The sequence below is a fragment of the Pseudorasbora parva genome, chromosome 3 (genome assembly GCF_024679245.1).
Source record: "Pseudorasbora parva isolate DD20220531a chromosome 3, ASM2467924v1, whole genome shotgun sequence".
Lineage (NCBI taxonomy): Eukaryota > Metazoa > Chordata > Actinopteri > Cypriniformes > Gobionidae > Pseudorasbora > Pseudorasbora parva.
This window is the reverse complement of record NC_090174.1, coordinates 52,733,699-52,794,646: the sequence shown is the minus strand read 5'-3', so window position 1 is coordinate 52,794,646 and position 60,948 is coordinate 52,733,699. Positions and strand designations below refer to the sequence as shown.

At 39.8% G+C, this 60,948-nt stretch overlaps 1 protein-coding gene across 1 annotated transcript; it reads right to left on the bottom strand.

The window, feature by feature from the left end:
* Positions 1–18,698: 18,698 nt before the first annotated feature.
* npffr1l2 (neuropeptide FF receptor 1 like 2) lies at positions 18,699–51,630 on the bottom strand. The gene is made up of 4 exons (XM_067439458.1): positions 51,551–51,630; positions 33,825–34,209; positions 24,938–25,037; positions 18,699–19,698 (listed from the first exon to the last, which is right to left on the bottom strand). Exons 2-4 carry the CDS (start codon positions 34,171–34,173, stop codon positions 18,699–18,701), a joined length of 1,449 nt encoding a protein of 482 aa, XP_067295559.1. The 5' UTR covers positions 34,174–34,209; positions 51,551–51,630.
* Positions 51,631–60,948: the final 9,318 nt, after the last annotated feature.

Here is a 60,948-nt window from a genome sequence, read left to right as displayed (position 1 = left end):
GAACTAATATTTTGAAATGATATTCTAATTTCCTTTATATATTTTTAATACCCCACATTTAAGTTCCTATAGGGCTCATTCTCTCATTCACTGTTCTCAAGTGACCAGGGAGAGGGTCACTATTTTTACCCACAGACACAGTCAGACAAGATACAGAATCCCACAGATACACTTCCTCAACACGATAGATTACACTTAAAAACTCTTCAGACTATCTGTGCAGACCCCTGTAATTTTACAACGGTATCCATAGTCTTTACACTATCCCGTCTAACTATTCAGACCTCTGTTGTTTATGACAGAGCGGTATCAAAGACGTACATTATCCATTATTATCCAATCCATGTCTATCCATTCAGTCCTTTGTTTTATAGCAAAGCGGTATCATAGACATAACCTATCGTTTACCCATTCAGACATCTGCTGAACTTCAACAGACCGGTATTCCAAACGATTAGACTATCCGTGCAGATAGTACTGTGTTGTAAGCGCGTGTCGACCCGCAGAGCCAGGTCCATCAGCACGTTGAGACTAGTGGGGAGTTCCAGAGTGTAGATTTCCTTCTGCACACGGTCAGCCAGCCCATGCAGGGAAATGTCCCACTGCGCCTCCTCGTTCCACTTACACTCTGCCGCCAAAGTCCGAAAGTCGATCATATAGTCTGAGACGGATCGGTTGTTCGGACGAAGATCCGCGAGCCTGCGGGCCGCCTTGCGACCCGCGACCGCGTGGTCAAAGACCCGTCTCATTTCTTTGGAGAGTGTAAGGAATGAGGAACAGCAAGGATCTTATAGCTATGAGTAGTAGCATGAACCTGTTCCTCCTGTTGATCCATACGCTTGTGAGTACTGGAAAGGTATTCTTGTAACTCTGATGCTTTCACTGGATCCATTTTGGTCAATCGTTATGTCACGACGGAATGAGAATGAAGACAGATGCGGATTCAATAGCGAATGCAAAAGGTCTCTTTATAATAAATGACAGCTAAAGCTCAGTCTCTGGTAGTTCGTGCCAGGTAGATGCAGGAAGCTCTAGGAGACTGTGCAGCAACGTAACAAAGGGCCGCAATGGGCACAGACCAGGCAACGGGAAATCCAGGACGGAAGAATCCACACAGACACAGGACACCGGGAAAACGACTGCACACAAGGAACACACAGGGACAATTGCAACGATCGACAAACACAGACTGCAGGGGAGGCAATTAAATAGGCAGGTGAGATGAGGTGAAGCTGGTGAATGATTGCAGTGATCAGTGACCTCGCCTCCAACACTATCAAACGCACATATACAAAATGAGCCGGTGAATCCATGAACCACAACATTCATCTTTCCCTCGATCCTGACAAGTCTCCTTACAAGCCACCACCATGCTTCACTCTAGGGATGGTATTGGCCAGGTGATTGGCCAATCTTTGTGTCATCAAATGAGAAGTTTGTTTCTCATAGTCTGAAAGACCTTCAGGTGTCTTTTGGCAAACGCTTTGTGGGCTGTCATGGGCCTTTTACTGAGTGGCTTCTGTCTGGCCACTCTACCATACAGGTTTGATTAGAGGAGTGCCGCAGAAATGGTTTTCTTCTGAAAGTTTCTTCTCTCTGCACAGAGAAAATATGGAGGTCTGACAGAGTGACAATTGGGTTCTTGGTCACCTCCCTGACTAAGGCTCTTCTCCCCCCATCGCTCGGTTTGGGTGGGCAGCCATAGGAATATATACATAGAGTCCCAACTCTTAAGTACATGTCCACTGATTCATAACCATTTGAATCTTTATTTGAGGATTGAAAACAAAACCAGAAGAGAAGACAATGCTGAATAAAGTCGTAGTTTTTGTTATTTTTGGACCAAAATGTATTTTCGATGCTTCAAGAGATTCTAACTAACTAACTAACTGATGTCGCGCATGGACTACTTTGATGATGTTTTTATTACCTTTCTGGACATGGACAGTATTTTGTGCATGCACTTGCATACGCTCTCAAACTAAATATACAATATCTTAAACTGTGTTCCGAAGATGAACGGAGGTCTTACGGCTGTGGAACAACATTAGGGTGAGTGATTAATGATATCAGTTTCATGTTTGGATGAACAAAAAATAAAGTTGACTTGACTTTGCAGGAAAGTCTAGTTATGATATTTGATTAAACATTCCCAGAGGAAAGGAAAATCAAAGATGAGATCTCCTTCTCAACTCACATCTTTCTCCTAGACAAAAATGAGATAAAGTGAACATCAAATTGAGACATAAGGCTAAGTCTCCTGCTTCTCACATGTTTCTCCTGAGACAAAAAATGCCATTCTCTCATGTTTATATCCTCTAAAGTTTCATAAGAGATCTCGGTAACATTTCGCACTGTGCTCAGATTATTCTCCTTAACCAGAAACACTCACACTCTCACGTTTATCTCCTCTAAAGCTTCATAAGAGATCTCGGTAACATCACTAACTGTGCTCAGATTAGGGGTGTCCATGGTTAACCGATTGACCGATTAACCGTTAAAAATTGCGTAACCGAGTGAAACATTTTGCTCGGTTAAGTGGTGTCAATGACGAGCTTTGAATTTAGTTGTAATATATGTTTGCACCCCTAGAGACCGCCAGAGTGCTCCCAGACATTTGTAATATCCACAAGAAGAAGTCATGACCAGCTTTCGAAGGGGGCAAAGAAAGCGTGGGAGCACTTTAAAAATGAGAGTGACAGGCAAAATGCAAGTATTGCAATGCAGTGTTTACCGCATTTTTCAGGCTATAAGTCGCTCCGGACTATGAGTCGCATCAGTCAAAATATGCGTCATGAAGAGGAAAATAACATAAGTCGCACTGGACTAAAAGTCGCATTAGGGCAGAAGCAGAGCGCGAGCTGCGCGCGCTGTGCATAACGGAGCAGAAGAAAGTAAGTTTGAAGTGAGAAACTTGTGAATGACTAGAGAAAAGCAGACGTTACTTTAACTGTAATGAAGAAAACAAAAAAGCTAATCGCAGATTGAAAGCAAGATGGCCAGAGCTGAAGGGACGAGTCCACAGATGCTTGAACTCTCTGCCGGGAGAGGCTCAGCCGAGTCAAACGCTGTGTGAATCATTCTCGGCTGCATATTTTACTACATGCCCTAATCATGCAGGCGTCCTCACGGCCACTCACATTGCTCGTGAACTAGAGCGCATCTCATCCAAATTTAACGAAACTCAGCGTACGCCTCGCAGACATGAAATAGATCATAAGAAACTTGAAATGTCTTTTAACAATTTAAAACGAAAAGAAATAGGCTAGTCTCTGATTAGGAAATCCATGATGTGCATTTCTCTCTATAGGCGCGTTCACTACGGAGATGGTGGTCGTCAAATTAATAAGCTAAAAATAACCCTGACGCACACTATGGTTAACCGAGTATTAACTGCTAAGGGCCTCGGTTAACGGTTAATGAAAAACTTGAAAACGTGCAGCCCTAGCTCAGATTATTCTCCTTAACCAGAGACACTCACACTCTCACGCTTATCTCTTCTAAAGCTTCATAAGAGATCTCGGTAACATCACCCACTGAGCTCAGATTATTCTCCTTAACCAGAGATGCTTACACTCTCACGTTTTTTAACACTAAAGCTTCATAAGAGGTCTTTCTGCTACATCACTCACTGTGCTTGTTCAGATTATTCTCCTTAACCAGAGACGCTTAGCCTAGAAATCTAGACGCACCCTAGCGGCAGCAAATTTAATTTGCCCGCAAGTGTGGTCTAGCAACTCTCAATTCCTATCTGAGCTGTATTCCTCAGAATCTGGACGGCCCAATCACATCGTGTATAGAGTCGGCGGGCGGGGCCATAATGACGACGGCCGAGTTGCGTTTGCGTGCTTCTAGTAACACAGAAACTGGCGAACGGCGGCGGTCTTTCGAATCAGCTCTGCCCGCGCCTCCGGAAGACTTGGAGTTAAGTTTTCCTCTGAGAAAAGAACAAAGAGCGGCACTGAAGTCATTTTTAAAAAAGGAAGATGTGTTCGGAGTTTAGCCGACCGGATACGGCGAATGTTTAATCAGTCAGCGAGCTCCCCTTCACCGTCGTTGCTCCGGTTGGTGTACCGCTATCCTATCGCGTGCAGAGGGAGTTTGAAAGACAACCGTTTATCCCACCCCTCGGATTGAGCCCTGTCAATGGTGAGTTTCCAGACCAAACATCTAGATGTGGGTCTGGCTTGTCAAGCTAAGAGACGCTTACACTCTCATGTTGATCTCCTCTAAAGCTTCATAAGAGATCTCGGCAACATCAATGTAACTGTGCTCAGATTATTCTCTTTAACCAGACACACTCACACTCTCATGTTTATCTCCTCTAACGCTTCATAAGAGATCTTATTAACATCACTCACTGTGCTCAGATTTTTCTCCTTAGCTAGAGAGACTGGATGTCTTATATTTGTCTCCTCTAAAGTTTCAGAAGAGATCTCAACAACATCACACACTGTGGTCAGATTTGTCTCCTTGGCTAAGGTATTTTAGGAGAAACATCTGATAAACAACTGACACTTAATCAAGAAACAGGAGAATCACAACTATGTCTCCTGAGCTTAGAAAAAGCAACCAATGAGCAAACAGTTTTTCCTCTGGGATTACAAACAAGGTCAAATAAAAATAAATAAATAATGAAACATATGAACAGATCAATTGATGATGATCTATAACATGCATTTAGAAAATGAAAAAATGTCGATTTAAAGGTCATCGTTCAGCCTGGTGCTCATTACAAGTTACAGTTTTAGAAGAGAAGTGGAGATTTAACAACCTTCACTTAATTTTTGCACTAGTATGACATCTGTGTGAACACCAGGATTTAAAAGGACATCTCTGGTGAACAGGATCCACTTTAATGAGATGGCACGCGTCCTCTAATATAACAGTCAGAGCAGGAAGTCCACATAATGTTACAGGCATGCATTTATTAATTGTTCAGTGTCTATATTAGCAGCATACAAATAATGTTCTTTAGCTTCCAATTAAAAACTTGTCTTCCTGAAAACAAATGAATACATGTTATTAAAGGTGCCCTAGAATGAGTTGAAACAATATGTTAAATTGTTCTCTGATATCTACATAGAGGAAATGTGGCTTATTTAAGTGCAAAAATGGTCCAGATACAGTTTTACAGGTCCATTTACAACCCTATAAATTGGATGTAATGCTCTGTTTTTGACTTATTTGGAAGGGGCATGAATATTAATGTTGAGCTCTGCTCTGATTGGCTTATTTCAGCAATTCACAGCAGTTTAATTGTTCAGGGAAGCAGCTCGTGAGTCCTGACCGTCCTGACAGAACACAAGATGGACTGAATGACACTTTAAGCAGAACATCTCAAATGGAGATTGATAAAATGCAGCCTATTTGTTTATTGGTGTTTTCAGATCATCCGCGCGCGAGAGAGTGTTCATGCGGTTGCCAGATTTCAGTAATTTAAATCCCCCAAACAGAGCTTTTCTGTGAAAAGAACCAGTATACTATCCAGTATTTTACCTAAACATGTCCAATCTGGCAACCATATGCATGAGAGCTCTCTCACACGCGGATGATCTGAAAACACCAATAAACAAGTAAGCTGCATTTCAGCAATCTCCATTTGAGATATTCTGCTTAGTGTCATTCAGTCTACATTTTAGACTTGTCTTTTTTCATCAACGATATTGCATGTTTATATAACGTTAGTCTCAATGTAGGCTATGCAAGCATGCAAAAACATCATAGGCCTACTTCAGTTCTCAAAAATATAAATATATAACTTATATTTTTACAAAATGAATAGCTTTGTCAAATGACTGTCGTTTTAGCTTATATGGCGGAAAAGGGGACATTTGCTAGAAGGATCGAGTGAACGATCTGTAAGCAATGTATCTACGGTTGTATTTCGTAATACAAAATAATATTACCCTTTGTCATAAGACACACTATTTAGTTTTGTATGGTACTTGGAGTTTTCTATTGTTACTGTATCTTGCGTCATCTAGACAATGCTCTCTCTCTAAGAAACTTTCAATTTAATCAGAAATTGTTTAAACATTCAATAAGCGGATAAAACACTATGCTTGCAGGAGTATAGTGTCCCATTTTCTTCAGTTTAAGACGCTGAGCGAAGCTTGCTTGAAATGGGCCGAACAAACGAAGGATTTTGAAATAAATTGTTGTGTTATCCGATTATAATAAACCTCAACCATGACTGTTGACATATGAAAAGTCCTCACGTCCCCTGCACAGCCTGAACATGACGTGTGTCCATGATCTACAGTTTTTGCTATCCTCAAGTGTCATTTGTTTATCTGCAGTCCCGATGATTCGGCTCTGTAAGTTCCGCCTGACAGTGAACATGTTTGGACAGATGCAAATGTTGGGAGCGTACATATAAATGATCCCCAACGCTTGCGTCGGCCTTATGTTGAGAATCACGTTTTTTTATGGTGTTTTTCATGCACAAGATTTACATAAGAAGTAGGAGGCAATGGTGTTTGAGACTCACAGTATGTGATGTCCATGTACTGAACTCTTATTATTTCACTATGGCAAGGTTAATACAATTTTTCATTCTAAGGCACCTTTAATAATTTATTACATTTATTAAAATAATTTATTCTGGAAGCCTGAGACAATTAATAGATACAAGTATCCAGGCATAGGGGTTTATTTTAACTTTTTTACGTGTGTGTGTGTGTGTGTGCGTGTGCGTGTGCGTGTGCGTGTGTGTGTGTGTGTGTTTTGCCAATTATTTGCACATCTAATTGAGCATAACATTTTACTTCCAGACTACCATGTTCGAAAAAAAAAAAAAAAAACCCTCTACAAATAGCTATAGTCTTCTGGGTATCCATCGTGGCATCAGTCATTTCAGATCTGTCATCACCATTCTTGCTCACAGCTTCAGTTTCTGAAACAGTTGGTCTAATAATAGTTCATTTAAAAATGGTTGGAAACGCAATGAATAACCCCAGCTATAGACTGAAGGATTTGTAGCTAGACTTTGCTTGTTTTATCAGCATGTGGTTTTGAACACCTCTCAGTAAGAACCTTGAAAACTGGACTCTGTTATTTAGAGTCTCTGTACACTATTCGCACAGTATATGTTTAAAGGGAAAGAGTAAATCAATTCTGTCATGGTTTAAGCTTTCATTTTTTTTCTTCACATTTACTATTGAGGGTACAGGCTAAAAAAACAAGCTATGTTTAATTTGTATTTTCAATTATACATAACAAATGAAATTCAAATATTGATGATATGAAACATTCTCTTCTTTATTTTCAAAGTAAGCCAGGGGCAAAGCAACAAGAGAAAGAGTAAATCAATTCTGTCATATTTTAATCTTTCATGTTTTTCTTCGCTCTTGCTATTGAGAGTGCAGGCTAAAAAAACAAGCCATGTTTAATTAGTATTTTTAATTATATATAACAAATGAAATTGAAACAGTTAAGATATTCTCATCTTTATTTTCAAAGTAAGCCGGGGGCAAAACAACAAGAAACAATGCAAGACTACAAATTACAATTTAAAATATAAATTGATCAATTTTACAAGGGGTAACAATTGGCAGATTAACAACAGAAAATAAATGAAAAGAAACACACTTGGCTCTGAGACAAAACCTTGATGCAGGAATATGTCATAGGTTGTGGGTTAATACATTTTTCAGTCACTTAATTTTAATTTAACTTATAGATTTGGGCTGAACAGCAGCATTAATGGCATTTTATTGACTAATTCTCTAAACTGTCTCAATCAAAATGAGGTTAAAGGTCAGTGTACTTTTGCGTCCATTCGTTTTTTGATTTAATATCAAGTTGAAAAATTAGAAAACGGCTCATTTAACCAAAGATCATCCTGTGCCGCTTTCAGTGTTTCCACAGTTTCGTGCAGAATAACAGTCCTCCGCTGCTGGACGGATTATTAAAGTGTTTAATAAACTCTCTCTCATCAAACAACGCAGCTTTTGCCACACAGATTTTGATAGTTAAACTCCATAAAACCAGTGATCTGTCAAAGAAGTAAGCTGATGGGTAATGTGGGTGCAGATGCGAGGTAACCTATTAATTTATTAAGCCATAAATATTTCTGAAATAATCTGCTAATATTTCTCTAGCACGTTGGTTGTCGTAGCCTATCCATGCCTATAGAGAAGAAAACCCTTTCTAGTCCCTGCAGCTCAAACTGTGTCAAAGCATTAGTCCGGTTGTTTGATGAGAGAGAGTTTATTAAACACTTTAATAATCTGTCCAGCAGCGGAGGACTGTTATTCTGCACGAAACTGTGGAAACACTGAAAGCGGCACGCGTTGATCTTTGGTTGACCAATCAGCGGAAAGGGGCGTTTCTTGAAAGCCAACACGTGGAAATCGAATATTCAAGCTTTTTTATCCATATTCTATCCCTGAAACTAAACATTTAAAATCAAGCCGAGTTCTCTTTTTTTTGTTTTTTGTTGAAAAAATGAATAAATTAACCGTTTTTTAATTTTTCAGCTTGATATTAAATCGAAAAACAAATGGACACAAAAGTACACAGACCGTTAAACTTGAAGAGATTGTTTTGCTTTTACTGAAATAATGCTGTAAAAGCTCTACTGACCCCAACACCAATTCAGACACTTTAAGACTGTGAGAAAGCAATTCTTCCACCAAAAATGAAATTATTTTATAAACAATTATAAACACTAAACTAATCATATCACACATTTTTAGTACTGCATGGCTGAAATTTGACCCAGTGGAACCTTACAAAGAAAACGATTGCATACAGTTTTATAAGCCTTACAGCACAACACCATCAGGTAAATTAGCCACAAGCTAATAGTAATTTACATCAACATTTGCTGAGTTTTTACATTTGCATAAACTATAACCATTTCATGGAGAACACTTGTGCATTGAGCAAATGATACTTCCTCTGTCACGTAAACATGGGGAAAGAGCACAGCTCGAAACAGAATACTATAGCTTGCTTACTTCCCGAATACTGAGCAGAGTGCACTGTATATCACCTGCTGTTTTATTAATAAAATTAAGTGGAACATTAGAAATTATTCCACAATACACTTTTCAAACTGTTGTATGCTGCCTAATCACAACATATTAGTGTCATCCATCAGGGTTGAGAGCAAATTTCAGAATTTAAATTAAGCTTCAATGCCTGAATTTTTGCTTTACAGTCATAAGAATGTATTTGAATTTCAGGAATTCTCAGTTCTACTTCTTTATATTAAAATTGTAATTATTATGCATCCTGTTTACAAGCTTAAAAGGCAGCAAGTGAAATGGAATTTAAAAGGCATTCTTGGTTGAATTCTTAATGGTGAACAACCCTGTCATTCAGTTATCAGCTTATAAATAAAAAAGTATTTTGCTTTGTTGTGCTTTGTTAGCTCATCACATAATGTGCACAGTATACATTCTGCACTGCAGAAATAATAAAAACAGTAAGCCTATGTTGTATGCTATCCCAAAAATCACCCATGACCCAAGCTACATGACAGGGCTCTGTACCCAATTCAGTTTTGTTTTTCTAATCCAATTTTATCTTTAGGACTAATGGTCTGCACTCTCAGTGATGAAATTGGATCCATTTGTTTATATAACTACAAATAACTACATGTATTTTGGCCGAATAAGACATACAACTGGATTTTTTAAAACCTGATTTATACAGTATGTAATAGCTGTGAGTTCTTCAACCTAATAACAAAACAAAACTTTTTCCACAGCCAAGTGGAGAAAGACACATTCACAGTGTAACCAGATTTTAAAGGACTCGACCCATCTCAACTCATTGTGAAACAATACACATATCTATTTACACAGAGAAAGACACCCAACAGAAGAATATTAAAATACATGACAGGACTTATTCGTTTTTCACATCAGATGTTTACATATAATTCACAAGACAGAATATCAATAATAATAATAATAATAATTTACACAAATGATCCAGTTCAAAAGTTTACATACTCTTAATAGTGTTTGTCATTAACTAGATGATTAACAACAATTTTTATTTTTGTGATAATTAATAATAATAATAATAATAATAATATATGATAACTAATAACTATATGATTTATATAGCGCCTTTCCCAAGCTCAAGAAAAAAAAAATTACAAAAAGAAAACAGCAGAACACTAAACAGAGGAGGATTGGAAATACTATAAGAAAAGATATGTGTTTGGTTGAGATTTGAATGAGGATATAGTAGCAGTGTCACGCAGTAAGAGATAAAGAAATTCCAGAGTTTCAAGGGCCACAGCACTGAATGATCTACCACCCATAGCTGAAAGACGGAAACGAGGTACAGTAAGCAGTTTTCAGTCAGACAACCAGAGAGAATGAGGACGAGAATAACAGTGAAGATGTTCAGATAAATAATGGTGAGCAAGTCCATGAAGACATTTAAAAGTTAGAAATATAATTTTATATTTGATGCAGACAGAAACAGGTAGCCAATGAAGATTATAGCGCAAAGGGGTAATGTGATCAGATTGCTTCACTTTGACTTTTTGTTCATAATGTAGTCTAGCGATTGTACTAGCGGGCAGCCTAATAAGCAGTAAATGACAGTAGTCGAGACGAAAGGTTGTTAAAGCATTGATGAGGTCTTCAAGGAGTCCAGGAGCACAGACTGTGCGGGCTGATATGTAAATTTGCAAGGCATCAGCATAACAATGATAGTTGAGATCATGACTACAGATAATGTGACCTAGAGGTAATAGATAAATATTTAACAGAAGGGGTCCAAGAACATAGCCTTGGGGAACACCCTGAGAGAGAGAGAACACAGAGAAGATTTAAAGTTATGTATAGTGATATAAAATTGTCTATCGGCGAGATATGATACGAATTATGATAAAGCACTTCCCGTGATGCTGATAGCTGAGAGGTGAGTATATGATGAGATATAGTGTCAAAGGCAGCTGTAAGGTCAAGCATGATGAGAAAGTAAGACGACCAGAATCAGCAGATATTAGCAGGTCATTAGTAATTACCAATGCTTTTTCAGTGCTGTGGCCTGACCGTTTGAGTCCCTTGTTAAAACGAAGCACTGTTCTTCAGTAAAAATCCTCCAGGTCCTGCACATTCATTGGTTTCCTAGCATTTTATGCATATTTAACTCCTTTTCAAAAGTGTCTTTATGATTTGAGATCCATCTTTTAACACTGACGCCAATCGAGGGATACACAACTTAAAAAAGAGGGGAGTGGGTTCCATTTTTCTTATTTAGTTTAAAGATCATATTTTTTCATTTAGCACTGGCCTTCATAAGTATTTTGCCTAACCCTCTGGTACTGTTCGGTCATTTTTGGCTTAACTTTTTTTTTTTTTTTTTTTTTTTACTTCATCAGAATGTTCCAAAACGTCTTGGTTACATATGTAATCTTAGTTCCCTCAAGAGGGAACAAGACGCTGCGCCATCGCTCTGGGAACGCCTCTGTGTGATTGTGTTGTGAAGCCCATATGTGACCCGTCACAGAAACCAGTGACACAAGTTGACAGCACTACTTTCGAGCAAAAAGAGAAAGAAGCATTTGCAGGGTTTTTTTTTTTCAAAATGGGTGATTTTCGCTTTTTTGCAGATCTGAGTGACGATGAAAGTGGCATAATAAGACTGAATAATATCCCTAATCTACAACTGGGTGAAGATGAAGAAGAGGAAGAATGTATCGGACTGGCGTCAGACGAGTTGGACCGTAAGATATCAGAGGCTATATCGATAGTAACATTTCATGGGGATAAAGACTGAGAAATGGGGAAAATCCGTAACTTTCATTACACGAGGAGAAAAGAGAACTCTGTATGGGAGACAGTCCTGTAGCCAGAAGCTTTCTCCAGACATTATGTATAATATACGGCTGTATTCTTTAGCTGCGGAAAAAGAGTAGCAGGACAAGCAAATTATTGTACATTTAGAGGCAAACAGATGCACAGTAAAAACTTCGGAGATGGTTACACAAAGAAGACCCGGCAAACAGGAAGTGTGCCGAACAACTTATTTCATTGGAGGCAATGAGATCTGCAAGAATACTTTTATGTTTCTTATGGGGTGAGTTTCCATAAATATCAAAGTTTGTGGTTTTGTGTTCATTCTAAGAACACGTACACGTTATATCATGTTTAGACCTTTTCTTACCTACTGTATTAACTTTATTGTAATCCCTATTACTATAATGGGCTTTTAGATGGTAATGTTAGCATCTGTTATTCTTGGTTATTAATACTATGCAGTCTGATTTTTGAAGTCTTTCGTTGCAATGCAACCATGCAGCTTTACAGAGGTGAGCTTTACAGGGGGTATGGCTTATCTAAATTAGATGTAAATGAGCCCTATTGTCACTCCCAGCAGGCGAGAACAGGTGAGAGGCCACTACAGAGAGGAGACTACACTTTCGGAATCTGTGAATAACTCAGAATGACCCAGAACTGACTTGTGTCCCTACTTTCCATGATTGGTCACATATGGATCAGTCCAATGGAGTGATGGAACGTCATAGGCAGGACCTGCCTATTGCATCACACACTTATTATAGAAAAACCTCTGAAAATAAAGCTTTAGAAGCGGCGATACCTCTAGTAGAGTGGGCCCATACAGCCAAAGGTGAAGGCTGACCGGCCGCCTTATAAGCAAGTGAAATGGTCTCGACCACCCACTCGTTCTCTGCTCAAATGCCAGGCACCCCTTTCTAGGTAAACCCAAAACACCCAAACAGTTGTTCAGTTTTCCTCCAAAGGGTAGCTCTGTGGACATGAGCATCTAACATCTAACACCTAACACAGGGCAGAGCAGATTAAGCTTTTCGTTGTCTGATGTCCAAAAGGGAGGATGTCAACAGGCCTGCAGAATAACTGGTCTTACAATATTAGTAGGAGCCTTATGAATGTAGCTTGGCCTAGGGTGTAGGAAGACAACCATGGCGGGCACAAACTCCAAGCACAAGAGTTCCCCCGATAGGGCTTGAATGTCTTCTATTATCCTTAGAGACATAATAGCCAGCAGAAACTTCTCAGGAACTTCTTCAATCAGCTTAAAGGGAGCCTCAGAAAGACCTCATAATACAACAGCCAAATCCCTCCCTACTCCGAACTGCAGGTCAAAGGAGGGATGCGCTTAAGGCTGCCACATATACCTTTATTGTGAAGGGGGCCAACCCTGTGGAGAACCTTTCCCACAGGAAGTCCATCACTGCACACACTGGGCAGTTAAGTGGGTCCCACTGGTAATTCCCGCACTATGAAGTGAATAATCTCTACTTCAGGGCATAAAGTTTCCTCTTGGAGGGAGCTCTAGAGTGTAGAATGGCCTCCACAACCTCAGTTGAGAGACCAGAACGCAGCCCCCTCAGAGGTCAACCCCACAGTTTCCACAACTTGGAGCAAGGGTGTAGGAGTGTAGGATACCATTTGCCTGAGAGAGCAGGTCCCTCCTGATCAGAATCTCCATCGGAGAGCAGTCGAGGAGAGACATTATGTCCAAGAACCATACTCGATAATGGGGCTACAAACAACAGACAGGGCCCGTCCCGGCGAAGTCTCTCTAGAACTCCCAGAAGCAGAGCATTTGGGGTAAATGTGTATAGGGGCAGTTTCGGCCACTCCAGCATGGCATCCAGTCCCAGAGGAGCTGGATGAGTTAGGGAAAACCACAGACGACAATAAGATGTTTTTGATGATGCAAACAGATCCAACTCTGCTCTGTCGAAGTTCCAGAAAAAAATACCACCAACATCAATAATTTATGTGCCAGATTAACCCCCCCCCCCCCCCCCCCCCAACCTGTGAGGGAATGCTCTCTTCCATGACTTTGACAACTCAAGATTTAAAACCTCCATCAGCTTCTCAATGGCTCAAGAATTAAGTGGCGAATAAGGAGAAACTGCAGTGCGGGCTTCTGAACCCTGGATAGAGGCAATGGATCTGAGAGAGATGAGGCAGCAACCCATGATGAAACGAGGACAGGGATGAAAACACTTTCTGAACAGTTGTTCATTCGCCATAGTGTCACTCTTTTTTTCTTTTCTTTTTTTTGGTGAAAAACTCCTGCCTAGCTCAAACTACAGACATACAAAAGCAAGTCTGTGCTTCAAACAGAGCGCTTGATTACACACAGAGCTAACATTGTTTGCTGCTCTTTAGAAAGAGACCAAAATTAAGTGCTCCAAAGCATTCAAGATTTTAGTCAGTGTAATTTGGAAATGTAATTTTCAGGTCTATACTCAAAATGTGACTAACAGGTAATAAATTATATATGTGTGTGCACTCACTGTACCTTAAAATAAGGTACAGTTCTGTCACTGGGGCGGTACCCTAAGGTACAAAAGTGAAAAGGTACATCTTTGTACCTTACTAACCCCTAAATGGTACATATTAGTAGCTTTAAAGGTACATATCAGTACTTTAAGAGTGCAAATTAGTACCTTAAAGGCACATAGTAGTAACTGAAAGGTACATATTAGCACCTTTCCAGTTTTGTACCTTAGGGTATCGCCCAAGTGACAGAAATGTACCTTTTTTTCTGACAGTGTGTGTATGCATGCATGTATGTATGTATGTATGTATGTATGTATGTATGTATATATACAGTGGAGATCAAAATTAGAGAACAATTTAGAAACATTAGATTTTTTTCAGAAATATTGTTGATATTCATTGGTTGAAATTTGAAGGAAGATTAGTTGTGGCTATACCATTGTTCTGCTAGCATGTTTTACAAAATACCAAGGTACTTCAACAAAAACCTTTATTTTTTTCAGAAAACACTGTGATCAAAATTAGAGAACAATAACCAATGCAGCACAAAAAAAACAAAAAACAAAAACATTACTTGATGCTTACAGCAGTCAAAAATTTGTAGGAGGTATAGAGGCCCTTGCTTTGAAAGAGCTCAGCACATCTGCGACCACAGGACATCACTAGATACTCGCACTGCTCCGGTGTGATCTTGATCCACTTTTCTTAAGTCCATAGTTTGGTAACTGTAGTGGGTTTCTCAGCCATAACTTTGTCACCAGCTATTTTACAGAGATTTTCAATGGGGTTTTTAGATCAGACTATGGGCTGGCCATTTCATTATTTCAATGTTCTCACGTTCAAGGAACTGCTTTACAGTGTGATAGGGGGCATTGTCTTGCATAAAAATTGCGGGCTGATTGGGAGATAATCGCAGTGAAGGAACCACATGTTGCCGAAGGAGGTTAGGATAAACAGGTTCTGAGGTTCTGCCGTGTAGCTGTATAATAGGCCCAACTCCTGCTGCAGAAACGTCCCCAAAACCATGCCACTTCCTCTCCACCTTTCACAGACTTCTTTGGGCACTTTGGGTTCAATCTTTTCCCAGTTTGATGCCAAACATAATGTTTCCCTTCGGGCCAAAATAAATTTAACTCGCATCACTAAAATGAACAGTTCTCCACTGCTGACACAACATGCTCCTCAGCAAAGGTTAGTCTAGCCTTTTAATTATTTCTGCTGATAAGAGACTTGGTCACTGCAGAGTGAGCTTTCAGTCTGAATTCTCTTAAATGACAAGACACTGTATGGCGAGACAGATCCTTACTGCGTTCAGCTCTGAACTGGCGAGTAATTCCAGCTGCAGTGTTGAACCGATTCCACACTGAAAGTCTCCACATTGGCCTGTCCTCTCATGCATTGGTTTTGCATACATTTTTGGGTACTTGAATGCATTTGTGTCTTTGTAAAGCCTCAATATTCTAGAAATTACAGATTTGGAATGACCAACTTCTTTTGAAATAGCTGAAAGGGTCATCTCTTTGGCATTTATCTGGACAACCTGGTGTCATAGGGTTTCAGTAACCTTTGCATCTTGCAATGTCAGTGAATATTGGAAAGTTTGCTTCAATTAAATAGGGTTCGCCAGATTATTACAGAAATTAGCACCAAATGCCAGACTAACAAAGTGTTCTCTAATTTTGACCAGCGTTATTTTTCAATTGTCTTGTATATACTGTACTTCAGAATATATTTGAACTTGTAAAATATGCTAAAAGACAAAACTGCCCTTCTGCTCCTGTTCGGGTAATTTCAAAAAGGACTAAGCAGTGACCTTGTAATTTAAGAAGTTGTATGTTGTTCTCTAATTTTAAACTATACTGTATATATATATATATATATATATATATATATATATATATATATATATATATATATATATATATATATATATATATATATATATATATATATAGTACTTAGTATAATATTCATAAAAAATTAAAAAATTGACCACCACACAAGCAGCACCAGAGGGTTAAAACTAAATTAGTCTAAATGTGCAATTCTGTTATTAATTATGATTTAATTATTATTTATTTCCTACAATATGTCCTTTTAAATATATATATATATATATATATATATATATATATATATATATATATATATATATATATATATATATATATATATATATATATATTAGACATGTGCCGATTTTCGATAATGCGATTTATCACGATAATGCATATGCACGATATTGTATCATAAAATTTATATCGGCACATGCCTAATATATACATATATATATATATATATATATATATATATATATATATATATATATATATATATATATATATATATATATATATATTAATATTAATATTAATTACTAGAGCATTACAATACAAATCAGGGTTTTAAATTCTATTTAGACATGTCAAATTTGTGGTACGTGTTGAGAACTACTATTAGATATTAATACTTTGAAATTTAATGTCAAAACAAGCAGGATAATTTCATAAGAACTTACCTCTGCTGCCTTCAATTTTTAAGTTTAGGCAACTTAACTTCTTAAAAGGTGGTGAGCTAATTGTGCAAATATATGTTGTTGCTGTTGTTGTAGAGAGCTTTATTTCATAATTTTACCAGATACTGATACAGATAATGCCAATTCTCATTCAGTGTATCAGGGACTGTCAGAGAGGGAAGACCCTAATACTTTTTTTTCTTTTTCTGTTTGACTTTTTCATGGGAAATTGGTTGATTGCAATTTTTTAATAAGTATACTTATTCCACAAACACGTGCGCGTTTAATATAATTTCTTTGTGCATTGGCTGAAAAAATATTTTTGTTTATAAGCTTTAGTTTTTGTCAATGTACTGAAAGCAATGAAGCGATCACAGCTGGACACTTTCTAACAAAAAAAAAAAAAAAAAAAAAAAAAAAAAAACATTTCTAAATTTCTGAAGTATAGCAACCAGTTTCCCAATGTCATGAAATCAATAAAAGCCATTCAAAGATACTAGTTGTATGGTAAAATGATGATGGACATAATCAATCATTTAGACATAACTGTCACCATAGCGTATGAACTGCAGTTTGCAGGAAAGTAAAAGTTAGATATTATTTGATGTCAAAGTTACAAAATATGCCCTTCCTTGAGGTTTTATTATTATTATTATTATTATTATTATTATTATTATTATTATTATTATTTAAAATTTTTGAAGTTTATTTTTATTTTTTATTAAATACTTATCTGGACCTGTTGTCATCTGTGTTGTGATAAGTAGAATTAGGTGAACGTGTGACCATTCTCAAAAGAGCTGGTGCAAATTATGATACCTATAGTCTCAACCCAAGAACATGGTTAGAATAAATTTACACTTTTAAGGTAACACTTATAACAACACTCTGAAACAAAAGAAGCATGGAGGAAAAGATACCTCCTTAGGGTGATAATGGAATGAATTTATCATATTCATTCTCTTTACAGTCCATTTACTTTACATTCATTGTGCTATTGCAGCATTAAGTATAGAATTAAACATTGATACCAGACCAAGCCAGGTTTTACATAAACCTCTTAAAGCCACAGACCAATTAGGATGCATGAAAAACACAGTGAACACTAAAATATAAACATTTGAGTCATAGTCACAGATTGTGCTTATTCCTCGCATCTTCGCCACAATGCCCTTCTGTTTACTCTTGCAGTGAACTACAGCAGCTATATCAAATATGACATATGGCATTTCCCCCTTTGGTATTAACCATAAATGGTGTTCACTCCAGTGGTTTTCACAACAGTTATAAAATCATCCATTTTCATAATAATGGACAAACACAAATACAACATACAAAATACTAATGCACATTTTAGGAAACATTTGTGCAACTGCGGAATACCATCTTGAGAGAAGATAAACACAGCAGCGATCACAGCTTGTTGCCTGATCTAAGAAAAACTGCTAGGCTTAAATGCCATTTCACTGACTCCAATTCAAATATCAAATGTTAAATACAAGATTAAAATTAAATTGATTCTGTTACCAATTATCCCACAGATTTTCCTGTTAAACGCTTGGACTAGATGGACTTTGTGACTTTTTTGGCATGAATTAAAGTCATTCAAATCTTTTAAATGTTAAATATAATTCTGTCGAAAAGCTAACGTTTGCTAAGAAAAATAAATATGACATAATATTTAACATCTCTTTCCAGGAGACAAAATAGAGATTGAGAATTTTAAGTCCAAGATCCTTGTACAAAAAAATTGTACATTCAGACTTTAAGAAGGGAATTATTCCCTTTTCCAAATGTTTTCACATAAATTCTCTGAAGAGATTAGTACTTTATGACTGACTTGATCTCACTTTTCAGATCTCACATTTCAGATCTCAATTTACACAGGTCTGTGGACACACAGTCTGGTAATCGCATAAATAATCCATCTACTCATCCCAGGCCTGGTTTTTACCCACTTTGATAGGACTTTCTGGCTCCCCCATCTGAAAGACTTTTTGGTTTGTGACCCCTTTTATCCCAGATCCCACACTGGAGCCGGTCTCATTGGAGCAGACCGAGTTATTACAGAGCCGTCCAGTTCTCCTGTTCTCCAACTCCAGGCACGTCCCGGAGTTCTTCAGATCACCATCATTGTAGATCCGGTTCCTTGCAGTGAAATTCAAAGGATTGGAGTTGACCGCAGGATCTCTTACGTCGCCTCTTGTTTTCCGTTGCATTCCGCTCCTCACCGACATTCCCTTGCAACAGCATGAATGTGTGCTGCACACCGCCTGAAAGCCCCTCTTAAAGTTCTCATTGTAGTACCCGTAGATGATGGGATTGACGCTGGAGTTAGAGAAGGCTAACCAGTGAGCGAATGGGAACACGTAGCCGCTCAGCAGCCCCAATTCGTCTTCGTTCAGACCTCCGTAGTCCGTGAGGAGCATCAGGGTCCACAGAGGTAGCCAGGAGAGTGTGAATAACAGGGCCACGACGCTCAGCATCTTGATCACTTTTATCTTCTTTTGGGAAATGAGAGGCCGGCCTTCCTGCTGGGCTCCAGGGGCCGGAGGGGAGGCGTGAGACTGTCCGCTTTCGTGCTGATCATTCCCAGAGAACACAGAGGTGGTGTAGAGTTTGATTCCGATACGTCCATACATAAGCGTGATCAAGGTGAGGGGAATAAGGTAAATGTGTGCAAACAGGACAGTGGTGTAGATTTTTCTCATCTGTGGCTTTGCCCAGTTCTCAAAGCATGAGAAAAGTGGGTATGTGTGGTTGTAGTCTTCATTGTGGACCATGTAATGATCCTCCACTCTTTCCACTGTTAACGTCACAGCCGACGGACACATAATCACCACTGCAAGCACCCAGATCATCACTATGGTCACCTTGGCAACCAGTAGGGTAAGTTTAGGTTGGAAAGGGTACACAATGCAACGGAACCTGGAGGAGATTGGAATAGAGCTCTTCACAGCTGGAATAAATCCATCAGGCATAACTTTAATACCAATGTAATTTTCTATAGTTTCTGCCCTTTTCTATAGTTATTTTCTTTCTCTCACATTAGAAAGGTTTTCTTCTTATTATCACTTCTTTTATTGTATTTATCTTAAAACATAATGTCTTTATTTAAAGCGGTAATGAAACTGAAAATCTAAACATCCTTTATATTTACACATGTAAGAGGTTATTCTACAACAAAAGCATAGTTCCAAGTACCCCCAAACGAACTCTCCAGTTTAAAATTTGATCATTTGTTTTCCACCCTTCTGAAATGCAAGGATTTAAAATGGCCCCATTAATGACATTACAATTTTTCTATATATATATCCCTAAATATGCATATGTAAATCAAGGAGGCATTGTCTTTGTCTGTTGTTCTGACCCTGGATGTTGAAAAACTGCACCTCCAAAAACTATGTCTATCCTTCCAAAATCAAACTATTAGAAAAGCATGATTTATTTTTAGCATATCTGAGCGATTAAAAAAGTGGATTCTTTTCTTAATTATTCTTAACATGCTGATGATTTTTCTAAATATCTTGTATTGAAAGCCGTGTATTTTTCCATCAGCTGGAACATTTATTTATAATCTTTACATGTGTTTGTAATGAATGTCAAACCAACATTTAACACTGTTAGGAAACCATGTCAAATGAGTGCTGCTAATCAAATCAGTATGTACACTGATTTACAATATTTTCTTGACTGGTATGTTAATATATAAGAAAGTGGTCAATTTGAATATATGTTGGTGTAGCTTATGTTACCATTCCTATTATAAACCAATACACAATGTGTAGCTAGTGTTGTACTGTCGTCATCTTTTAAGAAAGCAATACGTATATCGATAAATACTCTGGCCTTCTCAAATAAAAAAATAAAAATATATATATATATATAATTTCACCAATCACAGCAGTGGGTATTTATTGTATTTTTGAAAAATGCCATTAAAATGGCCATTTAAGTGTGTATCAGGCATAATATTATGACCTAATATTGTGTTGGTCCATCTTTTGAGATCTAGGGAATTTGGAGGTCAAGTCAACACCTCTAACTCATTGTTGTGGTCCCCAAATCATTCCTGAACCATTTTTGCTTTGTGGCAGGGCGCATTATCCTGCTGAAAGAGGCCAAAGCCACCAGGGAATACCGTTTCCATGAAAGGGTGTACATGGTCTGCAGCAATGCTTACGTAGGTGGTATGTGTCAAAGTAACATCCACATGGATGGCAGGACCCAAGGTTTCCCAGCAGAACATTGCCTAAAACACCACACTACCTCTACAGGCTTGCTTCATCCTAGTTCCATGTGTTCCCCAGGTAAGCGATGCACATGCACCTGGCCATCCACGTGATGTAAAAGAAAATGTGATCCATCAGACCAAACCACCTTCTTCCACTGCTCCATGGTCCAGTTCTTTGATGCTCACATGCCCATTGTTGGCCCTTTTGGTAGTAGACGGGTCAGCATGTGCACCCTGACTGGTCTGCTGCTATGCAGCCCCATAAGCAACAAACTGCGATGCACTGTGTATTCTGACACCTTTCTATCAGAACTAGCATTAACTTATTGTGCAATCTGAGCTACAGTAGCTCATTTGTTTGATCAGAACACATGGGTCTACCTTCGCTTGCTCCCCACATGCATCAATTAGCCTTGGCTGGACATGACCCTGTTGCCAGTTAACCACTGTTCTTTTCTTGGACCACTTTTTATAGATACTGACCACTGCAGACCAGAAAATCCCCACAAGAGCTGCAGTTTTTGAGATGCTCTGACCCAGTCGTCTAGCCATCACAATTTGGCCCTTGTCAAACTTGATAAAAACCCTACGCTTGCCCATTTTTTCCAGCTTCTAACATATCAAATCTGAGGACAAAATGTTCACTTATATCCCACCCACTAACAGGTGCTGTGATAATGGGGTAAATAGGTGTTATTCACTTCACCTGTGAATGTTATGCCTGATTTGTGTGTGTGTGTGTGTGTGTGTGTGTGTGTGTGTGTGTGTGTGTGTGTGTGTGTGTGTGTGTGTGTGTCTACCAGTCAAAATCTGGACACAATTTTCCATCAAAGAGAATATATACACTCACCTAAAGGATTATTAGGAACACCATACTAATGCTGTGTTTGACCCTCTTTCGCATTCAGAACTGCCTTGATTCTACGTGGCATTGATTCAACAAGGTGCTGAAATTTTGGCCCATATTGATAGGATAGCATCTTGTAGTTGATGGAGATTTGTGGGATGCACATCCAGGGCATGAAGCTCCCGTTCCACCACTTTCCAAAGATACTCTATTGGGTTGAGATCTGGTGACTGTGGGGGCCATTTTAGTACAGTGAACTCATTCTCATGTTCAAGAAACCAATTTGAAATGATTTGAGCTTTGTGACATGGTGCATTATCCTGCTGGAAGTAGCCATCAGAGGATGGGTACATGGTGGTCATAAAGGGATGGACATGGTCAGAAACAATGCTCAGGTAGGCCTTTAAACGATGCCCAATCAGCACTAAGGGGCCTAAAGTGTGCCAAGAAAACATCCCCCACACCATTACACCACAACCACCAGCCTGCACAGTGGTAACAAAGCATGATGGATCGATGTTCTCATTCTGTTTATGCCAAATTCTGACTTTACCATCTGAATGTCTCAACAGAAATCAAAACTCATCAGACCAGGCGTGTCATCTGGAAGGAGGAAAGAAGACAAGGAGACTTGGTGGTGGAATGATGAAGTCCAGGAGAGTATCCAGAGGAAGAGATTAGCTAGGAAGAAGTGGGACAGTGAGAGGACAGAGGAAAGTAGACAGGAATATAGGGTGATGCAGCGTGAGGTTAAGATAGAGGTGGCAAAGGCCAAACAGAAAGCGTATGAGGACATGTATGCAAGGTTAGATAGTAAGGAAGGTGAGAGGGATGTGTTCGGTTGGTGAGGCAGAGGGATAGAGATAGAAAGGATGTGCACCAGGTTAGAGTGATTAAAGATAGAGATGGAAATGTGTTGACAGGTGACAGGAGGGTGAGGGAAAGATGGAAGGAGTACTTTGAGGAACTGATGAATGAGGAAAATGACAGGGAGAGAAGAGTTGTAGAGGCAAATATTGTTGACCAGGAAGTAGAAAGTATTAGCAAGGGCGAAGTTAGGAGAGCTTTGAAGAAGATGAAGAGAGGAAAGGCAGTTGGTCCCGATGACATACCAGTGGAGGTATGGAAGTGTCTAGGAGAGATGGCAGTAGAGTTTTTAACTAGGCTGTTCAACAAAGTTTTTGAGAGTGAGAGGATGCCTGAGGAATGGAGGAGAAGTGTTTTGGTTGCCGATTTTTAATCAGCGATTTTTAAAAAGCAGAGTTGTGTGAACTACAGAGGTATTAAGCTGATGAGCCATACAATGAAGTTATGGGAAAGAGTAGTGGAAGCAAGGCTAAGGGGAGAAGTGGACATTTGTGAGCAGCAGTATGGTTTCATGCCAAGAAAGAGCAATGCAGATGCATTATTTGCTTTGAGAATGTTAATGGAGAAGTACAGAGAGGGTCAGAAAGAGCTGCATTGTGTCTTTGTGGATTTAGAGAAAGCGTATGACAGAGTGCCTAGAGAGGAGCTGTGGTATTGTATGAGGAGGTCTGGAGCGGTGGAGAAGTATGTTAGAGTGGTCCAGGATATGTATGAGAGCAGTAGGACAGTGGTAAGGTGTGCCGTAGGTGAGACAGAGGACTTGACGGTGAAGGTGTGACTGCATCAAGGATCGGCTCTGAGCCCCTTCTTGTTTGCGGTGGTGATGGACAGGCTGACAGATGAGGTCAGACAGGAAACTCCATGGACTATGATGTTTGCGGAAGACATTGTGATCTGTAGTGAGAGCAGGGAGCAGGTGGAGGAAAGTCTAGAGAGGTGGAGGTTTGCTCTGGAGAGAAGAGGAATGAAGGTTAGTCGCAGTAGGACAGAATACATGTTTGTGAATGAGAGGGAACCAAGTGGAGCAGTGAGGTTACAGGGAGAAGAGGTAAAGAACGTGCAGGATTTTAAGTACTTAGGGTCATAAAAGAGTACCAGCAAGAATGAAAGGAAAGGTGTACAGGACAGTTGTGAGACCAGCGATGTTGTATGGTTTGGAGACAGTTGCACTGAGGAAAAGACAGGAGGAAGAGCTAGAGGTAGCAGAGCTGAAGATGTTGAGGTTCTCTTTGGGAGTGATGAGGATGGATACACTCTAAAAAATTCTGAGTAAAAAACAACCCAATTCTTAAGCAAATATTTAACCCAACCACAGGATTAAAACAACCTAATCGCTGGGTTATAACAACCCAATTGCTGGGTTAGCCCATATTTGACCCAACATTGGGTTAAAACAATGCAGCATTTTTTAGAATGTAGGATCAGGAATGAGTACATCAGAGGGACAGCACATGTGAGATGTTTTGGCGACAATGTTAGAGAGGCCAGGTTGAGATTGTTTGGACATGTTCAGAGGAGGGAGAGTGAATATATCAGTAAAAGGATGCTGAGGTTAGAGCTACCAGACAGGAGGTCAAGAGGAAGACCAAAGAGGAGGTTTATGGATGTAGTGAAGGAGGACATGAAGGTAGTTGGTCTGAGAGAAGAGGATACAGAAGATAGGACTGGATGGAGGCAGATGATTCGCTGTGGCGATCCCTGAAGGGAACAGCCGAAAGAAAAAGAAGAATTTTGTAAACCCTAGAAATAGTTGTGCATGGAAATCCCAGTAACTGAGCAGATTGTGAAATACTCAGACCGGCCCGTCTGGTACCAACAACCATGCCACGCTCAACATTGCTTAAATCAACTTTCTTTCCTATTCTGACATTCAGTTTGGAGTTCAGGAGATTGTCTTGACCAGGACCACACCCCTAAATGCATTGAAACAACTGCCATGCGATTGGTTGATTAGATAATTGGATTAATGAGAAATTGAACAGGTGTTCCTAATAATCCTTTAGGTGAGTGTATGTAATATATAATTGGTCATACTATTTTGCCTGATTGATTTATGTATGTACATATATTCATTTCAAACATTTTCATAAAAAACATTGTTTAATGTCTATTTCATTTTAAATATATTATATATCTAATTTAGGTTTTATAATTAAAATTCTAATCTCTCTTTTTAATTGGATTTTAAAAAATTCTTGACAAAAAATGACACCACTGACCTGTCCACTGCAATGGCCACCAGTGTGAACACAGAGGCTGACACAGACATGCCCTGCACCAGACCACTCATCTTACAGATTGTGTTCGTGAACGGCCAACCTTGGAGCAAAAGGGGAAAAAAATGTAATGATTGACAAGATAAATTGTTTCACACAGGCCGCTCAAAACACACACACACACACACACACACACACACACACACACACACACACACACACACACACACACACATACACACTCTTTCAGTCGGAAGAGCTATAGAAAAATTGCTGAAAGCAGAGTGAATGATTCTTCTCCATTTATCAGCAGGCTGTCTAAGCTGGAGTCTGCAACTTTAATATAAGAGGAGTTAAAGAAAATTCTCCTCAAACTTTTCTGTGTACACAAGATCTTTCTTTGTGAGAAGTACAAAGCAAGATAATACAAGTGGAACAATATAAATAAAAGTATACAGAACGTCTCAGGTTACGTATGTAACCCTAGTTCCCTGAGGGAACGAGACGCTGCGTCAAAACGCTGTGAGAACGCCTCTGCGTTAATGCGTCGTGAAGCGCCTGTAGAACCATTCCATCGGAAAAAAGATCGATCGTCGGCGTGATGACGTCATCGACCGGAAGCTATAAAACTTCCGCGAAAACAAACAGGAACTAACTTCTGATAAAGCCTGAAGTAAGTGATCACGGACACGCCGGGAGTATGGCAAAGCGACGCAGCGTCTCGTTCCCTCAGGGAACTAGGGTTACATACGTAACCTGAGAGGTTCCCTTTTGGGGAACTCGAGCTGCGTCGAAACGCTATGAGAACGCTTATACCCACATCGCCATAGGACCAAGTGTCTCGTATGTGTGAAGCCGAAGCGCACACGGTTACGAGAGAACCTGTGCCCCTACTGTAGATGCCAGGTGTAGTTCATAGAACCTGACGAAGGTTAACGGAGACGACCATCCGGCCGCGTTGCAGATATCGTGGAGGGAAGCCCCCGACAAGAGTGCTTTTGAAGCAGCCATACCCCTGGTTGAATGCGCCCGGACAGCCAGTGGAGACGGCTGCCCGGCCGCTTCATAAGCAAGTGAGATGGCCTCGACCACCCACTTGCTCATCCTCTGCTTGGATACTGGAGCCCCCTTCTTAGGGGGTCCGAAACAGACAAATAATTGTTCAGATTTTCTCCACAGGGCAGCTCTGTGGACATATGTATCCAGTGCCCTCACAGGACACAGCAGATTTAACCTTTCCTGGTCTGACGTCTTAAACGGAGGAGGACAGAAGGCTTGTAGAGTGATGGGGCCCCGTGGGCTCGTAGGAACCTTGGGGACATAACCCGGCCTGGGATGCAGAAATGCTTTCACCATCCCTGGCGCAAACTCTAGACATGAGGGCCCTACTGACAGGGACTGAATATCTCCTATTCTTTTAAGAGACGAAATGGCCAACAGAAAGATGGTTTTTAGGGTGAGGAACTTGTCCGAAACCTCCTCCAGAGGTTCGAACGGTGGTCCGGACAAGCCCCTCAGAACAATGGCCAAGTCCCATGCTGGGACCCTCGAGTGCATAACTGGCCTCAACCTTAAGGGGGTCGCACACCGGACGCGGAGCTCGGCGGCGCGCCACGCAGCGTCTCAGGTATCGCACACCGGACGCGCACATTTTAAAAGGCTAAGTTTATTATACATTTCCCCAAAATATGTTTAGACTTTATTCAAGCTGTTGAACTCAGAATGTAAAACAAATGTGTCTTGTAGCAAAGGTTGAAATCAGTATACCTTAACGATAATATACTTTTAATATAAAGCCTTGAAATGGCGCTCTGTGGCGCGGCAGGATTTAGAACAACTTCCTGAGTCGCCGCGGACAGGCGCCGAATGCCGCCACCGGTGTGCGTACACTCATTGAAAACAATGTGTTCGAATTTTAAAGACGTGGCGCGCCGCCGAGCGCCGCCGAGCTCCGCGTCCGGTGTGCGACCCCCTTTAGAGTGCCACGAAGGAAGCGTGTAATTAGAGGGTGTCTTCCCAAAGACACTCCACCGAAAGGGACGTGGAAGGCACCCAAGGCCGCCACGTACACCTTTATTGTGGAGGGGGTCAACCCTGCCGAGAACCTTGCCTGCAGGAACTCCAGCACTGTACCAACCGGGCAGTTAACTGGGTCCCACTGGCGTTCTCTGCACCATGCTGAGAAAAGTCTCCATTTCAAAGCGTACAGCTTCCTTGTGGACGGAGCTCTGGAGTGTAGGATGGTCTCTACGACCTCGGCCGAGAGACCTTCCTCTATGAGCCTAGCCCCCTCAGAGGCCAGGCCCACAGTTTCCACATCTCCGGGCGTGGGTGCAGGAATCTCCCGCCCGCCTGAGAGAGTAGATCCCTCCTGGTCGGAATCTCCATCGGAGAGCCTTCCAGGAGAGATATCAGGTCCGAAAACCATACTCGGGTCGGCCAGTTCGGAGCCACTAGAAGTACCTGGGCCCCGTCCCGGCGTACCCTCTCCAGAACTCCTGGAAGCAGGACAATCGGGGGGAAGGCGTACAGAGGCAGCCTCGGCCACTCCTGTACCATGGCATCCAGCCCCAGCGGGGCCGGATGGGTCAGAGAAAACCACTGCGGGCAGTGGGAATTCTCCGCCGAAGCAAATAGGTCTATTTCTGCTTTCCCATAAACCTTCCAAAGGAGCTCCACCACCTCTGGGTGGAGTCTCCATTCCCCGGGCCTCGGCCCCTGTCTCGACAGGCTGTCTGCTTCCTGATTCAGGGCCCCCGGGATATATACTGCCCTGATTGACAGCAATTTCCCTTGGGCCCACAGGAGGATCCGATGTGCCAATTTGTCCAACGGACGAGACCTCAGACCCCCCTGGTGATTTATATAGGCGACCACGGACGTGTTGTCTGTCCTGACTAGTACGTGGTGGCCCCTGAGGTCGGGCAGGAACTGTTTCAATGCAAGAAACACTGCGAGCATCTCTAGCCGATTTATGTGCCAGTGCCGCTGATGTTCCTGCCATAGACCCTGGGACGAGCGACCACTCATGGTCGCCCCCCAGCCCGTGAGAGAGGCGTCTGTCGTTAGCGTTACGCGACGAACATGAGCCCCCAACACGGGACCCTGAGATAAAAACACCGGGTTTTTCCACATGACCAGAGCACGTAGGCATCGCCGCGTGACTTTGATCGTGCGGAGCGGGTTTCCCCTCGGGGAGAACCCTTTTGTCTTGAGCCACCACTGCAGTGGCCTCATGTACAGTAGGCCAAAAGGTATCACGTTGGACGCTGCTGCCATGAGACCTAACAGTTTCTGGAACTGTTTCACAGTGACGGCTCGGCCTAGCTTCTGCTCTTTGACGGCTGCCAGGATTGATGCTATGCGTGTTGGCGATAATTGCGCCCGCATAATTACCGAATCCCAGTTCACACCTAGAAAAGTGGTTCTCTGAGCCGGAGAAAGCACACTCTTCTTGGCGTTCAGCCTCAACCCCAGCTTCGACATATGGGCGAGAACAGCATCTCGATGCTGAACCGCCATCTGCTCTGTATTCGCTAGAATCAGCCAGTCGTCGATATAGTTCAGAATGCGGATGCCCTGCAGATGCAGCGGCGCCAGAGCTGCATCCACACCCTTTGTGAACGTGCGGGGTGACAGTGCTAGACCAAAGGGAAGTACACGATATTGGTATGCCTCTCCCCCGAAGGCAAACCTCAGGAACTTCCTGTGATGTGGAAGGATGGAGACATGAAAATACGCATCTTTGAGGTCTATGGTGACAAACCAATCCTCCGACTTGATCTGCGATACAATCTGTCTGAGTGTAAGCATCTTGAATTTGAGCTTGGCCACCGAGCGATTCAATAGCCGCAGATCTAATATCGGGCGTAAGCCCCCATCCTTCTTCGGCACGATGAAGTAACGGCTGTAAAAGCCAGACTCCCTGCTGGGAGGGGGAACCCTCTCTATAGCCCCTTTTTGCAGGAGTGTCTCTACTTCCTGTGCCATTACCAGAGCCTGCTCCGGGCCCACCTCTGTGGGTAGGACACCGCAGAAAGGAGGTGGCCGACTTCTGAATTGAATGGCGTACCCCTTTTCTATTATCTGCAGGACCCAATGAGATATATTTGATAGACGTTTCCACTCGTCTAGAAAATCTACTAAGGGAACCAGCCTCTCGAGGCTGGCCTCTGGTGTATTTTGAGCAACAAGCACAGTGCCCTGAAGCGGCGGACCGGCAGGGAACAACTGACTTGACTGCTCGGGGGCCCCCCGAAGGGGGTGCGGACCACCCTCGGGTGGCCCGCGGAGACCGACTGCGCCCCGGCACTGCGGCGGGGTTGGCAGCGCGGCCCCCCGAGGGTGCCGTAGGGAAACGGGTACCGTTGGCAGGGGTAAACACCGTTTCCCTACGGGGGAAACCACCCTCGGCGTCCTGACGCTTCTGGCGTCAGGAACGCTTCGACGAGGCCTTCTTGGCGATCAGGACTGTCCGCAGATCAGCCCTGCCCCTCGAAGGCCTCGTCTGAGAGCGCCGCCCCTCGTCCCCGCGCTGAGGGGGAGCTCGGGCAGCGACGCTCTGCTTTTGCTGAGCCCTGTGTGAGGAGCTCGTACTCGGTTTGGGCTGCTTGGTGTTATCAGCAGCAGCCCCAGGGACCTGGACCCGGAGAGGGAGGAACTGCTTGAGCGCCGCAGCTTGCTTTTTCGACTCCTGGAACCTCTCGGTGACAGAGTGGACTGCGTCACCGAAGAGGCCTCCAGGAGAAAGCGGCGCATCAAGCAGAAAGGCTTTCTCCCCCTCCTTGATGTCTGTGGGGTTCAACCATAAATGTCTCTCCGTGGCCACCAATGCTGCCATGGAGCGGCCAACACATCTGGCCGTCTCCTTGGTGGCCCGGAGAGCTAAATCAGCTGATGTTCTTAATTCAGCGACAATATCTCCCCCCACAACATCGCTACCGTCCAGATCCCTCAGCAGGTCAGCCTGATATGCCTGCACGATAGCCATCGTGTGCAGGCATGCAGCTGCCTGACCCGCTGCCGAGTACGCTTTACCCACCAACGCCGACGTTGTTTTTAAAGGTCTGGTGGGTAAAGTCGGGGCTTTAAGGGACGATGCCGATGAAGGCGAGAGATGGCTCGCAAGCGTCTCTTCGATCTTTGGCATCGCCCCATAACCATTCTGTTTCAGCCCGCTGATGTTGCTGTAGACCGAAGTCTGCGGGCTGAAAACACGATATGATGCCGGTCTCCTCCATGATCTTGCCACCTCGGTGTGCAAGTCATGGAAGAACGGCAGGCCCCGCCGCTGAGGTTCTGAAGCGCGAGATGGCAGGAATCGTTCGTCTAGCTTACTATGACGTTTTCTTCCTGCCTCAGATCTTTCAGTGGGCCAGTCGATGTTTAATCTGGCCACTGCTCGCGTCAAAACCTCAACTAGCTCCTCACTAGCAGGGGACTGAAGTGGCGAGTCTTCAGTCTCGATGCTTTCAACGTCCACCTCCTCAGAGCTGGACAGATGAAGCACCGGCGACTCTCTCGGGGGGGAAGAAACCGCCATGCGTGCTTCCATGCCCCGAGAAGAGCCGCTGGATGGAGCAGGTGAGGGCAGAGATAAGGCAGCGCCCGTCTCTAACCCCTCTGCAACATCCAATTGTGATCCCCACGACTGCATTATTTAAAAAATATATATATTTACAACCATTATTTAAACTTTTTTTTCCATCCTAAAATTATGTCTAAAAAAGAAGGCCTGTCTCGCAGGGGTGTTCTATCGGGTTGAGGTGCAAGCTACTTAAGTTCCTCCACACCAAACTCACTCATCCATGTCTTCATGGACCTTACTTTGTGCAACAGGATGGGGCCATCCCCAAACTGTTCCCACAAACTTGGGAGCATGAAATTGTCCAAAATGTCTTGTTATGGTGAAGCATTAAGATTTCCTTTCACTGGAACTAAGGGGCCAAGCTCAACCCCTGATAAAAACAACCCTATACCATAATCCCTACTCCACCAATTTTTACACATGGCACAATGCAGTCAGGAAAGTACCATTCTCTACTCACTGTTCTTGAGCTAACCTGAAGGACACATGAAGTTTAGCGGTCTGTAGCTATTGACTCTGCAGAAAGTTGCTTTTAATCGACTTCTGCACGCTGTGCGCCTCAGTGTGCGCTGACCCCCTCTGTGATTTTACATGGCCTGCCACTTCATGCCTGAGTTGTTGTTGTTCCCAACTGCTTGCACTTTGTTATACTACGACTAACAGTTGACCGTAGAGTTATATTAGTAATTAAAACAGCAAGCAGGAAAACAGCGAATAGTGGACGACATACATTTAAGTGTGTAAATATAGAAGAAAAATGGCAGTCACTTCAATGTGCCACACTTCCTGCTTCCAGCAGGTGGCACTTTGACTATAACAAAATATTGGCATGTAGATGTCTTCAGGCCAGGACTGTTATCAAATATGTAAGGTTTGGGGCAAATTGGACATTGTATGCCTGACTTACAACAACTTTCTCTTTTGTGGTGAAACAATAAATTTTATCAGGGCGACACAGACCTGGAAGTTTTCTCCAGGGAAAACTCAAGATCTTTACAATTTACCATCGCAAAGGCCTTTAGATTAGACTGATCAAATATGATGTTTATCTGATTCAATTTAGTACAACATCTGGAAATGGCAAAATTTGCAGCAATTTTGGAAAGACAATGTTAAATATCTGACTTCCTGTTGGTTTTCAGATTTCGTACCAGGATACATTTTTGTAGGCATTGGGCTGTTAAATGTGTGTAACAAATAATGTTGATCTGATTACATCTCTTGGAGGAGTTGTAAAGTTGTAAAGTACTACTTGAAATGGCAAAAACTAAATTATTAGTTTATGAGAATATTCAAAATAGCTCACTTCATGTTGGGTTTTTAGATTTTGCACTTAGTCTTTTTTGTAGGTATTGGGCTTTTACATGTGTCTACCGAATTTTATACTTGTATATGCAATATAGCTTGAATGGCGCTTAACTGAATTTTTGTAGGTGGCACTATCGACCCATTTTGCCACGCCTAATTCTGACACTCATATTGTCACAAACTCACAGCCATCAGACACTGCCACACCCACTCGTTCCCCATCCCCGGTATTCTGATCACCTGTGCACCATCACCAGTCTACACTACTTAAACACGCCTCACCTTTACACTCACTGTCTGGTCTCGCACCGATCCCATCATCGACTACCTGGCCTTCCTAGAAGCCCTCAACTGTAACCATCATCATCATCATCATCATCGTCTACACCATCATCCACCTTCGTCTAAGTGTCACCATCAATCTAAGTATCACCTGTGTCCATCCCCAAAACACTCGAGGTTAGAGCCAGGGCAGACAACAGTATGAAGCGTGCAAAGAAAAGTAGTGTGGGAACATTTCACCAAAAAGAAGGGCACAGATGTAAGTTGCAACTTGCGTGATACAGTGCTTAAATATAGTAGTAGCAGCACATCATATTTCTTTATTATTGTTAGCACTACCTCGAAGTAAAGCAGCGTCTCTTTGGAGCTGTCATTTCTTAAATGAGCCGCGGCAATGTTTCAAATGTGCTTCTAATGCTAGACAAATGCTTTTTTCCAACGCGATCACCTTGTACCCAAACCATTTCGAAACTAAGGAGCCATTTGTCCTCCGATTACAAACAAGCTCCTCTGCGCCTTGTTTGCGGGACTCATGTTACGCGCTGTAGAGGATTTTAAAAAAGTGACGTGAGTGGAAGGGAGGTGGCGGCGCCCGGACAGTGTGTGTGTGAGAGCGGAAGGCAGAGCAGCAGATCATACACTGTAAAAAAAAATTGTTGGTTTTTGTTGGTTTAACTTAAAAAAGTAAGTTACCTGGTTGCCTTAAAATTTTGAGTTTATTGAAATTAAACACTTGAGTTGATACAATGAAGGAAATTTGTTTAATAAATAGAAACTCAAACTATTATTGTATCTGAACCACATTAAAAAAGTGATAAATTATGAAAATAGCACTATTTGGCATGTTTCACTGCATCATCAGAAATAAAACACACAATTACCCAATATGCTTATAAAATCTTTTAATAATTTTTTAATAAAGGTTGTCGAATCTCAAAAAATGTTCATTGTATTAACTCAATGAACTCAAAATTTTAAGGCAACCAGGTAACTTTTTTTTCTAAATAATTTTTTTACAGTGTAGGAACTATAATCTCATTCCTGCGTAATAAGCAAGGAACTTTGTTGCCATACCATAGGTGCAGTGGCGCAGTTCAGTATATATACACTTGATATTAGTTTTGATAAAACTTTTCTGAGAGATAAATCCCCAGGCTTACCTGTTATCCAGAAGGAGTGACTGTCTACAAAATATATTTCTTATTATTCATTACAATTCGTTATTTATTTTGAAGCCATTATTCAAGCCTTACCAAATAATGTATTCGACTTCAGGCAATGATGTTCAGGGTGAGCAAGAACACACAGCAACCGGCAACAAAGCTAAAAGAGCCAGTATTTGATAATAACTTTTTGTTCTACTAAGCCACAGTCCAATAGCAAGAACAAACATAAGAACTGACATATGTGCTGCAGCCAGTGAATGCAAGGATGGGCCAATGCTGTATAAGTATTAGTAATATACTTAGAACTGTGGTATTGAGATACAAGCCTCTGTAATGTAGTGGAAAAGAGCTAATTGGCCTCAGGGTTCACTGCGATCATAAAAGAGACTCTCTGTGGAGAAATGCTTAAAATATGTGCTTTATAAATTTAGCCTTGAGCGGTGGAGAAGGTTTTATCTTAAGGAATGGGTCAACGCAAAAAACAGGATTAGGATTATGTTTCTCTCTCTATCATACACGTTTGTGTCAGTGTACTGATGCGTTTTACCTGTAATGAGGTTGTCCACCAGGGTTGTCGGGATACAGAAGACGCCCACCAGAAGATCACTAATGGCAAGGTTGAGGATGAAGAGGTTTGTGACTGTTCTCATCCGCCGGTTCTCCAGCACAATCAGACATACCAAGCCATTTCCCACCATGCATAGCAGGAAGATGAAGAGGTAGGCCACGGTCAGGCCGGCAGCCACTGGCAGAGAGTGCTGATAGTATGGGTAGTAGGTGATACTGGTTTGGTTGGTGACGTTACTGTGGTTGGCGTAAGCATTCAGGAGACTGCTGTTAAAATAGAGTGTGGAAAGCTCCTGCGACATCTCCATGCCTGCTAGTTCGTCCGCCATGCTGTCACAGCTTGCTATGCTGGTTGCAGACAGTACCTGAGGGTGAACATAAATTGCACACACCACAGTAAAGCCAATTTAAATCAATAATATAAAAAACAGAGATAACAATCATAAAATACATTCATGAAAAGAAATTGAGAACCAGAGGATGTCAAGCTAATGGGAATGTGCAGTCAGTTTCAGAAGGAAAGCTGGATGTATCTCATGCATGCATGAAAAGTTATAAAAGTTATAAAAGTAAAAAATAAAAGTTCATCGTGATATAAGAATATCCTGCCAATTTTGGAGCTGATTTAGAGTTGATATAATGTCATGGGAACGTGAGGGGATAGAAATTTCCCCTTTTGATCACCAGGTGACAGAGCTGCACGTCAGATTCTCACGAAACTGCGCTAATCACCATGTGAGAGATGAGTGTTTGAGCCAGTGAAAAAGTACCGTGTGACGCTTCTCTTACCCAACGAAATTAGATGACTTAGGCAATTATGCTATTAGGCTAACAATATGCCAACCCTGGACGTCATTGTATGCTGATATGCCGCCTCAACATAAGAAAATATGTACGCCTGCTTCTGTAGCCACGCCCACAAACTTGTGTAGCTAAATGGATTCCGCCACTGAACAATAAACCAAAGATAGTTAGATATTGTGCTGGGCCTGGTTGTGGAAGAGATATGTTAGTGTTTTTGGAGGTTACCACTGAAATGTAGAGCATGTGCTCAGGGTGAGGACCTGCTAATAACAATTAAAGTTGTTTTAATAATAAAAAAACAACTACTTTGGGCACGCCACTGATGTAACAAAACCATCTTCTGACAAGCCAATAAGATTTTGTAAAAGGTTTTCTTGTTAGATGACATTTGTAAATTTGTAATTACACTGGGTTACTTGTTATGGTTTTTGTTTGATATAATGATAATAATTAATTTGGACAAAATTAAGAATGTTAACCTCATTCAACTAAATGGCATTGAAATAACCTTACATAAAAAAAGCTTACTGAAATAAACAATGTTAATTAAATTCAACATAACCGAGTTACGTGGAACCAGATGACAAAAAAAGTTAAGTAAATCCAACGTATCATTTTTTTTGAGTTACCCTATTCCTCGCCTGGGATCGTGCAGAGCCTCTGAAGCCCTTTTAAACTACATTGATTTGGACCTTCAGCATTTTTTACATTTTTCCAGCATTTTTCAAAAGATGTCCACTGTGTGGAGAAAAACACTTTTTCTTTTCCACTGAAGAAAGAAAGAGATGTGCAAGGTGTGTGGGTAAGTAAATTGTCATGCATTTTTCATTTTGAAGTGAACTAATCCTTTAATTTGTTTTTCGAAGGGTTAAGAGCAAACATCTTGAGCTACCCTGATTTGGATATCTCCATACTTCAGCTATACCCTTCTCAGAATGCTTAAGGAATATCAATACGGTGCTGTAGTTCTCCAAAAATGAAAATTCTGTTATCATTTACTCACCTTCATGTCATTTCAAGCCTGTGTACATTTCTTTTTTTTCTGCCGAAGACAAAAGATTATATATTTTTTGGAAACCTAGTCGGTGTAGTTACAAACATTCTTCAAAATATATTTTATTGTGTTCAACAGACGAAATAAAGCCATATAGGTTTGGAACGGCATGAGGTTGAGTGGACTGAGCCTTTAAATATGAACGCCTATGATATTAATCAGAGTGAAATAGTAATTAATTATGATCGAGAAAAATCTTGTTCTTTGAGCTTGAGCAGTTTTTTTTAAAACAAGAATAGACACATATAGAATAGACTATGTAACACAGAATATCTAATATAATATGTAACAGAAAGAACAGCACTCTGAGGGAAAGTTAATTGAAAAGCTGAAATTTAAAACCATGACCTTACAGCACAATGTAAAAAAGAAAGAAAAAAAAAGTTGTTTTTTGTTGGTTTAACTTAAAAAGTAAGTAACCTGGTTGCCTTAAAATGTTGAGTTTATTGAAATTAAAAATTTGAGTTGATACAATGAAGGAAATTTGTTTAATAAATAGAAACTCAAAATATTATTGTATCTGAACCATATTTAAAAAATGGATAAATCATGAAAATAGCAAGTTTTTTGGTATTTGGCATGTTTCATTGCATCATCAAAAATAAAACACACAATTACCCAATATGCTTACAAAATCTTTTAATAATATTTTAATAAAGGTTTTAAGGCAACCAGGTAACTTTTTTGTAAATATTTTTTACAGTGCACTTATTGTTGTCTGTTTCCATTGTTTTTAAACTGATGTTTTAATGGAAGTGCTAATCAATTTTTCACACAAGCTTGGGGCATACATCAAAACAATTAAACATTAAAATACGATGTAATTATCTAACCATTGAACTGTACTGACAAACTTGAAAATATATTTCAGAGACTTTATGACCATACTGTAAGGTTTTCTATGTTCTTAATTAAGAGTTCAACTGTGAATGAAACTGGAATATTACCACCAACATGGCTACCCCTGCCATTAAGGACTTCACAACAGCCTGACGGAGCTGGAGTTACGTCCTATGGTGCTAAGCTGTTGAGTTTTCTGCAAGTAATAAAACAATCGAGGGAGACATGCTGAGAAGCGAGGAGGTAAATATCCTCAGTGTTCTGTATCGATCTTTGTCTCAGCAAGAACTGAAGAGTCATCTGTGTGACCGAGGCGCATTGCTCACAAGGGCACTGTAAATTACTAGATAGTCATTCTCATATAGCTTTCAGTTTAAATGGCAGCAGTTTTCTGCCCTACCTCAGAACAAATCAATTACAAATCCTCACAGCATACACTCGGTATGCTCTATTAATTAGAGAAAATGAAACATTAATAGCATAATTGAATTGAGCCGTCTTATTTAACGGATTCTGACACGCCTTTCAATGCAATTCAGAATCTATTAAGATTCTCTCCCCATCTGGCCTTGTCTGAAGATTTTTAATAGTTTTTATATTTCCTTTTTTAAATGTAAGCAAAGTAATGACCTCATAGTCACTCGGTCCAAAAGCCCGACTGACAGCTGGAATAAATAAGTTATCCATGGTTAAGAGTGTTTGGAAGGTTACTCTTAAAATGTATTTCATTACAGATTACAAAATACATGCTTTAAAAAGCAGTTTGTAATATTTTTCATTAGGTCACACAATTTTGTAACTTAATCTAAATACTTTAGAATCCTAATAAGGTAATAAAACATAGGACTTGGTTTTTCTCTTTCCACAACATTTCTTGAAGCAAAAAATGAAGAAAATCTTAGAGGAAAAATATTGATGCTCAAGAAGGCAATATGAAAGATTAAGATCTGGGGTGTGTAAACTTTTGAAATTGGATGAATGATAAATTTGATTAATTTTGTCTTATTAGCTTCAGAAGGGCAGTTGTTATGGACTCAGAACACAGAATATCGCTATGAAGGGAGTTTATTGACAACAACAGAAGCTAAAGAATTGTGGATGGTAAGTAAGCAGGTTGAAGATACTTTAACTGTGCTGATGAAGATGCTAATGATGATCTTTGCCCTACAGGTCTAGGAGATTGTGGATGGAGATGGAGAATTACCAAAAGGAGACATTGGAGACTGAACAATGGGAAACGCTGTAGTGGAGAACACAGAGAATTGTTGGAAATCAGACTAGGAGGAGTTTAAGAGAGTTACCAACGTATAAACAAGACTGAACACTGAGGGAGGTGATGAGGTGCAGGTATGTGTGGTTAGTACTCAGGGGATGGTGTGCACTGTGATTGGCTGGTGAGTGTGCCTGGCAGATCTGTCACAGCAGTAGCTTACTAAATAAAATAAAAAGATTTTTAAACAAAATTAGAAAATGCCAACAACGATGGGTAAACTAGCAAATTGTGTCCATTTGCAATTGCGACCTGCCTTGACATAAAAAAATCTACACATAATTTTATTCAAAAGTTTTCACCCCCATGTATTGTAGGCCTACTTGTTTTTTTCCCACTACATATAAAAAAGGTAATAGTGACTTCTCACCATTCAGACTTTTTTCTCTCACAATTGCGAGTCATAAAGTCAGAATTGTGTTCTATAAACTGAGGTAAAAAGTCACGATTACATTTTTTTTTACAACGCAATTCTGTCAGCCCCCCCAATAATTGTACATTATAACTCACAATTGTAAGTTTATATTTCACAATTCTTATAAAATAAGTCAGAATTGTGAGAGATCATTTTAAATTGTTAGTTGTGAGAAAAATAGTAGCAATTACCTAAACAAATGACTTAACATGAAAACTGTGGTGATCATCCAGGTCAAAACAGACAATCAAGATTCAAGGTTATGTACATTTTTGAATGTGGCAATTTGTATAAACGGTCATTTTGTCTTGTGGAGTATCTCTTTAATCAGGAATGAATATACAGAGGAAATAACATAATTATGTATTGGAGAATGAGATAATGATGGCCTAAGAGGCCTAAAATCTTGCTTATTACTTATAAAACACTAAATGGTTTAGCTCCCCGGTACTTAAGCGAGCTCTTAACACATTATACTCCATCACATCTATTGCGGTCTCAAAACTCCGGCCAGTTGATAATACCTAGAATATCTAAATCAACTGCAGGCGGTCGATCCTTTTCCTATTTAGCACCTAAACTCTGGAACAGTCTTCCTAGCATTGTTCGGGAGGCAGACACACTCTGTCAGTTTAAATCAATACTAAAATCGCATCTCTTTACTATGGCATACACATAGAAAATGTTTAACTTTCATTATTCAAATCAATTGACTTATTGTTAGGCTGCATTAACTAGGTCAGCCAGAACCGGGAACACTTCCCATAACACCTGATGTACTTGTTACATCAAAAAAAGAGTGGCATCCACACTAATGTTAGTCTCTCTGTTTATCCAGAGGTTTACTGCAATTGGCCGGATCCAGGCCGTGTCCGGATCGGACGGTGGACCTGCGTCTGGACATGACCAGCTAATCCTAGTTGATGTCTCCTCTAAATTTGCCTCACCGTTACGTCATCCTCAATAAACCCGTCTCTGGCGCAATAACTCTGATCTTTCAAGTATTCATATTCTTGTGTAATCAACGCGCCATCCTAAAAGAACCCGTCTCTTACGTGTGAATGATTTATGACCTCCGAGGTTGCCAGAGTAATAATTATACACTGTTTAATAATAAGCCAGAGGAGAACTGGCACCCCGACTGAGTCTGGTTTCTCCCAAGGTTTATTTTTCTCCATCATGCCCTGATGGAGTTTTGGTTCCTTGCCACTGTCGCCTTTGGCTTGGCTTGCTCAGTTGGGGACACTAAAATTATGATCAAAGTTATTCAACTAATTATACAAATAAAATGTATTAATTTGGTCATATTTAATTCTATAAACTATCCAAATTAAACTATCCAAATCAAATGTTGTTGCAATGTTGTCCTGTTTAACACTGTGAAGCTGCTTTGAAACAATCGTCATTGTAAAAGTGCTATATAAATAAAGTTGATTGATTGACTGATAAGAGAGAAGGCAAATGCAACTACTGTGAAAAATCAGTTCACTGTGAGAAAGAGTGTAGGAAGAAGTTGCGAGATAGTAAAATAAATACATATAAATACAAGTACGATGCATAACTCTGTTCCTTCTCAACCCACCTACAATCCTGAAGTAGTTTTGCCAGGGTACACTGAAACTTTAGGGCAGCTCTATCAAGCTCCTCTAAAAGCACAAAAAGAACAGGAAAAAACGAATTGTTGGGGCTGTGAGTAGCTACCTTTCCCCATATAATCCATCACAATGACAAAATAATGTTTGTAAAAAGTTAGCAAAAGAAAGAGATTGACTTTTTGCTTGATGCAGGTGCAGAATTACAGTCATTCCTACAACATTGGCTGAAGGTTTAAACATTCTGTACAAGAAAATTCAACTTTCTTTAACTAGTGTAATATGTGAATTCATACATATTTTGTATGAAACCGTGTCCATAGAGGTACGGTTAGGCCTGAAATCTCTGACTACAAAATTGCTATGTGTGCCATTAAATACAGGTGCAATTCCAGGCATGGATCTACTTAGTCAAGTACATCTAACTTTAGACGTGTCCTCAGAATCCGCTAGCATAAAAATGTCCTCAGCACAAGTTTTTACCAATAGTGCAATAACGCCTGAGTATGTTTTCTTACAGAATCATCAACGAAGATGATTGTGGATTTTTGACAGGCATAGAACCAGTCAGGAGCTCCACCTCCTGTAACCAAACAATATTTGATTAAAAATGAAGCTATACAGGGAATTAAACCTATTGTAGAAAAAAATGCTGAAGCAAGAAGTGCTAGTTAAAACTAACAGGCCCTGTAACTCATCCATATAGCCCATTAAGAATTCCAATGGTACATGGAGACTCACCATAGACTACAGAGTAGCCAATAAACATATTGATAAAATGACCTCCTTAGTAGCAGATCAGTCTACAATTTGTAATGTCTTACCATTAGATTGTAAGATTGTTGCAGTAATCGATATGTCTAATGGATTCTTTTATGTACCCTTACAATCTTGCACTCTTACACTTTTACATCCTTACACTCTTACATGCAGCCATATACCATGAGGCTGTCAGATGTGATTTGTGTGACCCAGAATGTCCAGTCAAACAGTCTACTATGATTCAATGATATTTTGATTGCCTCTACAGATCAAGAGGTACATCAAACTCAATTGAAAGCATTGGGCTATTTTCAGAAAAGAGGAAACAAATGCAGCGTTCACAAAGCTCAAATTGCTAAAAACCAAGTCACATTTCTGGGTCAAACAATTGGTGCAGGAAACGATCGAGCCGCTTCTGTCAAAACTATACTTCCGCCTAGTACAATCATAACATTTTGATTTTTTTTTTTTAAGAACAGTAGGTTACTCCTGTAGACCTTGGATTGAAAATGATGCCTTGATTAAAAATGATTTAAAGATTCTGATACTGTTTGTATGGACAAAATTCAGTTCAAATCTTTCAATGATTTGAAGAGAGCACTATGTCAAGCACCAGCGTTAAGCCGGCTGCACACTGTGCGATTTAGCAAATCCTAAAAGATTCCTCTGATCCTAGGCTAAAATCTGACGTCTTTGGTCGTTAGTTTGACATGTTCACCGGCAGCCGATTAATGAGCGCTGCGATCAAATTTGACCTGAGACGAAATTCTGGCAGTGTCAGAAGATTTGGCACACAATCCTGCAGTGTGTTTTCTCCTACAACGACAGTCAAATATCTACGTTTTTCAAGACAAACTATGACCAAAAAGAGTGCTAGAGATTTCTTTGTAGCCAGCATTTCAGTCCCACGTGTATTGCAGCTCACTGTCACCGAACGCGTCATTCATTGATGATATAAAACTCCGGACGAGTTTTCTTGTGCGCGTCCGTTTTTAGCGCGCCTTCACTATCGTGCAGTCTGACATTAATGCCAACTGAGATCTTATACAGTGTGACATGGCTTACATCAGGGATCATGTTCGTACAGTCTGACAAGGGACATTCGCAAAGGATTTTAAAAAATCGCACAGTGTGCAGGACCCTTTAGGAATTGCACAATCTGATAGGCCCTTTATGCTTTATGCTTCATATCCGTGAACACTTAGGCTTCATAACTGCATGTCATAATGCAAGATCATGGGGGCAGTTTATGCCCAATTCCCAAATACTATTGTTTTAAACTTTACATAGTCACTCAAGGGATGAGCCCTTGTCTTAAATCCAACAAGATATTCTTGATCTTTCAGCAAAATTACACCAGATGACTGAAGATAATTCTTAATGGTTCGGAAACCTGTTAGGAAAGGACTGCTCCAACCAGACTATTACCCGTAAGAACTACACAGACCCTAGTGTCATGCTTGTTTCTGTGTCAGCATGCCATTCCTCACTACAAACAATCAACACAGAGCAAGGGATATGTGCCTGTAACTTTTTCAATTTACATGACTAGAAGATGTGGCTTATGCTAACAAACATAAGCTATAGAATAGGTGGTTTAAAATAAGGTTTATGAAGGTTTAAATTTGTATTATGTGAGAGTTATTAGAATGTGGAATTACAAATTTAAGAATCTGTTTAAAATTTAGTATTTTGCATTTAAGGTAAAGGAGATGAAATCAGTTTTGATGATATCAGGAGATGATATTTTTTCTGTTATGCAAAGTTTTCAGACTAGTTCATGTTCTCTTTATTATAAATCAAATGAGGCATATTACTGAGATTGTCATCTTTTGTCTATAATTGCTCTCAAAACCGCTGTAAATCATTAGGCTAATTGGATTGGAGTCTTAGGCAGTCTCTTTACATATACAACATTTGCATTCTTTTGTTTAGATTGTCTCCACCTCTACTGTGTGAATTCCTCCCCCTGAAATGTGGATAAATTACAGTGTTTTAAGCTGTTTTAGTTGTTGGACGACTACAGTGAAACACAGCACATCTCAATAAAAAGTAACATCTGCTTGAAATATATCCCAACGTCTCCTGGTCTCGGTTTCAACAAGTAAAAGAGTTTCCAACACTGTCAGCATGTTGAATGGCTTGATGTGTCCCGGGCTTTAGATAGGATTTAAACCATTTTAAAAGCATACCTTTTAAACCTACCGGAGATGAGGATGTTGTAGTTAGACATATCAAAGACTGCACTCAATACTAAGAAATATGTATTGTTGTCATTATATATTGAGGTACATCTCAATACATAAACAAAATGTACCTGTTCAAAACTGATACTTTCATCTTAATTGTTTTGACATCTCTTCTCTGATGACGTGTTGACTGGCATCAGGGTGGGACAACCAGTCAATCGCATGAGATCGACCAATAGCAAACCACAACCATCCAATCAATTCTCAATGGACAAATTAAGTTCCACCCTACATTTTTGGTAACTCTTTAGTATAGGGAACACATATTCACTATTAACTACAACTTTTTTCCTCAATAAACTCCTAATTTACTGCTTATGGGTTTTTGTAGTATTTAAGTTTAGGTATTGTGTAGGATTAAAGGGGTACTGAAAGGGCGCTGGAAAGATTTATTTTTGAATTTGGTGCCTTCTAGACTGAGAAAAGACAGAACATTTATTTTTGTCTCATGGGGATGACAGACAACAATTCTCAGAATGCTTCACTGCCCTGTGTGAAGGATTGAGTAACAATCATTTGATTATACTCCAGGGACTACTCGCAAGAAAATTGATAAGTAGGCTACATAATCAAATTCACAAATATTACGCCAATTATTAAACATTATTAACATTATTAAAAAAAAAATACATTCTGAGTCAATAAAACAATCTTTGTCATAGAATATACTTGTTTGTTCACAATTGACAACACAATGAACATTCTTTTCCATTTGTTTAATTTCAAGATCTGAGGTGAATTATCCATTGTTGCTTTTAGTAGGCCTACGACTACATTACAAATCTGGGGCCACTAAATGATATTCAAAGTCACATTACACGCTTTCAACATTAAATAAAGCACATAAACATTTAACCTGAGATTGTGTTTTGTGTCGTTGTTCCAGCCACAACATTGCAGAAATAGATTGTGTGATGCAATAGCAGCTGGTTAGAACAAAAACTCTAATTAACATGAAAAAGATACTTTTTATCGTATTTCGCAGCATCGCGTATTGTTATGTATGGGAACCCCAGAGGGTCAAACACGTGAATTTTAACACGTACTTAACGCATTAAATACATGTGAAATACACATTAAATACACTTTAAAAATCAGTTTGAACAGTGTCATTGGCTGCTGAAGACTTGGGTTTAACAATTTATGTGTGCTTGGGGGGTGAACCATTCATAGACTAGACTACCACCATTTAATGGGCTATAGATCAGCTTATTCAGCCAATATTTTGGCCCTGTGGACTTTCCATAGTTATGACGGTGACTCTTCAAAGTTCACTAATAGATTTTAATGTGGATGTGTTTGTGCTTACATTTCCGTTTCTCTTTGATCTCCTTTTAAACTAGCCAAATGGGAGTTATTTATTTCTTAGGCTGGAGTTTTTATTAATAGCCTATGACTTTACAGACAGTCATTTAAGACCAGGGTTTCATTCTGCACAAACAGAAGCAGGTTTTGCTGTAAGGCTTCGGGTTTTCTTTGTTTTGATATAATATACCCGACCTGTATATTGCTTTTAGAAATAAGACACTCATAGCAATCTTTCTGTGCACATCCATCACAAGATCATTAAACATGCTGGAAATATTAGCCTCCCAATGCAAAGAAGGCTTTTTTAAAAGCAAGCACGAGCTACAACACAAAATTTTGTCTTCTTTTTTTCATGTTTTAGGTAAGCACATTTCAAACTGTTTTGAAATCTGGTTGGCTCCTTTTTTGTCTTTTATGGTGCTTTTTATGCAAAAGCTTGAAAGCTCCAGTCCCCGAATTCAATGTATTTGCATGACAAAGACTGAACAGGCTATTTTTCAAAGACTTCTGCTTTTATGCTCCACAGAAGAAATACAGTTTGGAACATGAGGGTGATGCCATGAGGGTGAGTAAGTGTTCACTTTTAGAACATATCCTTTGAAAGTGACCAAATTTGCTACAATTGTTTTGTAACACATTAGATTACTTCAGGCATGCACAGCTTGACCTTAGTGAAAACTACAATGGAATTAAAATTGGATTCTTGTGTTGACTCACGCCACCTCTCATCTATGTTCGTCAGAGTCATTTGCGCACCACCAATTAGCCTAACAATGACTACATTGATGGAAGGAAAGTGCTGTGTCTTACCAAAAGTAATTTATTCTCTGCATTTTCTTAGTATTTAGTTTGATTCACCAATTTGTGTCACAAAAATGGCAACACCAGTAAGAGAGTGCTTTTGCATGGTCAAATGTGGTGGTAAATTAATATAATGTCCAACATCTAAAACAAATTAATAAATATGTTGCTTTAATCTACATCTAATTAGCAGAGTATGTGTTTTTTGAAAGATTTGCATTTACATTAAACAATAGTTTCTCTGTTAAAAAAGTTTTGCATGGTTAAATAAAATCCAAAACAAACACATATAGTTCCATTGTTATTAAATATATATATATTTCTATGGTTATTAAATAATTAATGAACTTGCTTTTCACCCCACCAACCATTTACCAATACACATTTAATATATCACAGTTCAAGGTTCTATGAGTTGGTTGACTCAAGTTGTTGACTTAAAGGGGTAGTTCACCCAAAAATGAAATTGATGTCATCAATGACTCACCCTAATGTTGTTCCACACCCGTAAGACCTCCGTTCATCTTCAGAACATAGTTTAAGATATTTTATATTTTAGTCCCAGAGCATATGCAGTCTATGCACACTTTCCTGTCCATGTCCAGAAAGGGAATACAAACATCATCAAAGTAGTCCATATGTGACATCATTTGGTTGATTAGAATTTCTTGAAGCATCGGAAATACATTTTGGTCCAAAAATAACAAAAACTACGATTTTATTCAGGATCAGTCTTCTCTTCAGGGTTTGTTTTCAAACCTCAAATAAAGATTCAAACGGTCATGAATCAGTGAATCGATCAATGATTCAGATCGCCAATGTCACATTTCGGTTGCAACCCAGGCTCATTGGAAATATGTGACTCTGCCTACATTTTTGCAACACCCGAATTATGTACCTCCAGGTACGTTTACCTGCACTTTTGCGGTAAAACGTCCACTTTAGGCGCTAAGTGGTAATATTTTTTCTCCATTCCAGATCCGCAACATGACATCATGGCCGATCTTACAGAATAAATATTTATAGCCTAATTTTATGTTTTGGAGTAACTTACTCCACTCCTACCCTAAACCAACCAACTCTCAACAATATAAAACACGTAACAGGCAAATAAATGTACAGTCACAGTTATTTATTGCAAAAACTGACCAAAAAACGTATACAAGTATTAACTCATGTTGCATTCCAAGTCTTCTGAAGTCATATGATATCTTCATGTGAAGAACAGAGTTGATCTTAATGTTTTAGTTGTTGAAATGATGATCGCCCTACTTTGCGAACAGAACACATACACACTCATTCATTCATATTTCTGATTCAAATGATACACACAAGTTGAATGACGCAATCGGTCACAAGACACACGACAGCCAATGCTGTCAAAGCTGAAATGACGTTTCTTCCGGCGGCAGTATTTGATATTTATTATTAATCTTTGGCGGATGGACACAACGTTACTGATCGCTTCTGGGGATTTTCTTCACACAAATCAATCGTTTGGCCTCGGAACACTTGGGATATTTGTACTTTCTGAATAAATTATCTATGCAGTCGTATCTGCCTGCCTTTTTTATAATATACAAATGGGTAGGTTTAGGGAAAGGTTTGAGTTACGCTTTCAAAGTGTGTGTGTGTGTGTGTGTGTGTGTGTGTGTGTGTGTGTGTGTGTGTGTGTGTGTGTGTGTGTGTGTGTGTGTGTGTGTGTGTGTGTGTGTGTGTGTGTGTGTGTGTGTGAGCCTGTTTATGTGGTTTATGAGGACACTAATTTGTATAACTACATGGGTATTACACTGGTATTACACTATAAATGTGGTTTATGAGGACATATCAAATGTCCTCATAATTCAAATGGCCTTAAAAACATACTAAATTATTTTTTTTTGTTGAGAAAGTATAAATGCAGAATGTTTCCTGTGATGGGTAGGTTTAGGGGCAGGGGCAGTGTAAGGGGATAGAAAATATGGTTTGTACAGTATAAAACTATTATGCCTATGGAGAGTCCCTGTAAACCACATAGACCAACATGTGTGTGTGTGATGGGTAGGTTTAGGGTTGGGGCAGTGTAGTGTAGTGTAGTGGGATAGAATGTAACGGCATTGATAAACACGCTAAAAAGCGATTATGCGTCTTGATAGCTCGCCAAAATGGCATACGAATTGAAGTGTCATACATACGCCATTTCATGAGATCAGCCTGCGAATGGAGAAAAAATATTACCACTTAGTGCCTCCGGTGGACATTTCACCCAAAAAGTGCAGGTAAACGTACCTGGAGGTACATAATTAGGGTGTTGCAAAAATGTAGGCAGAGTCACGTATTTCTAATGAGCCTGGGTTGATTTCAGCAGTTTGGCAGTTTGACACGTGATCCAAACTGCTGAAATCACGTGACATTGGCGATCTGAATCATTGATTATTGAACAAAGGTCTTACAGGTGTGGAACGACATTAGGGTGAGTCATTAATGACATCAATTTCATTTTTGGGTGAACTTCCCCTTTAAGTTTAGTCTGATTAAGAAACTATTATAACAGAAGGGGATATTTCTATAAAACTTTTGAACTTTGGTATATTCCGGCATATATGCTGTACAAAACTGAAGAGAGTATTCAACTGAAAATGACTAAATCTTTGAAGCGCCATTCACAATTTCTCTACTTTGACTCTGCAAATGTAAGGAATCTATCTGTAGTTATTCTATGAAAAAAAAAATCATGCCAGACCTGGCCTTGTGTGGGTGTTCCTTCGGTTCCCAGAATGGCTGATCTATTCCAGCTTTCAGACTACATCTGTATAAGCCTCCCTTTTGGTTGATGGATATGGACTGATTTGGATCTTTAACCATCAGTGCCAACATGAAAAGATGTTGAGCATTGTATTTAAATGCCAGACAACATGGTGTCTTTATTTGGAGCTACTTTCTAATATGATAGACCCAGTAGCATAGAGCAAATATGTGTCTGTGATTGAAATAAAGCTTAAATCTCTTAACTTTCAGTGCTGACTTCAGTGTTCAGAAATATTATAGACTGTATTAAAGGTGGGGTAAGTGTCATTTCAAAACTGTTTTACAAAACCGACTCGGGCAATAACAAGTACAATACTCAAAAAGGGTCTCTGCCCTATTTTGATAGCTCCGCAGCACACATATGTAACTCTAGCAACGCAGGTCGATGAAAAAGTCATCCCTTCCATCACAAAAACACAAACCATTCTTAAGAACAACTCGATAGTACATGAGCACAATAGTCCAGCTAACGACATATTACAATTATGACCTGATATGGGTTATATAGATCATGAAAAGATGAAATAGGAGTATAGTATCTTACTTGTCGGACACATTTTGTAAACTGACGCTTGAAACAGACCGTGAGGAGATTTAGATGCTCCATACGGTGTGGAAATGAACGGGTCTTTATCATCTCTGAAGTGAGCGACAATACAATCACAAATTGACAAACAAGTGGACATGGCGCACAAGCATATTCAAGCAAAAGCCAGCATATATTAGTTCTCGGCTAATGTCCATCGTGTGTCTTGGGTTTTGAATAATGACATGCACTGAGCGCCCTCTTCTCACCATCATTAGTAGACACGCCCCCTCACCTGCTGATTGGCTACAAGTTTGTTATTGAACTTGTTATTGTTATTGCCAGAAATCACTTACCCCACCTTTAATTAGAGGGCTACAATCCATTGTATAATAAACAAGCCCGATCTCACGAAAAAGCATATAAATAGTACGATTGTGCAATCTCATGGAATTTATATGCCAAAAATGGTACGTGGTTTTCCGCGTGCATATGATACGCACTTTATGGCATATTATACATACGAACCACCCACCACCCCCATCCTACCCAAGAGCGTGTCATATGCACGCCATAAATTGCGTATCATATGCACGCGAAAAACTGCATAGCATATGCTTGCCAAAACTCATTTTGGTGTATACATTCCACGAGATTGCACACTCATACTATTGATACGCATTACCATGTGATCGTGTTAAATAAACCTAAATGTTTTAAAAGCATTTTCAATGAGGAGTAATAGCCTAATCTTGTATTATCCTCACAGTGCATCAGTGATATATTAGTTATTGCAGGGCAAATTTATTGTAATTGCCTATTAATTTAATAATAAAAAATAACCTAATATTAATAATAGTAAGCCTATAATAAGTAATAATACAAATAAAGCAGGCCTACATTCATCGGAAAAGCCACATTTAATAAACACTAATATCTCAATAGATGATCATCGACGCAACCCAGCATGGGGGGTTATCTTGGAATAGTTCTCGATTCATTTTCGGCGTGATTGCGCAGTCCTTGGCTCAAAGTCAATAGTGTGGCAAAAAATCCTGGAATGTTTTCCTCAAAAAACGTAATTTCTTTTCGACTGAAGAAAGAAAAACTTCAGTCAAAAAGAACATATTGGATGAGATGGGGTGAGTAAATTGTCAGAAAATTTTCATTTCGAAGTGACCTAATCATTTAACACCTCACACAGTGCATGCACTGGGTGTTTGTTTTTCCGGGGCAGCAGCAGAGTTCTGCAAGTGTGTTTGTTTGTTTCCGGTCATGAGTCGAAACCGCAGGCATTGAAACTGCATCAAATGTCTGTTTTGTTGGCAATCAGCGCATAAGTGCATATAATGTAAATAAGACGAACGCATAGTGAATCGAAAATTCAAAGTACTCAAGATTAACGTGTGTGTGTGTGCGCGCGCGCGAGTGTATTTGTGTGTGTGTGTGTGTGTGTGTGTGTGTGTGTGTGTGTGTGTGTGTGTGTGTGTGTGTGTGTGTGTGTGTGTGTGTGTAATGTCCCCTTTAACTGCATGTTTCCTGAACATAATTTGCTGGTCCGTCCTTTATCAGATTCATTTTGAAACCACCTCTGCTTCAGAATTTGCAGTATGACAAACTGACTCTGATACTCATAAGATTTGTATAGCAGTCCAAGGACTCTGACACTCACCAGCACTTAAAAAGCATAAAGCACTGCTGGACCAAAAACCCTGTTTCTGCTCCATTTCTCTTGCGTTTAAGTATGCAGCTAGCTAAATACGCCAGCTGATCATATTATAACAAAAGTTTTGATTTTTTTTTTTTTTTTTTTGCTTTATCATTTCAAACACAACAATACACTTTCAGTAACTCTCTGCAGATCTCCTCCTTTGATTAGTCAGGCAGATCCTGACTGTGATTATATATCAGTTGCTTGAAATATACATTCCTTTCCTGAGTTCATCTGCACCATTCTTCAGAATTCATTCACAGAAGCATAACTCAAGCATGCTGGACCTCACCCACACCAAAAACCAGGACTACATTATAATATTATAAAAATAATAAGAGCTAATTAATAAGCACAGTTTAACAGCCTCACCAAACATTTAATTGACAAAGCTCCCCTATTAGAAAGTCTTGACACGTTTCGCTAGTAGAAATTTGTTTGTATTCAATGTAAAGCAAATGTAAAACTCTAATGGCTTTCATTCTTTTACAAATGCTTTCGAAATTGTTTAGAATGCAGTGTTGCCTAGCAGACTTCAACCAAATGCCACTTGGTGTCTTACAGTAAACCATGGAAATGAAATGAGAAACACTAATTATGGTGGTATGAGAGTGTTATGCCAGTGACTCTAATACCCAAATTACATATTTCATTGAGCTTGCATGCTTTATGTTCTTTCTGACCGACAGACAAAGAGCTCTAACACAAAATATCTCCCAAAATATTGCTTAAATCTATCTGGATAAAGAGCTTAAGGCTATGGATATAAATGAATATATGAAATAATTGTGTCCCCTTCTGATTCCATTGCTTTTTTTTTCCAACCTGGGCCACATTTCATGCAAATATAGATAATGAAATCACTTGCCTATCTGCAGTCTTCAAACTAATTGGAACAGATCATAATAAAATGTGTGTTCTAATCTCCAGTTAAAGCTAGCAATTTTTTTTTTTTTTAAGATGATGTTGAAATATCTCAGATAATGTCGAGCAGCTTTCAAATGTATAAAAAGATATATAAAGCTCAGACGTCAGAGAAATCTTAGATGATTCAGGCAAATGCACAGATGACAACTGTGTTCACAATGATAAAGATAGAGCAAAAATCAGTCTGACCACTATTTCTACGTCAAGTTGATTTGTTCTTTAATAATGGGTCTTCTTAAATATGTACAATTTAAATTATAATTTAACTATTTACCCAACAATACAGCGGTACACCAACAGGAAAACACAAAGGTTCAGGTACAACTACACAACTTATTTCATGCAATATTTTTTTTCATAATTTGTCAAATGTACATAAAATAACAATACAATTTGAAGACACTGAAGTACTATTATATTATATGTAGGCAACTTTTTGTTCAGAGGGCAATGGTAGCCAGGCATATTAGAAAAGTTGTGAGAATGTAAAGCACAGTTTACCTAAAGCAGGCACAACCTGTAACTTTCAATTTATGCTTATGGATGACTGATATGCACAAAACCATCATAGCCCGTATCATTCATCCATCTAAATGAATCCCCAAACGATATCTCGAGCCATTACACAAAAAAAGAAGACAAAAATACCGTTTAACTTACCTGCAAACGGTGACTGTACACGTTTCACTCCTGCGCCTTGGCGTCACACTGCAAGTAAATGTCGTTAAGTTACTTTCAACTGCAGCTTTAAAAAAATGTTTTTATATGCAGTCAGTATACAATAAGATTTCCTTGTCTCCGAGTTCAGTGTGGCAGAGAAGACTTGAAAGACGGCTTGTGATCACGTCGTGTTATTGGCATCTCCAATGATCCGCTCTGCGCTCCCGGCGAAGCTCTGAGTCAACAGTAACGCGCACAGGAGAGCCCTTTCAATCATATTCACAGCACCTCTCAGCCCCTGCACGCGCTGTCTCTCGTCCACGCCACGTCTGCTGCTCCCACCGTCTCACAAGAAGTCCTCGGCAAACACAGCGCACTCATTCTTTTCTGTCCTTTAGTAGTCGCAGACGCGGTATCTTGGCCATTCGTGTCCCTAAGATATTTTATTGTGGGAGTCTATTATAATTAAAAAAAAAAGAATTTAATGTGGTGATATCTTTTAAAGTTTTACTGGGTATTGTTATTGTTGCCATGTCCTTGGTGGAAATCACACACTTCACTTAACTTCACTTTTTTTTCTGTCCGAAATTATGGCGTGAAAACAAATGTTGATAACACTTTACAATATAGATGCACTAATATGCATTAATTCATACTTAATTAATGCAACGATAATCATGAGTTAATGTATTACTAATGGTGAACTACCCCATTTATTAATGATTACTACATCAGCAACTAATAAAGATTCTAATGATTAATAGATTAAGTAATCATTAAATTAAAATTATTAGTTAAATATGTATTAATTCCTTAATAACATATATAAACTAATAATTTAAATTAACGTGTTAATTACCACAATGGGTGAAAGCAATGCATTTCAACTTCCAGTTGTCTGCTTTAATTAATAGATAATGATTTATAAAGGTATCATTATCTTATGACTTTACTTGTTGGGGCACATGACTATTAACTAATTCAAAATTAATTCAAAAACCATAACCACAATTCAGGGCCGGCTCTAGCTCTTTGGTTGCCCTAGGCGAGATGGAGTTTTGCGCCCCCCACCCCTCTCCACTCACTTTTATCGTCTCTAATTCAGCACGTCTGTTTTCCTAGGTCTACCCCTAACCGAGAAGCACTTATTATTAAACATGTTCGACGCTTTATTTCCACTTTTCAAACATTTTCTCACTTTTTATTGAAAAAAAAAATGCCTTTCCGATCTGATATGTGATGGGAAAAGGGAATAGAGCGAGTGTGGCAAAAGGTAGGATCGAACCTCTGATCGACCTGCATCAGATCTTGATGCCATGCGTCTTACCACTACACTACTGCCACTGTGAAGAATTTGGTGAACACAGCTTATTTGTGTTTGATGTAAATAATATGGCATAGTTCGTTAGGCGGCTCCAGTAAAAAAAAAAAAAAAAACGAGGCCGTATTTATTTCCTTCTGACGCCCACGTAGAGAGCGTTTGTACTTTTCATAAATAACATGCATACGTTATCCATATTTATAACGAACTGGACTTTTGATATTTAAATGACATCCATGTAGGTTATTGTAGATTATTGTCAGTGAAGTTATGTTTGCAATACGTATAGTAATTATGAAGAAAACTAGCATGTGACAATAGCTTAGTGACAATATTAATAATATTTATAAAATAAATATTAGTTGATAAGATTGATACTAAGTAATTTTATTTTGTTTGACAACTTATTGGCTGAGATAAGAAGACTAACCTCTATATTGGGCTTTCTTTCGATTTTCTTCCTTTCTTTTTTTCTCTTTTTCCGTCCCTGTGCACCCGCGGGTTTAGACCATAGACTGTAAAAAAATATGGACGTAGCGTCCGTGACGTCACCCATAGGATTCTGATAAGCCGTTCTGAAGCTTAAAGTATGGGCGAGCTGGGCGTTGCCATCTTGTGAGCGAGTCAACGCGTGTCACTCCCGGATAACAGAAAATGGGCAAAAAGGCGGGATGTGCGCGGAGCTGAGGTGACGCAATGACTATAGACGGCGGATAAATGGCTATCCACTTGTAACCACGCCCTTAATTATGCAGAACCTTAAGGCTTTATATAACGTAAACGAATGAGTTATAAAAAAATTCACCACCCTCAGAGTTGTCATGAAGATCAAAATTAGCCTTATAAGCCAAAACCACAATTTGTACCAGGCTGTAAACATGTTTTTTCCTGCTTTAAAGTTGAGAATTTTAACATGGGGCTCAATGAGATTCTGCTCCCTTCTGGAGCCTGTCCCTAGTGGCCAGTTGAGGAATTGCAGTTTACATTACTTCCGTATTGGCTTCAAGAGAGATCGCGGGAGGTTGCCGCTTGGTTTAGACGCCTCATTTTTGATGAACGCGCAAGATGAGCACTTGCCTGACCTAACGCCTGAACTAATAATAAATAATCACCATCAATTCAATCTAATAATCAGGTTGATAAGTAATTAAAGGTGTGGCTGAGGGGGCGCCCCGTGATGATCATGTTTAATGAACATTATGTTGTATTTCGCTTGTTCCGATTCTTAATGGGAAGTAATGGGCGGCACTAGAGCGCGCTCGCGCCCCTAACACAAATGTCGCCCTAGGCAACCGCCTAGCTCGCCTATAGCAAACGCCGGCCCTGCCACAATTACACACATTCTCACACCCAACTCGTCACATATGGACCCTTGACCAGGACCCCTTGTCGTCACTTTTCAACGAACTGGGCGTACCTTTATCGTCAATTTTCAAGGGGGTAATCTAGCACTCAGAAAGCGTTCCACCCATGGGGCTGCCATTGCTAACCAAGCCATCACCTGCTGTTAGCATCCCATTGACTCCCATTCATTTTTGAGTCACTTTGACAGTGAATAACTTTACATCTGAGGCGTTTAAAGACTCCATTTGTCCATTGTTTATTTCTAAAGAAGCACGACAATGCATAAAAGGCTCCATTACCTTGTATCTTACACTATCGCCCCGTAGAAGCTGTTTTTGTAAAAATAGGCTAACTATTGCGTCATAACCAACGCGACTCTGTCGCACAGTTGAGAAATTACCGTATAGACCTGAGGAGACGCTCGCAGGCAATCTTTTACTGTCTATGAGACAGTCGGGGGGACGTGGAGACATAAAGTCTGATAAAGTCAAGGGAGAAGAATGGGGAGAAGCCCATAGTGAGCCAAAAGCAACGGGAGAAAATATTTAAACAACGTGATTCAGCTTTCACTTTCCACAACTACTAGAAGACCTACAACTGTCAGACAGGAGGCTCACGTCACATCTACGTCGTCAAGCTCAGTCTGAGCCTGCGCAGTTCGCTCAGCCATCAGGAAGTGAGTGCTCCTAGGTTGACTTCATTTTTTCGCCGTTTATGTCAATGGGATCCATTTCTTTTACTGTCTATGTCAATTTTCGACGCGCTGGGTGCTCCATTCATTTCAATGAGAAACCTTTGGCGTCATACACAGACGCATTTAATTCTTTGCGTTTGTAAAAGCAGACATGATTTTATTAATATTTAAAGGCTACTTTTATATTTTGGAGCAACTAACCCAACTCCTACCCTAAACCTACCCACATCTTAACAATATAAAACACACAGGTATTTATTGCAAAATCTGACCAAAACAGTATAAAAGTATTAGCTCATGTTGCATTCCAAGTCTTCTGAAGTCATACGATATAGAATGAAGAACAGAGTTGATCTTAATGTTTTAATTGCTGAAATGATGATCCCGGTGCCCTGTGAACAAACTCATTCATATCTCATTCAAATAATTCAAAAGACTCCTGAGCATGACGCAATCGGTCACAAGACACACGAGAGCCAATGACATTTCACTATGAAATCTGAAGTACGGACGGCAATATTTGAAATTTGATGTATTTGTTCATGATCTTCGGCGGATGGAGATGCTGATCGCTTTTGGGGATTTTCTTCATGCAAATCAATCGTTTGGCCTCGGAAAACTTGGGTTATTTAACTTTTTTGAATAACTCGTGGATGCAGACGTATGTTATATCCTGTGTTTTATATCAAGTTCATGTAAATGAAATCATGTTAAAATGTGTCTATAGCGTAAATAAAATAAATGTAAATGAAATTATGCTTGCTGATTTAATTGAGAAGCACACTCCAACATGTCATGGCAAAATTATAAACCAATAAATAATTTCAATAAATAAATCAAAAAATAAATTTCACCCCGACGATAACATTCCCATTCCTAGTGCGTCTGTGTATTAATTAATGGGCTCTTTGCCAGACTACTTGCAGACCAAACTAAATTTGCAGAAAGTTCTATCTAATATTCTGATTTCAGTAAGTCGTTTCCCATCATGCTTTTGCTCAGTACAGTCGTTGGAGAGCATCTGCGCCCGACTGCAGAATCCGACACCGCTTCGCCATTGTGAAAGTTTTTTGACGAGCCCCATCTCACGAAAATGCATATAAATAGTATGAGTGTGCAATCTCCTGGAATGTATATGTGCATATGGTAGGCCTACGCAGTTTTTCCTGAGCATATGATACGCACTTTATGGCGTATTATACGCACAAACAAACCCCATGCTACCAATCTATCGTAACTCATTTTGACGTATATTTTTCACGAGATTGCACACTTGTAGTATTGATACACATTCAGATGTGATCCTGTTGTTTTGAATACTACGTCCTAAAAGTATGTACTCTTTTTGTGAAAAAAGTGCATACTTTTGAGTGTGTAGCTTTGGGACATAGGCCTACTACAAGTCGGACCACGTTCGGACACATTTCTAACCGGCATGCATTTTGCGGTGAGCACCGGTGATCGTTTCTCAATGTCAGGCCGGTTTTACACTGCCTGTGTTAGCAGAGCGTAAGCAGCGCGTGTTTTGATTAAAAAATCCCATGTTAACAGATTAAAGCATTCACACCACACGCAGAGGTGGCGCGGCAGCGCGTCGCAGGAGCAAAGCAGAAGTGATTGTTTTAAAGCCAAGTTTTTTATTGCCGTGCTGCTCACGCTGAATTTACGTAAACAAATTTACATGATTAACATGAAAAACAACACATTTTGCCATAAAATAATTTATTGAAGTGTCCCGTGTGTTTCACTATCACCATGTGAGATCAAGTAGTGCTGTGAAGGAAAAAAAACATGAAAACACATCACTGCCCAAATTTTTTTCCCAAACTTCAATGGGCCGTTTAAATGATTAAAACTAGAGGCATAACTTAACTTTAAAGTTACTTTTACCATGTAAACTACCTATATACTGCATGTTAAATGCATGCGTGTTTGGGACTGGGGGGAACACGGTCGCATTTGCAGCAGATATATGCTGCCCATCATAAATCTGAGAACGAGAATGAAAGTGTTGGAGGAGAACACCAGAAAATGTGACAAAATGGACAATATTCATCTGTATCTGCAATACACAAGCCGCGGTTCAGCTGCGCGAGACAAACGCTGCCAGTGTGAATGCACAACAGGTTTTTATTTTATTTTCACTAGGTCCACATTATCATCACAGGTAAGAGTAGAACATGTAATTGTTTTTACACAATGTCCAATGTATCATTTTTTTTACAGCATTTCTGTTAACCCAGCAGTGATTTATGTTCTTTATTTATTATTTCAGTGAAGTGGAGGAATTTAATAGAATGATAGAGAAACAATTGAGAAACGAAGGGAGGGCATCCATTTGGTAGGTAGTGCTGCTGCATACATCACAATGTAAAAGTACAGGAAAGAAAAGTCATGTTATTATAGAAATAACATGTTATTTCAATTCAGATTTCTTGCATCTCTGTTATTTTTTTCTTTTCTTGGTTCAGATGTGCTTTATTGACATGAATGTTTCAAGAACCTGTTCACCCAAATCTTTAAACAGTATGCAATCACAGTAATGAACATTATTTGGTATGAAGATTGATATAATTTTGTATTGTATATAATGTGTGTAATCTGTGGTGACTAACTTAGAGAGCTGAAAAGTTAAAAGTACAACTCAATGTTCCTTATTTCATTCACTTCTCTATTTTAATCTCTCTTTGGAGATGTTGTCCATGAAGTTCTTCCTATGTGGTTCACATCATGAACAATATTATTTTATAAAATGTACACAATCTTAAATCTACCCCTAGAGTCATCATTGTGTATTCCCTCTGTACTTGAAAATGTGAATGACTGAAAAAGCTATACCATTCCTTGTTTATTTTACTTGATGAGTCATTAAATTATGCAACCCAATAATTACTTAAAGGGGGGGGGGGGGGGTGAAACACTCAGTTTCAGTCAATCTCATGTCAATCTTGAGCACCTATAGAGTAGTATTGCATCCTTCATATCTCCGAAAAGTCTTTAGTTTTATTATATTTATAAAAGAAATATGGGCTGTACCGAGTCTTTCCGGGAAAAAAACGAGCACCTGGAGGCATATCGTGTGGGCGGAGCTAAAGAATGACGAGTGCGAACAAAGCGGTGACGTCCTCAAGCGTGGAGAAACCCATGGCTATCTCAGCTAATACAGATAATGATCCAGAATCAAATCTGAGGCAGAAATAAATTGAACAGGAGAAACAGCAACATCAGGACGTCCGTCTCTGTGGTATGTACTGTATTTAGTGGCCTGTCAATATTTGTGTGTGTTTACTCGCAGTTTATGAAATGCAGCGCTGCCTTCCCGGAATGCTGTGCTGAAGCGTTGAAGTCGCTCGACGTCAACCATAGGAATAAAGTGTAGCGCGGCGCGGACTATAACCGACATAAGTGTTCACGGACGACTGGATCTGCACCTGAGAGAGTGTTTACTCTCTCGCTCTAGTCACGTGCGCGCACACCCTACCGGGAGAAGAGCCGGCCCATACAAGGACCTTCCGTTCTATTAACGTCAAGTCGACCAATACTCGGAAAAAACTCTCCGAAACTTGTGAGAAACCGGAAGGAGTATTTTTGACACAGAAATACTCCATCAAACGTCCAACATTAGTTTTTGAAACTTTGTCTATGTTTAGGATGGGAATCCAGTCTTTAACAGTGTAAAAAGCTCAGTATGCATGAAACAGCATTTCACCCCCCCCCCCCCCCCCCCTTTAACATTCCTAGAAACCAGATTTAATTGCAATAAAGAAAGTAGTATTTGGGTGTAATAACCCTTTAAGCACCCTGACAACAACAAAACTAAAAATGTATTTTAACCCTAACCATAACAGCAATGGGGCTAAAACGCATGTTCACTTCTTAGATGAGGTGACTTGCTCTAATGAATCTGAAACATTTAGTTCAGAAAATGCAACTCAAGGAAGTGTGTCTATTTCAGTTCTTAAGGTGATGCAGCACCCCAATAGTGCAGAGTCATGAACCAGGCGGTGATCAAGCATGAATATCCTCAAACTCCAGGAGAACATAGCAGACAACCCTATGGCAAAGAGAACAGGTTTCTGCAGTTCTTGTCAGAAAATAGTAGCCTGGTCTTGCCAGACTCTCATACATTTCATTTGTACATAGAGTCTGGCCACTCTCCATTGTCAAGCGTTTACTTCCGCGAAGTCCGGCACTCTGTTGAAGTTTAAAACTATTGGATCTGCCCAGATTTGCTCTGGATTCGCCATTACCAATTGCTAACGTTTGGTCGTTATGTATGTCACGCACCCTTCGCCTGTTTCACACATGGAAATCTGTCAAAATAAATGTGCAGGCCACCTCAGTGATAAAACCATAGGATAAAACCTAAATCTTGTGCAGTCAGATTGTGATTTATTCAAGCCACGGTGGAGGGGAGAGTTTAGTGATCGGGACCTTGCTGCTCCCTTGATCTGAAACATGATTGGATGCTGTAAATAAAATGTCATATGCTTGGTATGATAATAAATGCTGCTGTAAATAACTGACCAATTAAAATGTTTACGTGCTTTTATATTTTTGAGCGGTGATGAAATATATGGCTCTTGTAAATATTTGCCAGCATTTTAAACAAATACAAGTCTAGAAATCAAAATAACACAAGGCATCCAAATAACAGCAAAGTGCAACCGTATACAGTGCTCTGCAGTGGTCAAAAAGGATTATAAATAGTGAATTTTGAAGTGATATATTCTTGAAGACTCAGAGATGTGGATTCGGACAGCTATTACATCACCACACGACCTTGGTTTCACGAGTTCACACTTACATATAATTATATAGAGTAATATAAATGCGTATTTGGCGTGCTGTCCGGGGGGAGGGATCGAGCTCGAACTTGGCCTTGTAAGTGGTTAGAACTAAAAGAGCATAATGTGGAGAAGGGGTGGAGGAGGGATGCTGATAAACTGTCAACAGAATGGAGGTAAGACTGCTGTGTATATATATGCACCTCTCGTTGATTAGCTGAGTGCTATCCACCTGTGTCAATTATCTGAAAGCCCTCCTCCCGAATCTTTGTTAATTAACATCGTTTGTCAAAAGCAGTAGGTAATTCGGCCGGGGAGTATTATGCGGGTGGTGGGAAACGGACAGCAATAAAATAACTGACTAGTCCCTGTAACTTAAATGATGGCAATACCTTCCGACCCCACGAGAAACAATTATCGTCCATAGTACTGAAGGAAAATGTAAATTGAGCGGAATTACGTAGGAGGGCAGGCCAGGCTAAGAAAATAGGCCATTCAGAAGAAAAATGCTGGTCACTGGGTACGGATCGACCTCCACCTTATTTTCAGAAAAACAGGAAATTACTTTCTAACCGTTTAAACTCCAGGACCATTTTTTGGGATTTCCGCCTGGATTTGCCCTGCCCAAATTGAAAAGCCTCCCATACACACATACAGTGGTATAGGTTCAAAATGTTGGTGTCATATTACAGGAAACCCTTTGACCTTACATAAAACACTGCTAAAAGTGATAAACATGTAAGTATATGTTGTCTAAGCTGTAATACCCCCCCCCCCCCCCCCAAAAAAAAAGTAGGTGCTTTTTCTTTTTTTTATAAATTCATTTTTGAAAGTGTGTAACTCAGGCCCTATGTGATCTAGGACCCTGCAGACAGATTAGACTTTTCTCACTAAACTCCAGAAAATAGTGGAAAAAAGGTCTGTGTCATGTTGCATGCAAGATTTATTCAAATGGATCTGAAGGGATCCCTTTTAGCAGTGTTTTATGTAACGTCAAAGGGTTTCCTGTAAATAGACACTAAAATGTTTAACTTAGACCACTGTATGTGTGTATGGCAGGCTTCTCAATTTGGGTAGGCCAAATCCAGGCGGAAATGGTAGCAGAGTAATTGATGCATATTACAGAAATTAGAGAATCTAAGCTTTCAAATAGTACCACATATGACATCATAGCTCCTCCACAGACATTAAAAATTGAAATTATATACATGACAATGTCATTCCAGACCCTGTACAGGGTCCACGGAGTTTA

Excerpts from the sequence above, each read along its gene's own strand:
- npffr1l2 (XM_067439458.1), bottom strand. The coding sequence starts at position 34,173 with ATGGCGGACGAACTAGCAGGCATGGAGATGTCGCAGGAGCTTTCCACA. Across the intron at positions 25,038-33,824 it reads GGTGGACAACCTCATTACAG|GTTGGCCGTTCACGAACACA; the intron begins GTAAAACGCATC and ends TTTTGCTCCAAG. Across the intron at positions 19,699-24,937 it reads GTGGCCATTGCAGTGGACAG|GTTCCGTTGCATTGTGTACC; the intron begins GTCAGTGGTGTC and ends AATCTCCTCCAG.